The following is a 72089-nucleotide window of genomic DNA, read 5'->3' on the forward strand; positions in this document are numbered from 1 at the left end:
CACAAATGTCAGAGGCAGATAGTCAAGTAGTCATTAGGCTAGCAAAGTTCCATGTTTGTGGAATGTTTACCTGCAATTTTAAGATAAATATTCAGAGTCAAGTAGGTTATGGGTTAGTTTCAGAGATTCAATATTTCAAATGGCAAAACAGAAAATAAGTCTAATATATATGCAAACACGTACCACATAAAAATCTTCCACTGTCATCCACCACAATGCCTTGACATTACTATCACCCCAAATGAGACACAATGAGAGGAGAAGAGGAAAAAAAATCTGTGAATATATATCTGGAATTGGAAATTCTGAGGAGCTCACAGACTTGGGTGTGGCAGAATAGCAATAAAAACTAAATTATTTTTATGACATTACTGACTTTTCTATAATAAAAGAAGTTTATAATAATTTAGAGAAAGTTACTTTATTTCTTCCTGAAAAATATTTAAACTTTCAAAGATTTTTTTCACCCAAATATCAAAGGATAATTTTATTCACTTAAAACTTTAAATAAAAATTGTTTTTTAAAGGCAATTTCAATTTACTGAACGAATGACAATGGACTTTGGGTGTTCAGGTAAAGTAAGCATTTTTTATAGAAGTTTTTGTAATTTTAAAGGAGAAAGGTAATTGGATCATCAGAGTACAGCTTTGCCCCAAATATCTGAATCCACATATTGACGTCAGAATGGTCAATCTTGGAAGTACAGGAAAATTTTTTTGAAGAAGACTCAAAGCCCTGGGAACCTACTTCTTTTTACCTATGAGTCTTTCAGGCACTGAGTGACTGTGAAGCCAGAATTAAAGATATGTCCTTAGTGTAGTTAGGTAAATCCGTTCTCATATCTAGTAAGATTAAATTCAATGGAGGCCATTATAGAGAATGGAGTCCAGGAATCCAGAGCAGCCTTGGGGAAATTGAAATGTTAATGTCCTCTAGACCTGGAGCCCATCCTAAGAAAATGTTAATGAAACAGCTCCAAGCAAACAGGGAGTTGCTAATCCCAAAACTGCTCCAGGCTCTTCCTAACCAGATTACTCTTCCAGCCTGGCTATCTCCCACCTTTTTGGCCTTTCCACCTTGGAAAAAAAACACATGAGTGTGGGAAAACTGAAAGAAGACTTTAGCAATAAAAAAGGGAAGACCTGGCTCTTCTATGGATTCCACCTTTTGGGTCCCCTTCTTCCTCTGGGGAGAAGTCTTTTCTACTGTCCTTAATAAAGCTTCCACTTTCCATTCTACACTTGCCTGGGCCTGCTTCTTTGGTGTTATACTTCAGCACTGGGAAATCAAAGACTCCAGGTAAACTGCAGTAACAACTATTCTGTTAGAGGCACCAGAGTTAATGAACTTTGCAGCATTATTCAAAGGGTAGCTTGAAAAGACTTTCTGTTATTACTGAATTTATTCATGGGAAATAGTCATTTTTCTTTCTTGGTCATAGATGTGTCAAAGACAGTTTAACAAGTTGAACTTGACAGTTTCTTCTACCCAGACTGGTTTATTCCTTTCCCTTGAAATGAAACATTATATTGAATTTATTAAAAATATGTGTGTAAACTATTGCCTTCTACTCTGTACTCAGCAGAAAGAGAACTGATGATATTTGCTTAACTTTGTTGATTTCTACAAAACATCTCTAGGCTTCACATTTGGGTGTCGAGCTATATTCAGCACGATATTTATGTTAGTGCTCCTCTTATTTCCCTATTTCTTAACACTGTAATAGCATCTTATATTTTCCTGCTTTACAAACACCTAGATATTTTAGTGTAGTAATTATCCTGATACACACACATGAAAAATGTTGATTCCACTTTTCATGGAACTTAGCTTTTAATTCAGAAGTATTTCATAATCTTCGTCCTGCTCTCATGGGGCCTTCACTTTCTTTGACTGATCCTCTTGTGTTTTATTTATTTCAATGGTTTTTACATTTATTTAAGGAGCATTATGTCAAGAGTATGAATAACGTTAAATTCCATCAGAAATAAATTTGATAACATTGGAGAGTTAGAGTGTTTAAATATTTTATCCCATCTTTGCATACTTCCATATAGAGACTCTGATAGAAATTATAGCTACTTTAAGTGTTTCATGGATCAAAATTTAATATGTGAGCTAAAAAGCTTGAATAACATACCCAAAATGGAGTCACGGCTGTGCTATTTAATGCAATTTTACCAAGTGACCACAAAACTCTGGATACACACACACACACACACACACATTTTTTTTTTTAAAGGAGTCTTGAAGGTGTCTCTCCTCTCCTGGGGGGAAAAAATAAAGTTTAAAAAATATTGTTATTTGAGGACTAACATTTGTCAAAGCAGGCTAATGTTAGGGTAGTCATTTCTCCTTTAAAGTACGAAGTCTTGAATGTACTACATTAATTCTCCCAAGCCAGGATTTATCACAAGCCTAACAACTAAGAAAAACCCAGTATCAGAGGAATTCTCCACCCAGTTCTACAAGAAGTAGAAAAAAGAATGAACACCAATTCTTCTAAAATTATTTAATAAAATAGAAAATAGCAAAACCTCATAACCTCATTCTATGAAACTAATATCAACTAATATCAAACGAGACACACACATTGAGGAAAATACATTTCAGGCCAGTATTCCTGATAAACAGAGATGTAATAATTCTCAATAAAATTATGACAAGCAGCATACAAAATCATATTAAAAAGATAGTGCAATATGATCAGTGGGGTTTGTCCCAGGGATGCAGGGTTGGTTCAACACATGAAAATCAATAAACATTTTTTAAGTAAATAGACGTAAAGACAAGAATCAGAAAATTATCTTTAAAAAATGCAGGAAAAGCATTTGACTACATACATGATCAAAACACTAGAAAACTATGTATAGTAGACATATATCTTAACACTATAAAAGCTGTCAATGGTAAACACATGGGAAACATTACTTTTTTCTTTTCTTCGTATTATTTATTTATTATATATTTTTTTGCATAAGGAGACAGTGAAAACAGAAAACAGGGCGAACAAAGAATTACAAATAGGAATTCAGACTCCTAGCAAAACAAAAATAAAGACAAAAACAAAAGAACAAAAAGGGACTGGTGGTCGGAAGGATAGAAGAGGGAAGCCAGAGCTAGGAAAAGGCATAGTAATTTTTTTCTTCTTCTTCCCCTTTCTTGAAAAAAACACAAGGAAACACATACATATACACAACCATTTGTTCCCGAGTAAAAATATAAATAGGGCAGAACAGAACACTTTGTTCTTCTTTCTTCCAAAGGCAAAAAAAAAAAAAAAAGTAAAAGAAAAGGCAGGCTGCTGGCTGTGTCCAACAGAGCCCCTTCCACAAAGGTGTGTATAAAGGGACAGCTCTCGGGGCTCTCAGGTTTCTGCAACACAGGGCCACAGACAGAGGCAGCTCAATGAAGGGGGGTGGTGTCATGCCCCCAAGGAGCTGGGGGTCCAGCTTATTGAAGTCCAGGGCGCCCTCTCTGAGATCTGGGTACCCCCTGGGATATACCTGGGGCCGCGCCCTCTCCAAGTCCTGGGCACTCTAGGGGAGAGGGTCTCCAGGGCCACATGCTCTCCAAGTCTGGGGCACCCATGCCTCGCCCCTAGTGAGCCCGCTCCTCAAGCAGGGGCGCTGCCCCCTGCTCGGGCTCAGTATGCTGGCACCTGGTGCTGGGGCAACAGCTGGCAGCCACTGTTGACGTGGCTGATAACTTTCTGCTTGAGCTGCACCACTTGCTGGCTCAGCAGGCTCTCAGTGGACTCCAGCTCCTGATCTGGCTCTTGAGCGTCTTCACTTTCTCCTCCAAGTGTGAGATGCACTCCAGCTTGCGCTTGTGTCACTTGGAAGCTGCCATGCATTTGGCCAGCTGCTTGAGATCTGGCTCTTGCATGTCCACCTCGATGGGCCACAGCAGCGGGCTCTCACGGAAGCAGGCGCAGTGGACCCAGTGCTATGGGGGCAGCTGCAGTGTGAAGGGAATGGGATTGGCAGTGAAGGCCACAGTGGCAGCACCCAGCACCCCTGCGAGCCACCCGCTGGTTGCTCAGGTTAGCTTAGAGCGGTGCCTCCTTGTGGGCAGCTCACGGAGGTGGGGTGAATAGGGGGCTATGCGCTGGATGCCATGCCAGAGGGTCTTTCTTCAGTGCCGCAGCAGAGGCTGCCCGACCGGCGCCAAGCTGATTCTGCTTGTGCAAATCTTCCAGGGCCTTAACAAAGATCTCGTGAACTCCAACTCCTCCCTGGCTGCCACCTTGGGGTAGAGGAACTGCATGCTTGTCCTGTGGTGGTGACCAGCCCTTTGGACTGGATTATGGGACTTTCGAGCTCAGGAGAGGTGAGTTTGAGTAGCTCCAGGTCTGATGAGGAGGGCAGAGGCCGGGGGCCACTGCCCTGGGGGTGCCCATCCAGCCCAGGGAGGCTGAGGTGGCACAGCCGCTATCTGGAGCGGCAACGCCTGCTTTCTCAGGCTCAGTGTCAGCGTGTCCTTCTGGGGTGCCCCAGGAAACAAGCAGCCCTGGGACGCTAAGTTGCTGCCATTGCCACTGGTGCTACCGTCCAGGCTCAGGGCCTCATTGCCTTAGAGGGGTGTTTCCATCCTCTGGCTCCCCCCACCTCAAAGCACCGGTAGGAGGTGGGAGTGGCTGGGTCGCTGTGACTGGACCTCCCACAGTGGCTCCTCAGAAACATTGTTCTTAAGGGAGAAAAATTTAAAGCATTCCCTTTAAAATTAAAAAAAAGATGCTCTTTTTTGCCACTTCTATTCAACAACATCCTTGAAACTCTATCCAAAACAATTAGAAGAAAGAATTAAAGATAAATGAGTAGGAAAAGAGGAACTCAAACTATCACTAATTGCTAATGACATGCTTCTATATTTAGATAACAAAAAAATGACCTGAAAAATTTCTTTACTAATAAATAAATTCAGCAAAATAAACACCCATAAACCAAGTGCACTTCTATACTTTAACAATGAATCCACTGTAAAAATGAAATTAGGAAAATCACCCCATTAATAATGGCCTCAAAAAAAAGAATAATACAAAATACTTGGGAATCAATCTTAAAAAGAGTTAAAATACCTCTACAATGAAAACTACAGAACACTAAAGATACAGATTGAAGATCTTAGAAGATGTAAAGATGTTCCAGGTGCTTGGATAGGCAGAATGATCACAGTCAAAACAGCCATTCTAACAAAGTAATTATACAGATTCAGTGGAATTCCTTTTAAACTTCCAATGACATTCTTCATAAAACTAGAAAAAGCAAGCATTAACTTAATTTGAATAAAATAGAAGTGCCACAATAGTCAAAGCAATTCTCAACAAAATGAGTGAATCAGTAGGCATCACAATACTAGACCTTGAACTATACTACAGAGAAATAGTTAAAAAAATTTAAACAAGGTACCAAGAGACATGTAGACCAATCTCATACTAGAAAAAAATGCCAAAAACATAAATTGGAGAAAAGATAACCTCTTCAACAATTGGTGCTGGGAAAACTGGAAATCCATATGTAGAAAGATGAAATTAAACCTCTATCTCTCACTGTGCTCAAAAATCAATTTAAAGTAGATCAAAGAGTTAGACATGAGAATGGAAACCCTGTGACTAAGGGAAAAAAAGAAGGTCCACATCCTCATCATGCTAGCTTAGGACTTGACTTCTTGAACAAGATTCCTAAAATATAAAAAGTAAAAATAGAAATTAATAAATGGGTGGATTCAAAGAAAGAAGCTTATTTTTCACAAATGAAACAATCTATAACATGAAGGGAGAGCCTACAGAATGGGAAAATAAATCTTTACCACCACACATCAAATACAGCAGTAATCTCCAAGATATATAAAGAACTCAACAAACAATCCCCCAAAAGAGATATAACCTATCAACAAATGGACTAAGAAACAGAACAGACACTTCACAGAAGAAGAAATATAATTGATCAACAAACACATTCAACAGACCATCATCTTTAGCAATTATAGAAATGAAAATCAAAGCTATTTCAATATTTCATTTCACTGCAGTCATAGTGGCAATTATCAAGAATACAAGAAATAATTTTTTTTCATAAGAATGGGGGAGAAAAGGTACACTCATACATTGCTAGTGGCCACATCAATGTAGAGTAGGTCAATTCACAATAGCTAAACTATGGAAACAACCTAGGTACCCTTCCCTTCAACAGATGAATGGATAATATATATCACTATATATATATATATATATATATATATATATATATATATATATATATATATATATATATATAGAGAGAGAGAGAGAGAGAGAGAGAGAGATATTGTATGTGTGTGTGTGTGTGTGTGTGTGTGTGTGTATGGAATATTACTCAACCCTAAAAAGAATAAAATTATGCCACTTGCTGGCAAATGGATGGAACTTGAGAATACCATGCTAAGCTAAATAAACCAATAGCAAACTTCCAAAGGCTGAATATTTTATCTGGTGTGCAGATGCTAATTCATAATGGAGGGCACTAGGGAAGAAAAAAAATGCACTTTGTATTAGAGAGAGGGAAGTGAAGGGAGGAAAAGAGGTATGAGATTTTGAAGAATCATGAATGGATCAGATATTATTACCTTGCACACTTATATAATTACATGACTGATGCAATTCTACATCAAGAAAATTCTACAACAAGAAAAATGTGAAGGTATAATTCATTTATATATACTGTGTCAATGCATTATACTGTTATATATAGCTAATTGTAACAAATGCAAAAAAGACAGAATAAAACAAATTACACATTATAGGAAATAAACACTGTTGTACTGAAATAGAAGGCAACATACAAACCAATGCACAGAAAAGAGAATAAGGATAAACCCAGACACTCACTTCACACTCATATTTGAGAAGGAGGCCAATAATACAGAATGGATAAAGGATAGTCTCTTAACAGATGGTGCTGAGGACACTCAATATTTACATGGGGAAGAAAGAAAATACTGGGGTCCCATTTACCAATATCTTCCCATCCTACTAAGGTGACAGATATGATCTTTCTCTGATTTGATCACTACAGAGTGTTACATGTATTAAAATATCATGGTATACCACACAAGCAGATGAAGTTGCTATTTTTCAATCTAAAATAAAAAAGGAAGAAGAGCATAAGTTTGTGAGCAATAACAACAAAACACAGAAGAAACACTTTACATCATTGCTTTAAAAAATGGTACTTTGGCTATGACAGTAAAAGGACAGGGGACAGGACCATAATCAGACAAGTATTATTTCATTAAGCCAAGAGCTTCTGCACAGCACAATAAAGCATGAACAGAAAAAAGACTCAAATGTTGGAATGAGAGAAATTACCTACACATCACCTGAAAAATGTGTAAAGTCTAAAACACACAAGAAACACACAGAAAAAGTGTAAAGTCTAAAACACACAAGAAAATTCCTATGACTCTATTAAAATAAAATAAAAAACTTGAGGAAAAACCAGTAAGCAAGCTGGGGATATTGAGACATACTTTAATGCCACTGGTTTCAGAAGCTGAGGTAGGATAATCACAAGTTAAAAACTAGCTTCATCAAATTATCCAGGCCAAAAGAAACTAAATAAAATCCTGTCTCTAAATTTAAAATAAATAAATTAATTAAACTCTGTGGATGTGCCTTAGTGGTTAAGTGCTGTAGATTCAATCCATAGTGGCAAAAAAATGTAAACACAGAGTAGCATGTTGTTTTCAAAAAAAAATGTGGTTAGGGTAAAATGGGGTGCTGATCTTCAATGGATATAAAATTCCAATTGCATAAGATAAACAACTTCTAGATATTTGCAGAAAAATTATATACTTACACTTTATAATAGTATGTTTTCAGAGTACATATATCCTACTTAGTGATCTTACTATTTTGCAAGGGAGGAATAAAAGAAGCAAGGGAGGGAGGGAGAGAAGGATGATGGAGAGAGACAGAGGAGGAGGTAGAAGGCAGGGAATTGGGGACTAACCCCATGATGCTCTTCCTACACAGTCAGGATTCCTGCTCAAAGTGGACCTGTACTTGATTGAATATTCTGCTACTTCTATCATAATTTTTATTGATTTTACCTTACTACTTATTTTTCAAAGGTAAATTCCAAGAAGGCAATCGACCACAGATATGAACACAGCACATAAATGTAACCTGCAAGTATACTGCATTTGGCCACCTCATGCACACTGAGTTTTCATTCCCATAATCACAGAATTCCAGTGGGCAAAGAAAATATGGGAGCTAAGAGAAAGTTGGGTACAATGTGACCATGTCCTATCCACAAGTACGTAAAAAAAGGGAGGGTGATGAAACCCAGGGAGGCCACACAGTAATGTCCACCAGAATTAGATTCAAATACATAAAGAAAACAGCCTTGTCACTCAAGGTACTCTTTGTTAGCCCACCTCTCCAGCTGAGGATGTGAAAAGAAAGGAAAACCAGGGTGATCTACAGTCACATTTCTACTGGTTCTTTCAAACTCATTTGCAAACCAGTTGGAGAAACTGTCCACAGTTATCAAAGTGTAGTAAAAACAATTGCACTGATTCTGTGTAACATATTCACTGCTTTGATATTAATGAACAAAACATGGATGTGCAAGCTCTACAGTATGACTTGCTTGTAAGTTTGCATCTAGAATTCTTATGGCATACTTAAAGATAAATGTTTAAAATGTTGTAATAAGAAGGACAATTAAAAGACAGACAAGATGTACCATGACATGTGAAGATATCACAGAAGAAAAAAAATAGATTTCTGTGGCATGATGTCAATAGCACAGGTCACCTGCTTTTAGACAGGCACTCTAAGTTTTCATTTTACATTGGGCCTGACAAATTACACAAGTTACCCTAACAATATCAGTAAAAAGGTGCATATTTCACTGGAGAAAGTGCTGATTCTAGGATCTGGTAAGATAAATTTTAAAATGAACATGAACATAGGAGGAACAGAAGAAAGAGTAGGATTAGAGTCTCCCAAGGTGTTCCACATGTGGATGCTGACAAATGAAATAAAAACTAAAATAAAAAATCCTGAAATAGTGAAAGCTGGAAAAATATGAGCAATAAAATAAACAACTTTAATAGTAAAATATGAGTGAAAGCAACAAATAAATATGTATTTAGTGATACAAATAATTGGCTTCATTGATAAAAAGTGATGTGACGGGAACAGAGAAATCTTTCATATAGAAGAGTTCAAAACAATGCAGGAAAATAGCATCCCCTCCTTCATGTGGAGCTTAGTATTCTTGCCTTTTTAGGAGTGGGCAGACTCAGTGACTTGAATGCAACAAACAGTAAAGGAATAAGGGAAATTATTACATTCCCAAAGGATGAACCTGACACAAACTACCTTGACAATGAATGGACTGTGGCACTTCAAATATTTCAGTGACCATCAGGTAACATCATTATGATGTGGCAACAAAGCATTTCAAATCCATACTATTTCTTCAAAAATTATTTAATCAGTTCTTTTTACAGGTAACTGACAATGACCATTTTCACAAGCAGGGAACAAACCATAAGGATACTCTATCCCTCAATGTTGAGTACCTATCTTTAAGTAATCAAATAGAATAATTAGTTTTAATTTGTTTTTAATTAACAAATATATATATTTCACATGTTAATGGATGCAAACATAATACTTTCAAATGCATGACACACAGTGATCATATCTGATTATCTATCATCTACTTTTATCCCTTGTCCTGCACCAGCACTCTTCCTACTCTCAAGAAATTACTATTGGGCTTCCATATTACTTTTTAAAAAATCAATTCTAAGATGTAGGTGGCAAAAATGGTAATAGAAAAATTATTTTTGCAGCCACAAACAAGCATTTGCAGAAATGAACTGTCCCCACATCTCAGAGACCATAAATGTTAACACCTGGCTGAGTCTCCCTTTGTCTCATTGTACACAATTCAAAAAAAAATCTCCAGCTATTGCTTTCACTATGATGACCTTAAATTTTCCTCACACATTTGGCTTCAGTTCTCACCACATGAGGACAAGGGCTCCACTTAGATCATCAGAAACCACAATGGCATCAAATCTAAAGGTCCCTCCTTTGTCACTCTGTAGTTCACTTTTTAGTAGATTTTTTAACAAAAACTTACTTTTTAGAATCATCTCTTCCAGAAATCCATGTCATTACATTTCCCTGGTTTTCTATCTCTTTAACTGGATGCCCTCACTCTCCATCTCTTTCATAGACTTCGCTTTTTCATTGCTAAATATAGGTGTGTCCCCACCTCAGAAAAATGATCCCTGTACTTCTATAACTTTACCCACACCCAGGATTTTGATAAGTCTCGTGGCAGTATTTTCCACATTCCCTTGCCTCCCAAATATCCATTTTATTCCCAGTCCTTTTCTCTTACCTTCAGACATGTTCATGTGGATATCTAAGAGAAATCACAAACATCAATGCAAAAGCCTTTCTCAAGACTAGCCTCATGTGGTCTTTCTGCCCCATTCAGAACTGGGTATCAGCAACTACCCTAGAGTGCTAAAGTTTAGCAATTGTTCTTGGTCTTTTAACCATTACACTCACCCCAATTCATCCCCCAACCCTTATTCTAAAGACAATATTATAAACATTTGTGTGTGTGTGTGTGTGTGTCTGTGTGAGAGAGAGAGAGAGATACATATATTCAAAATTATAAACATATAAGTATACAATTTAAATATATTAAATATCTATAAAATATATATTTATAAATAAATTAATCAGATTAAACCACTTTTATTTCTGTTATGAAGTCATGCCATCATGTTATATAATGCATATTCTATTGGAAATCATATCCATGTGAACAAGTTCTGCTAAATGGCCACAAATCCTCTTCCTATCAAGAGATTTATAAGCTGCTTTTGCCAAAAAGCACTGATTGTTCACTTAGGCCTACAGATGCCCAATGGATAACCGCAAGTGAGATAACCATTGGCATCAATGAAATATATTTATTCTATTTATTGGCTTACAATAATCACAGCATAGAAAAGAGAAAGAAATATCTGCAATATTAGTAAGGACTCCTGAAACATCCTAGGCACAACAGAAGTAGGAAGAGGCCATGACTGAATTGCATCTCTTACCCCACTTCTGAATAGAATTTTGAAAACAAAATATGTATATAAATATATATGTTCACACACACACACACACACACACACACACACACACACACACACACTGGATGGTGAGTGTAATCCTCCCTTCCATAGTTGGATGATTAATTTCATACATATAACTAATGAAGATTTGTTTTTAAAAAAATTTAAAAGCTACTTGTAAAACATGTACTGAAGAGCTTTCTAAAATTAGTAACCAAGCCAGCCAATGAGTAGGCAGATACTCTGGTGGACGCTAGGAAAAAAATCAAAAGTATAATTCTGGCGCCATCTAGTGTCTAATAAGGAGCTAACACTTCTAACAACGAAAGTACCCACGTTAAGCACAGCCCTAAGTACAAGTAGAGATGAAACAGGAATTCTTGAAACCTCAATAAATGGTGAGGAAATTCAACTGGAGAAGCAAGAAATGGAATATATTCTATGGAGGCATTTATCTCACAGGTAGAATAGGATTGGGGCAGGTAAATGACATGGCTAGGAGTGTCTTAGAATAATTCAGAAGGTAAAACATTTATGGATGATAACCTTAGATCAGATGCCTAAAAGAGGTCAGTACTCCGTGTTTCTGTATTGCTTGAATTCTTAGGTCAGACCAGGGGAATGATAATCCCCAGAAAAATGGGAGTAGAGGTTCCTTGCTGTTTTGTTGATGCCCATGTCCTCTTTGCCTAGAACAAAGCCTGGTGTTAATAGTTTTATTTTAAAAAGCAAGGGGTTATGTTACCATGTATAAAACCAAATGAGGGCTGGAAAGTGGCTCAAGTAGTAGCATGATCACCTGGCATGCATGTGGCCCGGGTTCAATCCTCAGCACCACATATAAACAAAGATGTTGTGTCTGCTGAAAACTAAAACATAAATATTAAAAAAATTCTCTCTCTCTCTCTCTCTCAAAAATAAAAAAATGAGGGTTGTGGTTATGCCTAGAGGTTGAGTGTTCGCCTATTATGAATGAGGCACTGGGTTCAAGCCTCACCACCACATAAAAATAAAATAAATGCACTGTGTTCATCTACAACTAAAACATAAATATTAAAAAAAAAACTAAATGATAACACTGTCAAAAATAGATCTCTTACCCATCCATGCAAACTGCCTTTTAGGGAATCATGAAGCTGAGGCTTGGCCTTACTCCAGCCTGAGAAGCTGGTGTCACTTTGTGTCCTACTTTACAGATGCAGGGAGTTTCTAAAAGTCGCTTCTGGAAAGGGTCAAGGCCTTCTCCCCCATCAATGCTTTTTTCATTGTCCAGGTGCTAGGAAACCCCTGCCTGTGAGCCAGTGCAGTGGAATGTGCAACCCAGGCCAGGCTCCAGCAAGTGATGGCTGCATCCCAGGCTTACCCTCTTGGGACCTCCAGGTCTCAGTATGTACAGAGCAGACACCAAGAGAAGTCTCTGTGAACATTCTGGAAAAATTGTTGTTCTCCCAAAACAAAGTTTCTCAGGTAATATCCCCAGGGTTCCTCCCAGAAACCCCATGGAACCCAACCAACCTGAAAATATGGAAAGTGCACAGCATTTCATGAGAGGGAGGAACCAAGAAAGGCTGTGCTGTGGCATCTTCAGCCTCCCTCCATTGTCTCAGTTGTAAGTGGGAAAACTGAAGCCCCCTGTGGAGCAGACCCTGAGGTCACATTTCTATCTCAGAGCGCAAAGACCCTTCTTCCTCACTGGGTCAACAGTGACTCCTAACAGAATTCCTGGATGCCTCTCCTGACTCCCTTTGCCTCCTGTGGATGCACCCACCATGCCTTCTGCTCCCGCACCACTGTGCCACCTTATTCCTAGGCTACGCTCACATAAGGGGTCCTGAATGAAATGCTGCTACCCACGTGCTTCCTCTGTCTTCTCCCCGCCCACAGTTCTTATGGGATGGGCTCCACTCACTCAGCCTGACTCTGCATCACCATCTCTGCCAAACAATTAAGCCCCACTAAGTCCTCTCCACTTTTCTTCATAGGCTCCACCCAGCGTCTGGCCTCTTACCTGCACTGTTCTGCAGAGCAACGCCCACTCCACCCATTTGATTCTCTGCATTCTGTCCACATGGCTCATCCTCTGCCGACCTATTTAACTCTCTGGGATTGCAGGTTTTTTTCCTCTAGCTGTGGAAGCTTTGCTGTCTGGCTTGGCTCAATTCCACCAACATCCACTAGCGTACCAAATGACTCAGATTTTCTTTGTTAGCTATGCTTTTCCATCAAGATCACTCCTACACCAGCCACCCTGTGTCACCTGGCCTTTCCACTGCTCCTCCAAAACTTCATCTGAAATGAATGAAAGAAATCTTGCAGAGATGCCCATGATTGTGACACCACTGAGTCTAAGGGACAATTACATTTGGGCTCTGGTCACGTTTGGACCCCAAACGTGGATGACCTTGAACCACTTTGCTAACCTGAGTCAGACTATCTCCATTTACAAAATGTAGCTGATGATAATATTTTATTTGCATAAATGTGAGCATGTTTTCAGCACTATCTGTGTATTATGGATTCAGGAGAGATATTGGCCAGCAACTAGCAAGGTCCCTACCCTATATGTGAAACAGCCCAGCCAGAATTAAAAAAGTATGTTTGCAAAGGACATGGCCTTCAGATTTTCTTTAGCTCTGTGGCCTTCAGCACCCTTTCTTACCCTTTCAGCACAGGATGGGCACAGGTACTTGGCAAACAAGAGTCATCTGTGATCTCTTCTCCAGCCAGCCTGGGGCATCTCAGAATGAGGGACCATAGGTGTCTGATCATGGCTATCTTTCTCAAGATTCAGTTTCAAAAGAAATTGCCTCCTTATACTGACTTCTGTATAACTATGGTTTATTCTGACAGCCTGACTCAATGCTGTAAGGACAGGGCACAGTTGGAGGCTTCGGTTTCAAGCTGCAGAAACTGATCTGGATGCTTTAAAATATGCACTAGATAACACTGGGGAGGTCAAGGGAACCTGATAGCAAAGTTCAATAAAACTAGAGCTGGGTTTTGCCAGGTGATCTCAGTGCCCAAAACCCCTTTATAGTCCTTCCTGGAGCCTGCTGCTATATGAGCACACTGTAAGTCATTCTGCTGTTACTTTGTTGCTGCTCAGATTCTAAGTCTTCAAAGAAGAGGTCCAGTTGGCTGGATATAGGTACTGGCAGGGAATATGAATTCTCCACATTCAACTAGGTATTGAAGGATGAGTAGAAATTTGCTAAAAAGCAAAGAAAAGCACATTCTAGGTAAGAAAACCATTTGTGACCTCATAAAGGTTTTGTGTCCTCTCAGAATCACATAACCACACTATGCCAGATGCTTTTCTCATACTGTCATTCCCTAAAACTTTCAAAAATAGTGCTGTAAGTTGGGAAATTGATCGCATTTTTTAAATGAAAATGCTACAGGCTCTTATAAAGAATTCAAAGTATAAGAAGAATACTGCAAAACTGAGCAAGGGGTGGGAATCTTGTCAAAACCCAGTGCCCCAAACATCAGAATTAACATTAGACTTTATTATTTTCTAGGCCTTTCTAGTCACATAGATTGGAGTGTGAATAAAAAATGGGGGTGGGTAGAAAGAAAGAAAAAAACTTTTATTAAAATAAGATTAAATGTGGGCTGGGCTTGTGGCTTAGTGGGAAAATGCTTGCCTAGTACATGCAAGGTTCTGGGTTATATCATCGATACCACATAAAAATAAAGAAATAGCCCAGCCCTGGGGGGCTCTGGGCCAGGGTGTATACCCATACATCCTAACTTAGCTGGTCCTCACTCTGGATACCAGTGGGAAGAACCTGACAGAGCAGAACAACTACAGCAACATTTCTCACGAGGGGAAGCACACACGGCTCTATGAGCGGTCCTCGCACATCAATCCAGCCCAGAGTGGCAGCCACAAAAATGTGGATTCTGCCTACTTCCCTGGCTCTTCTACATCATCATTATTAGACAATGACAATGAGGGTAGTGCAAAGGTAGAAGGTTCCTCCACTGCCTCTTCAGGAAGCCAGCTAGTGGAAGGCAAAGAGAGCCAGATGCGCACATTCCAACTAATCCCCTGCCTCCTGTAGATGCCCACCAGGGACCACATGGACATCACCACACCTCTCCTGCCCCCATTACACTTGAGGTGCTAAAAATGGCCAAGCACAGGCACAAGAAGGGGCTGATGTACCCTTACATCTTCCAAATCCTGAAGAAGTGTGAAATCAAAATTGCTGTTTCTATTGAAGATGAAGCCAACAAACATCTTCTTCTGGCTTCTCTTTTTAATAGGCCAGTTCATCAGTAGGTTTACAGAGTCCTGTTTAGTTTGGCAGAAAGCAGAAAGGAAACTGAGAGACTTGCTTTAAGAAATAACAGACTTCCACCAGAATTCTCACTAGTGATCATGAAGGAATGGGCAGCTTACAAGGGGCAATCTCCTCCAACCAAGTCTCAGGGCAGGGGCAGAGGCTTTGCAGGAGTCTGTGGCTTTGGCAGCCCTTATGGGAAAACCATAGCAACTGGCCCTTACCATGCCTTCTGGGTGGAGGCAGCATCAGAACACTGTGGAGCCTTCTTAGGCAGTGACAGCAGTGAAACTAGCAAGTCCCAGGGTGGAGTCCAAACTATACCTTCTCAGGGAGGGAAACTAGAAATCGCTGGCACTGTGGTTGGACACTGGGCAGGAAGCAGGCAGGGCTGTGGAGTCTGAGGGCCCTTCCCATTGCAAGTGGTCTCTGTCGGAGGAACAACAAGAGGGCATCCAATAGGAGTTATTTCCATCCTAGAAATACAGAGGTTTGGTAGAGTTGGAAGGCACTATGGCCGAGGTTGTAAAATCCAGGGAGCAATTCAGGGCAGACCTCCTTATGCTGCTTCAGAGGAAGAAGTGGTCAAAGAGCTGAAGTCAAAATCTGGGGAATCAAAGTCCTTTGCCATGTCTTCACACGGGTCCCTGGCTGAAAATGCAGTGATGGCCGAGGAAAAGCCAGTACCCCAGATGAATGAAAGTGCAGGGGACACCAGGGCCCCCAGCCACTCAAAAGTGCCTTGAACAATGACTAAAATGGGCACTAAACATCCTCTTTGAAATGCACTAAATACAGATAGCACCTGCTGCAGCGAGGCTGCTCTGGAGGCAGATATCTTAAATAAAGAAGAGTAAACTTATTTTTTATAGAGGGTGAAGGATGCTGGAAGGGTAAAGGTTTAGGAATATCTGGAGAGAAAGAGCCTGCAGTTATGTACATTTTGTCCTTTCTGTAATAGAAAAATTAGGACTTTTGAAATTCAGATCCCTCTTTGATTTCAGAGATTTAAACAACACATTTTGAGTCTTAACCAGTTGTAATCAAAATGCTACAATACAACAAAAAAGAGAGAATGAAAATGAATAGCATTTGACTCTTGCATTTAAAATGAAGTACACACAAAGTTTAAACTGGTTATGACAAAGCTTATAGATGTATTTCTTGAACTATAAAGAGAAGAAATTTTGGCAGTCTTTATATATAGCTTAAAATATAATTTTTAGCATTTGGCACCATATGTATGCCATTATATTTGATTTTGCATTACTGTTTCACAATGAAGCTTTGTTTAAGGCTTTGATTTTTATGATTATGAAAGAAATAAGACACAACCACAGTTTTTCTTTCTTACTTAAATTTTATCATTGTTGATGTGGTTCTTTTGTGTTAAAAAGTTCAACTATGGAAACTAAAAAAATATAAATTAATATTGCTGTTCTGCTGATTTTACATAAAAAGTACAATACTTTACAAGCAAGTTAAATGGAGATGCAAATGACCTTTCAAAATCAGCGCAATGTGTTCTGAAACTTCATAATTAATACCATGCATCTGTGATCAATGAACTATGTGGTTTTTTAATCAGATGTAGACCATTAGTATACTACTTGAGCTAAACTTCTGCATTGTTCATAATTTTTAAAGTGTGTAGTTCATATTATGCATGTTATTGTCCTTTCTTCCATTCTTACCAGTATTTACCTATTTGCAAAACAATAATGCTAATAATCAGTAATGGGCCTATAAAAGATTTAACTCTGTTTAGTCATTGACTGATCTTGCTCTAACATTAAAATTTTGTGATTATTGACCTCTGTTGCATTTATTCTAAAATCCCCCCAAAATTATCTAGTCATTTCCAAGTATCAACATTACCCTGGTGTATTCACTGCTGTATGCATTATTGTTTTTTGTTATTGTTTTATGCCTTCATATTAGCAAAATATGAAATTCTGTGAAGAAACAAAAACTTTGATCTCAAAAAAACAAATCACTCCCCTTCTGTAGCAGGAAACAAATTGCTTTTTCTTGAAAAATTTTCCATCAAGAATTTAGTAGAAGCAGGTATACTTCTATAAGTTGTTTTTTTTAATGTTTCCAAACAATGTACTTGGAAATAAGAATCACTTCTTATCATTTTCATATAATTCTTATGCTCTTCATCACATTAGTGATTAGAAATGAGGTGTAATTCCCCAACACCTGCCCGCAAGAGCTAAGTAGTGTTACCACTATTTACCCATGAGGAGTCTTTGCTTCCCCAATGCTGAAGTATAACACCAGAGAAGCACGCCAAGGCAAGTTTAGAGTGGAGAGTAGAAGCTTTATTAAGCAGAAAAGACTTCTCCTGGAGGAAGAAGGGGACCCAAGAGATGGAATCTGTGGAAGGGAGGAGATCTTACCTTTTTTACAGCTAAGGTCTTCTTTCAGCTTTCCCGCATTTCTGTCCTTTGTTCTGTTACCTTGAAATGATAGAATGTGGGTGGAGAGACCAAAAAGTTGAGAGTCAGCTGGGCTGGAGGAGTAATCTGGGCAGGAAGGGCTTGGGGCTGCTTTTGATTAGCATCTCGTTGTTTGCTGGGAGCTGCTTCATTAACATTTCTTTAGAATGGGCTCTGGGCCTTGGGGACATAAACATTTCAATTTCCCCAATTGCTGTTCTGCTTTCCCAGGCTCCATTGTCAACACAGCCTTCATTTTTTATTTTGTATTTACCTAACTATGCTAACTACCTATCTTTAAATCTGGCTTCAGTAGGATCTTACTGCAAATTGAAGGGAGTTCAGCCCTAAATCACAGATTTTGAAGTATGAACTGCTGTTGGGTCTGATTGATTATCCATGGATTTTGGTGTGGCATAACAGAGGCTATTGAATGCAACTTACAATGCTTAATAAAAATCTTTATACTTTTAGTATAAAAAATAAAGAAATTAAACAATGGTTAAAAATTATTTTAAAAAGTGATTTAATGTGAAAATAAACCATTTTTACTTGAATTTAAGAAAGAAAAAAAAAAAAGGGCCAGGCGGGCATCCTGCTTGTGGGAGTCATTGCTGTGATCCCAGGAAACCCCAGCCCACGGCTGCAGATTGGCCCCTGGATGCAGTTTACTTCCCGCTGAAATCACACATGGCATTTACCACGAGGTGCCTCCTGTGACACTTGGAGTATGTGCGTTTAATCAGAGGGCAGCATGCAGGGGCTCAGTGACACTCAGAATAAGCAGTCACAGGAAGATGTTTCCCGTGTTTCAGGAGAGATCTGGAGCCTGGTGTCACTCGGAATTGATGCACCATATGATGGTTCACCGCAGGAAGGATGGGTCGGGAGAACATTCACTCTAGTCAAACCAGTCCCTCCAGGTTCACCTGCACTCTGGCGGTTTCGCCAAACCCCTGAAATCTGCAGGGGTAGCTAGAGATGCCTCCTTCCTACTGGTTGTTAGAATGTCATCTTTTTTTGATCAGGAGTGCTCAGGATACAAGTGTGGTTGCAAAGAGTACAGAAAATGCTGAACAGCCGCGTGCGCTTGTGCGGACACACACACACACACACACACACACACACACACACACACACACATACACGGGCTAGCCCAGATAGGAATGACACAGCCACTCGGCTTTGAACACGGAGGCAAAGATTGAGATGGATTTTGAGTTGTTCCTGGCATTTGCTTGGAGCAGGAGAGAGGACAGGATTCCACACCCGTCAGACCCTGCTGGGCAGTTGCACATGTCTCCTGCTGCCAGATCCTGGCTGGGACAGTCCTAACTGGAAGCCCACCTAGAAGTACAGAGGTTCTGCTGGGCCATGTCTGGGACCTACTTTTGGGCTCTGACAGTAGCCATTTCTCTGCTGGGAGTGAAAGAAGAATGTCCTCTGTCCATGTGTTCACTGTTCACCCCACTGGGACAAACCCCTGCTTAGTGTGGCCTCCTGGCCTCCCTCCTGCCTGGTTCAGACCAGGGAGAAGTAAGCTTGGAGAACACGGAAGCAGATCTCCAGACTGTGCTGGTCCTTCTTAGGGGCCTTCTGCACGGGGTCCCAGGCTGTGCTCAGTTCCAGCTCCCTAGGCACGGAATGGCTGTGCAGTCCCTGGTTCATCGCCCATTGCTCAGGAAGCCCTGGACCATTAATTTCTTTCCACAGCTCCCTGGAGCAAAGCTGTCTGCCACTTCCTCCGGCTCCTGCCACAAGGCAGCCTTTCCCACGGACCATCCATGGAGGACTTCTGCAGCAGCCTCTGACCTCAGGCACTGGCAGACTCTGGATTAGAGTGGTTGTTGATTTCACCTCTCTCAGGCCCACGGCCTCGATTCAGTTCAGGCTTCTCCTCATCCCCGCTCCATCAAAACCCCAACCATCTGGTGTTAATAGGAATAACGAAAACACTTGGCAGGAGATCAGGGTTTCCAGCTCTGTACGCTCTCCCACGCCTTAAAAAAAAAAATGAAAGCACGACCAGCTCACACCCTCTAAGATGGCAGGTAGAGCCAGGTAGGAGCCAGCGCTGTCAAATGAGGGAACTCACCTGAAACCCCCACGTCCCCAACAGTACAAGTTGGGCAGTTCCTTTGGAAGGAAGCCTTAGCAGTTCCTCATTTAAACAGTTATGATCAGTTCTTCTCCTGGGACAAATGCAGATCTCATGGAAATCTCTCCACACATGTTTATAATAGCTGAAAAATGAGCACCCAAGTGCCCACCAGTTGATGAATGAATAGAGGAAGGTGGCATAGCTAGACATTGGAGGATTATCAGGCCATAAAATGCCACCTGCCCCCTCCCTCCCACAGCCTGGATGAACTTTGAAAATGATAAGCTAAGGGAAAGTGGTCAGTGACAAAGGACCACAGATTCCATGACCCAGTCACAGGGAAGTCCCAGGACAGGGAGATCTGTAGAGGTAGGAAGTGCCCTAGGAGGTGCTCCAGCCTGGGGAGAGATGGAGGGAGAAGGAGAGTAGCTACAAAGTGCTTCTCCATGAGGTGACAAAGATATCTTAAAATTGACTGTGGTCATGACAACACCTACTCCTGAATGCACCACAGACCATTCAGTTCTGAACTTGAAATGGGTGAGCTGAAGTGTATGTAAATTGTTGCTCAGTAAAGCTCGGTGTGTGTGTGTGTGTGTGTGTGTGTGTGTGTTACAAATATGATTTTTACATGTCATAAAAATATGTCTCTTTAAAACATGAACTTTGGATTTAGAGTCTTCGAAATTTGTGTCATCACTGATTTATAACATTTTCATCACTTCTGAAAGAAACCACAACCCCACGCCTTAGCAGGCATTCCCTCTTCTCCTGGCCACCAGCCATGGCGGTCACTAGTCCATGGGTGTGTGTGACCTGCCTGCTCTGGACAGTTAACATGAGTGCTGGTGGACAGCATGTGGCCTGAGGAACTCTCCTTTTCTCACTTTGCTGGGTCTTCTCCCCCAGTGGGGGGATTGGATCTGGGGCCTGAGCTACCCTCACCCCTGAGAATAGTTTTGTTTTATTTTTAATATTTTTTCAGGTATAATTGGGCACAACACCTTTATTTTATTTGTTTATTTTTAATGTGGTGCTGAGGATCAAACCCAGCGCCTCACATATGCTAGGTGAGCACTCTACCACTGAGCCCCAGTCCCAGCCCCAACCCCTGAGCATAGTTTTAAAGCATCAGTTCCTTTTCTGTGACTCAGTGACATCCTGCTGTATGGATATAGGTTTTGTTTCATCCATGCATCAGATGGCGGGTATTTGATGGTGCTTACTTTGGGGGTTTTATGATTAATGTTGGTGTGAACATTCATGCACTAGTTATGTGAATTCTCTTGGGATTGCACCTGGGAATGGAATCTTTGGGTCCTGTGGTAGCTCTAGGTGTGACCGAAGAACTGTCAAACTGTTTTTTCAAAGTGGCTTCAGGATTTTACACACCTGCTGGCAATGTACGGGATTCTGGTTTTTCCTCGTGCTTTCAAACACTTGCTATCTTTTTTATTTTAGATTTTGCTAGAGGGAACAGAGTAGAATTTCATGGTAGTCTTAACATTTCCACAATGACTTATGATGTTGAATAATTTTTCTAGATGCTCATTGGATCGTGCATAGCTTCTTTGGAAAAATAGTTACTCAAGTCATTTATTCATTTCTCTATTTTGTTATGAGTTATCAATTCTGAATATTAGCACATTCAGAATTCTATATTTGTTATGAGTTGTCAGTCTGAATATTAGAATATTCAGAATATTAGACCTCATCTGGTCTATGATTTGTAAATACAATTTCCTAGTCTGTGAATTGTGGTGGTGGTTTTTCAGTTTCTAGACAGTTGTGCAAAACATTTTTTTAGAAATATTTTTAGGGACAGTTGCAGTGGTGCATGCCTATAATTCCAGAAGCTTGGGAGGCTTAGTCAGGAGGATTGCAAGTTCAAAGCCACCCTCAGCAATTGCAAGGCACTAAATAAACAAACAAGAAAAGAATTCCATTTACAATAATTTTTTGTGGGGGGCAGGTACCAGGGATTGAACCCAGGTGTGCTTAACCACTGAGCCACATCCCCAGCCCTATTTTGTATTTTATTTAGAGACAGAATCTCATTGACTTGCTTAGTGCCTTGCCATTGCTGAGGCTGGCTTTAATCCTGCCTCAGCCTCCCAAACTGCTGGGATTACAGGTGCACACCACTGAGCCCAGCTAAGTGTAATATTAACTGTGGATTTTTCAAAGATGACCTTTATGAGGTTGAATAAGTTCCTTTCTTAACCCTAATTTTTTGAATATTTTTATTATGAAAATCTATTGGATTCTGTCTTGTGTGTAATCTATGTGTGTGTGTTTCTGAGATGATTGTATAGGGTTCCCCCCTTTGTTTTATTGATAATGGTCTAGTACATTGTTTTTTGAATGGTAAACCTTGCTTTCCTGGGATCAACCTAACTTGATTATAGTATGTGGTTCTTTTTAGGTTCTGTACATTTCAGTTTGCTGGGATTTTTGCTGAAGTTTTTGCATCTATACTTATAAAAGACATTGTTCTCTAGGTTGTTGTTGTTGGTGTGTGTGTGTGTGTGTGTGTGTGTGTGTGTGTGTGAGAGAGAGAGAGAGAGAGAGAGAGAGAGAGAGAGAGAGAGAGAGAGAGAGACAGAGAGAGAGAGATGTTTTTCTTAGGTGTTTGTTGTTAGAGTAATACTTGTATAAAATTAGTTGGAAGATATTCTCTTTACATCTACTTGTCCAAAAAAAGTAAGAGGAAAAAAAATGCTTTGGAAGTTTTGGATTGGTTCTCTCTCTAAATGTTTGGTAGAATTCACTTGAGTCTGAGCTTTTCTTTATAGGAATTTCTTAATTCTACATTTAAAAATTCTTAAATTCTAAAGTGTCTCCTTAGTGTTGAGCCAGAATTTGCTTTTTCTTGAGTCAGTTTTAGGAGTTTGTCATTTCAGCCAGGTGGTCTGGTTAGCTGGGTACAGTTGTTAGAGTGTTCCCTATTTTCCTTTGGCTGGAAGAAGGATAGTAGTAGGGTGCCCTTATTTGTGCCTTTTGTTTTTCCCTCCTGCCTACTAGTTGAGCTAAAGGTTTTTCAATTTTGTTGATATTTTCAAAGAACCAATTTTTGCTTTGTAGTGATTTTCTCATTTTCCTGTCCTCCTTCTTTCATTTCTGCTCAAATTGTGATTAATTTCTTTTTCCTGCTTGTGGTGTTGTAGTTTTTCTTCTTTTCTGGGTTAAACAACTGGATTATTAGTCCTAAACTTCTTTAATACAGGTATTTCCAGCAATAAGTCCACTAGCACCATTTTAGTCGCAGCTTCTGAGACTTGAAAACTAAACACATTGTTTTCATTCAACTCAGAGCATCTTCCAGCATCCCTGTGACTTCTTCTCTGCTGTGCGGAAGTGCACTGCTTAATTTCAACAAGTTGCTTTCCAAATACTCTCTTCAGTGTGAATTTAAAAGTCATTCCATTGTCATCAAAAAAGATACTTTGTGTGATTTCCATCTTTTTAAACTTATTGGACCTATGTTTTGACCTAAAATATTGACTTATCTTAGAGATTGTTCCGTGTACATTTCAAAAGAGTATTCTGCTATGGTTCGGTGGAGAGTTCCATGGGTGTATATTAGAACTAGTTGGTTTATACTGTTGTTCAAGTCTTCTTTCTCCTTGTCCATCTGCCTAGTTTTTCTGCCTAGCTTTTCATTGGAAATAAGAGTATTATTGTTACATTGTCTGTTCTTCTCTTCGGTTCTGACAGGTTGTGCTCTACATTTTGTAAAGCTCTGTTAGGTGCATATATTTATAATTTTTATGTCTTCCTGATGGACTGACCCATTTGCATGATAAAATATTTTGTCTCATATTGGGTGACTGTTTAATTGTCTTGGGATCTAAACTGCCTCTTGTAGGTAGTGTATACTGGGTCATAGTTTTTTTATCCATTATGGTTCTCCTTGCCTTTTGATCAGAGTGTTTAATTCATTTACTGTTTTGTTTTGTTGGAGGAGGGGGTACCAGGGATTAAACTCAGGGGCACTCAACCACTGAGCCACATCCCCAGCCCTAATTTGTATTTTATTTAGAGACAGGGTCTCACTGAGTGGCTTAGGGCCTCACTTTTGCTGAGGCTGGCTTTGAACTCACGATCCTCCTGCCTCAGCCTCCTGAGCCACTGGGATTACAGGCATGCACCACCACAGGTAATTCTTGTAGGTTGGGTCTGGTAGCAGTAAATTCTCTCAGTTTGGATATTTTTTAAAAATCTGGGAATGTTTTAATTTCATCTTTATTTTTGAAAGATAATTTTGCTGCACCTGAGATTTCCAGATTTTTAAATACTTTGAATATTTCTCCCTCTTGACCTTCCTGGTTTTGGATAAGAAATCAGCTACAAATATTTTCAAGGATCCCCTGTACGTGATAAGTTGTTTTTCTTGTGCTGTTTTGAAAATGCTTTGTCTTTGGCCTTTAACACTTGAATATGATGAACCTAGGCCTTTTGAATGAATTTTACTTAGAGTTAATTAAACTTTTCAGATATGTGGGTGCATGTTTTTCATCCAGTTTATAAGTTTGGGTGCATCAGGGCTTCAAACATACTCTCCCTCCTCCTTGTGTCCTGTGCTTGGACTTGCATGATCTGTGTGTTGTCATGCTGGATGCTCTTGCACAGATCTCTGAAGCTCTGTGTATTTTCTTCATTCTCTTTGATTCTCAGACTGGATATCTCCGCTTACCTGTCTCGAGTTCACTGACTCATCTGCAAGCTCAGTTCTGCTACTGAGCCCTCTAGAATGGATTTTTAAAATATTTTTAGTTGTAGATGGACATAATACCTTTATTTTACTTAGTTTTTTTTTTTATGTGGTCCTGGAGATTGAATCCAGAGCCTCACCCATCCTAGGCAAGGGCTCTACCAGCGAGCTACAGCCCTAGCCCTAGGGTGGATTTTGTTTTGTTTTGATTTGGTTCTGAGGATTGAACCCAGGGCCTTGTGCATGCAAGCCAAGCACTCTACCAATGAGCTATATCCGCCCTAACGGTGGATTTTTAATTTCAGTTACTATACTTGTAAATGCCATGGTTTGTATGTGGTTCATTTTTATAGTTTCTGTTCATTGATCATTTCTCTCAGGTAAGAAAGTGTTCTCATGCTTTAATTCTCTTAGACATAGTTTTAGTTTTTCAAGTATTGTTATAATAGCTGATGTTGTTTAATGAGTCCAAGATCTCAGTTTCCTCAGGGACAGTTTGTATTGACATGTTTTTTCCTGTTTCATAATTTGTTGTTGAAAATTAGACATTTAAGATAAAATAATATGCTGGGTGTGGTAGCACAGGCCCCATGCCAGCTGCTCAGGAAGCCCATGCAGGAGGATCTCGAGTTGAAAGTCAGCCTCAGCAACTTAGCAGAGGTCCTCAGCAACTCAGTGAGACCTTGTCTTTAATAAAGTACAAAATAGGGCTGGGATGTGGCTCCATGGTCATGTGACCCTGGGTTCGAGCCCCAGTACCAAAAAACAAAAAAGTAAAATGACATGGTAAGTCCAGAGTCATACCTTCCCGTCCTCCCCCAGGGCTTGCTGGCCCGTCACCATTCCTTTAGGGCCTCTCCTAGATGAGTGTTGTGGAGCCTGCTCTGTACAACCCCTTGAGTTCCTGCTTGGCTTGCTAGTGAGTAGCCAGTGTTGGACACAGAAGTCCTTAAGTCACACTAATCAGCAAATTCTGTGTCCTTCACCCAGGCCGGGTATGTATGTGCTGGCATGTGCTCTCACTTCTTGCTTGTGCGTGTCTGCCATCTCAGCCCAGGCAAGAAACGAGGGCTCCCCTGAGGTCTTTCCAGGGTGTGTGTCCACCCTGCACGTGGGTGTGCACTTCCTGATTCCCGGGACTCTGGTGGACCTCACAGGGCCTGCTGCTGGCATATCCTCCACCTGACTTTCCTTCAGTTTCTTGACCACTGTCCTGTTCACCCTGAAGGGCACAGTCACCTTGGACAGTGGTATGGTTACACAGTGGCCACTATTTTTATCAGTTGCCTGGGGACAGGGCTTCCTGTGGTGAGCCTTCCTCATGAAGGGGCTTTCCAGGTCTTGGCCTGACAGGTCACACAGTGACACTGCTCGGATGGGGATTTTGGGAAAGCTCCACCTGCTTCCTCAATTGTTGCTAGCTGCTGAGTCTCAAGGCTATCACAGAGTGGGGTGGAGGCAGGTGGGACTCGGGTAACTCATAACACCAGAGAGCTCCTATCTCTTTCCAAGAGGCCTCCATTTTCTTGAGTCCACACCCTGTGGATCATTGTGTTTGATTTTCCAGAAACCGGAACCGTTGATTTTGACCATTTTTTGTAGTACTTTCATCATTTTAAGGGAGTTCAGATTTCTGGGAGTCCCAATGTTCTGGAAGCCATTGTGCCAGAGTCCTTTGTGTGGCCACAACAAGTGGCACCTCTTGTGTGGCTGTGTCAACAGGTGCAGTGGGTGTGGGCTTCTAGGAAGCTTCCAGAGGGCTGGGTGACCGAGCACTGGTGGCCCATTTCTAGTCCAGGGGTGTGCTCACGGCCTCACCTGGGTGGGGCCTGGTGTCCCTGGCCCGGTTTTGTGCGAGTGTGACAGCAGCTGGTCCCTGTCTCCTCATGGTGGCCCTTTTCTCCCCGAACTACTTCCCAAAGCCACATATCTTCACCCAGCCAGAGACAACAACAGCTGTGGTGGGCAAGGACATCTGGTTCACGTGCTCAGCAGCCAGCAGCAGCAGCAGCTCCCCCATGACCTTTGCCTGGAAGAAGGACAATGAGGTTCTGGCCAATGCTGACATAGAGAACTTCTCCCAAGTGCTCACACAGGACAGGGAAGTGATGGAGTACACCACCACCCTGCACCTCCGTAGGGTCACCTTTGGCCATGAGAGTCGCCATCAGTGTGTCATCACCAACCACTTTGGCTCCACCTACTCTAACAAGACCCGGCTCACGGTGAATGGTAAGTGCCCCCTGTTGGTCTCTCCTAGGCACCCTGCCCTGGTAGCTGCCCACCTCGGAGAGGACGAAGGCAGACCTGCGATCAGACCACACTGTACCCTGGGCTCGCCCAGGGCAGGTTCTGAAGGTTAAAGCACCCTCTCCCTGGGCTTTGGGTGACTTTTGGGAGGCGCGGTGAGAGGCAGAGCTGAGCCTTAAACTTCTCTGGAACCACGCAGTCCAGTTTCTAGGTCCCACATCCCAGACCCTGGGGAAGCTGTGCCCTTGAGTGGGTGGCACTGCTGTGGAAGCACAGGCCAGCCTGGGCAGGGGCAGGTCCCCACAGCAGAGAGCAGGACAGGTGTGTGGAAGGGTGGGACGAGGTCCTGTACTCAGAAACCAGCTTGTCAGAGCTGCTCTCTTCAGGGCTGCTATTTTGGGAGGGAGACGGGAGGAGTGTGAATGGGAATCTCCTCGCAACCTGAGAACACAGGGAGATTTTTCTAATCATTAAAGTGCCAGTGACAGAGTTGGCTCGAAGGTCATCAGAAGTGCCAGTGGGCTGCGCTCAGTCAGTCCCGCCGACCACAGAACAAACTTGACCACACTCAGGTTGTCTTGGCGTATTCTTAGAGAGAGGCCTCACTGCCACCTCAAGACTCAGGCAACTAAGTGACTCTGCCAGGGCATTTGTTATTTACACCAGGTAAATGAGGTCCTGGGGTGCTTACCCACATCCCAGTCCTTTCCTATATTTTATTTAGAGACAGGGTCTCACTGAGTTGCTAAGTTGCTGAGGCTGGCTATGAACACTATCTTTCTGCCTCAGGCTCCTGAGCCACTGGGATGACAGGGGAATGCCATGGTGCCTGGCTGACCAGAGCAGCTTGGACAGGAAGCGTGGTGATGCCTGCCATTCATCTGGACACTGACTCTGGCGTCCCACTGCTTGCTGAGCCTGAGCCAGTGAGCCCAGTGCTTCTGCCTATGTATGCTCGGCAGCATGGCCCTCAGGCTGCCCTGGGGATGCATGGACCTTCCCTCTGTGATTGCAGCTTGGTGAGCAGGTATTTCTGTTTCCTAGGCTCTGTCCTGGTGGCTTTTAAAGGCAGGCGAGCCTCAGGCCCCGACTCCCAGGGTCCCACCTGTGTGACCCATTTCCTATGAGGTGCAGTAGGCAGAATGTCAGCCACAGCTTGAGACTCCATCCCCAGCTGGAGTGGACAGGTGGAGGAAGTGCCAGACCGTGGTGGGGGGAGGCTGCCACTTTCTCTGGAAAGCTTACTGCTCCTGATTGAGGTGGCTGCAGCAGTCCTGGGCTGGCGGTGGCACAGTGCGGGGAGGTATCGAGCAGTGGCCCTCGTACACTGGGGGTCTCTGCCCCAGAGATGTTCCCAGAATTAGCAGCCGGCTGTCCTCTGACCTCCCCCTTTGTGTGTGTTTTCCAGTGCTGCCATCATTTACCAAAATGCCCTGAGATATTGCCATCCGGACTGGCACCATGGCTCCCCTTGAGTGTGTGGCCACCGGCCACCCCAACCCCCAGATTGCCTGGCAGAAGGACGGAGGCACATATTTCCCTGTGGCTCAGGAGCGTCGCATGCATGTCATGTGAGATGACGACATGTTTTTCATCACTAATGTAAAAATAGATGACATGGGCGTTTACAGCTGCACCGCCCAGAACTCAGCAGGCTCTGTGTCAGCGAATGCCACCCTGACTGTCTTAGGTTCGACCCTTGGTGTACTCTGGGGGGTATGTGTGCACGTGCAAGTGTATGAGTCTGAAATGGCACTGAGGGGAAGGCCTGCGGAGTTGCTCTGTGGACCCTGGGGGTTATGGGAAGGTGTTGCTACTGTTTGAAATTTGGGGCTGCTTTTAGGAGTATTTTCCTCTTTTAAAAAAAATGTTTGGGGTCCTGGGGATTGAACCCAGGGCACTCAACCACTGAGCCTCATCCCCAGCCCTATTTTGTATTTAGAGACAGGGTCTCGCTGAGTTGCTTAGGGCCTTGCTAAATTGCTGAGGCTGGTTTTGAACTTGCAATCCTCCTGCCTCAGCCTCCTGAGCTGCTGGGATTACAGGCGTGCCCCACCACCCTGGCTCCTATCTCTTTAAAAAGAATAAAGGCCAGTGCGGTGTCAGAGCCTTGAGTAACTGGTGACCAATGAGCATGCAGGAGGAGTGTGGTCTTAGTCAAGAACAGGGACACAGGACATTTTGGGAACAGGAACCTTTATGACCAGAGATCAGCCATCTTCTGAAAAGCTTGCCACACTGACGAAAGCCCTCAGGTGGGATTATGCCATGTCTAGAGAAACAAGCAGACCCACAGCACTGAGGCCCCAGAGTGAGCGTGCCGTCTCTTGATCTCTTGCAGAGACCCCATCCTTGGTGGTACCCTTGGAAGACTTCGTCGTGTCTGTGGGGGAGAGAGTGGCCCTCCAGTGCACAGCGACTGGCAGCCCCTCCCCCCGCATCACCTGGCTCAAGGGGAACCTGCCCCCTGAGCCTCACCGACAGGCACCACTTCACCCCTGGCAACCAGCTACTGGTGGTCCAGAACGTGGTGCTGGAGAACGCGGGCCAGTACACCTGCGAGATGTCCAACACGCTAGGCACGGAGCACACTCACAGCCAGCTGAGCATCTTGCCCATGGCTGGCTGCAGGAAGGACCACCATGGCATCTTCACCATCGCCATGGTGTGCAGCATTGTTCTGACGTCACTGGTGTGGGTGTGCATCATCTACCAAACCAGGAAGAAGAGGGAGGATTACAGCATCACCAGCACAGGTGGGCACAGTGGCCGTTCATTTCCAGGGCAGGAGAAGCCAGGTCCAAACTCTCTGTCAAAAGCTCTCATGCTCTGGGAACTTCAGGACCTCTGGGAATGTGGTTCTGGAGACCTGAAGCCTTGGTCCTGCTGACACTGGGTTCATACTCAGGGCAGAGCCAGAAATGGAACTGCCTTGGGGCTGGGGCTAGGGCTCAGTGGTAGTGCACTTGCCTAGCATAAGTGAGGCACTGGGTTCGATCCTCAGCACAGCATATAAATAGATAAACTAAAGGTCTATTGACAAGTAAAAATAAAAATAAAAAAACTTCCTGCTGATGTCCTCTTCATAATCGAAAGTGGATTGTCCCTGAAACATCACAGTGCTGTGGATTTATTAGTTCTGTCTCCCTTCCTGTCACTCTTGCCCATCTTTTGTGGTCTCACATGCTTTTGACCCGGGCTCAGGTTCAGCTCAGGTCTGGGAGGGCCTCCTACCTGCACCGACTCTTGGTCTCTGCACAGCCTGGATGGCTGTTGCCAGGGGATCCTTTTCGGGGCCTGACAGTGAATGCACATCTGCATCTGTTGTCACCGAAATCCTGAATACTTCATTGTCTTATCTCCTTGCAGATGAAACCATTGTGCCACAAGATATTCCAAGCTACCTCTCTTCTCAGGGGACCCTTTCTGACTGGCAAGAAACCTCAATCAGGACTGAGGGTGGCCATTGGGCCAACGAGCACATTGAGAGCAACGGTAAGGCCTCTGACACAGTGAGATGGAGCTCTATCTAGGTGACTGTCCTCCATCGGTGGAGATGGCCTCTAGCTCCCTATTCAGGTGTCTGGCATTAGGTGGGAGGGAGCATTAGGTGAACAAGGCAGCTGCTGGCCCAGGACTCTGCTGTTCGGCTCAGTCCTGGTCTGTGAAAGCCTTGCAGAGGTTTCAACATCCTGTCTCCCAGGAAGGTCACCATCTGGGCTTAGCAGTAAGCCTCCCAGTCAGGATAAGGTAGGACCACTGTCAGAAACAGCTGAAGGGAAACCCCAGCCCTGAAACCAAGCCCTGCTTCCACAGTTGGCCCTTGGTATCTGTGGGTTCGAGTCTCTACACACTAGAAATATCCAGGGCAGAGAAGGTGCATGAACATGCAGCCTTCTTCTCCTGGCCATTATTCCCCCAAAACATAGCCCAACATCTGTGCACACAAAGTTACATTTTATTAGTCACAATGCTTAATCTACAGGTGACTTACATGGGACAGTGTATTTAGGTTATGTGCAAATTGTGTATTATTATATATAAGGGACTTGAGCATCCCTGGATTTTGGGATTTCTGTGGGGGCTCCGGCACCATGAAGGTACCAAGGGATGCGAGTGCAGGGGCAGTGCCTAGACCTGCTCTGTATTCCAGACTCGCAGGGAAAGATCTCTGCAGGGGGCGCTGTTTCAGTTGGTGGGAGATTGTGAGCGCTTGCTGAGCTGTAGGCTGGGCCTGAGAGAGCTGCTCCTCTAACATGGCTGCAGATGCTCAAGGACTGCTTGCTGAAAAAGTGGTACTAGAAAACAGGCCCATTGCCAGCTTCGTGGTGGCACAGTAGTAACTCACCACTGATAGAGAGACTACAGCAGCAGCCCCACCCATCCTGCTCCTCAAGCTCACTGAGACGTCCTCTGCAGTTTCTAACCTGGGGAGTCTGTTGCAGGTGTGTGTCTGAGAGATGCAGGCCTCTCCAGAGGTTGACGTCCACAGCATCATGCGGAGGCAGCCCAAGCTCTGTGTTAGATATAGTAAAGAGCCCTGGAAAGTAACAGAAAAAGCCACTGGGACACCTGGTCCACCTAAGATGGGTAGGTGATGCTTCCACCAGGAAAAACAATGCCTTTTTGAAATCAAAATCTGGGTTGACCCACTCACTAAATGAAGAGGGGAGGCACCTACATTTCTGTCTATCACTCTCTAAATTTGGGATTTAGTATATAAACAGGAAGCTCTTGCCTGGTGTCCTTTTAATTCTAGAGGAGTGTGTCTGTTAGTTACTATTCATGGTATAGTAAACCTGAGCAAGAATTTTCCAGAATAATAAGCAACATAGGGGATTTTAGTATCAGTTCACCAAGGATGTTTTGAGGTTAAATTTCTAATTGTTTAGAAAACTTTTTAACCCTGCATGGTACCTAATTCAATTGTTGGGGTTTTTCTTTTATCTATTTTTTTTTTTTGTCTCTGATCACAGTAGCATGACTACATTCTCTAAGTACAAGATTTGCTTAATCTGGGGCATGTGAGCAAGAAGGACCCCATCTCCACTAACAGTGTGGCATGTGCCCAGCCTTTTCTGTGAAGGTCTTTGGGGAGAAGGCATTTGCAGGGCTGAGGGTCAGGACCCCACTTGGGTGCGTGTGGGTGGCCTGTTCTGTGGGGGTGGCTCTGACCTGGCCCATCTCTCCTTCAGAACCCAGTGGCCCTCTCGTGTGCAGTGACTGCAATGCTGACGTAGACAGTTACTCCAAGGAGCAGGCCCCCCACCCTCAGCCCACATTCAGGGACAGCACACAGCCAAGTGCACTGCATGGCCAGGATCCCAGCCAGGGCGACCAAGGAGACTCTCCACATCATCCTCGCAGCGGGGCCAGGGACGGGTCCTTCTACCCCAGAAACCACGGCAGAATGCTGACATCCTTGAGGAAGCCGGCAGTGTCCCTAGATGGAAAAGGTGATCCCTTACTGTCCTCCTGGCCTCCCTGGCAACTGCACTAGCCACCACAGATCGTCATGCTGGAACTTGGCTCTGAAGGCCTTCTCTTTCCCCAGGGGGCTCCGCCTGTACTCTATAGTGAGGCTGTGCGACACGGACCCCGCAGACCTACAGCCCTGCCCTGCATTCCCTTCAGGCAGCACGGAGCTCCCAGAGGCCTCCTTGGCCTTTCCTGCTGTCCCCAGTGAAGCCCAGCACTCAGCGAAGCCAAGCTCCTTTCCAATGGCCACCTCCCCCATGCATGTGACTCCAGTCCTGAGTCCACACCACTGACAGGATAGCTCCCTGGGAAACGGAGAGGACCACATCTGTCAGCACCCTCAAAGCTAGGCTCTGTCTACCTCAGCTCCTGTCACACCAGTGTCCACGGGAAGGAGAGCCCGGGAGGCAGCTTAGGGTCAGCATCGCTGAACAGTACATAGTTGTCACTTCTGTGTGGAGTACAAGCAGGGCAGAGGACTCGCATCTGAAGCACAGAAATGCAAGAGGCTATTTGTGTACAAAAGGCAGAAAAAGTATTTGATACGGTTGTACATAAGAGTTTTCAGAGATTTCCTATATATTATATATCCTTGACAGAGGCTATTTTAATCTTTAGTGCATGATTAACAACAGAATTATACAATTTTGACAATATTATTTTCCTATAAGGTTGCTGTTTCCTTGGAGGGGGGGTTAGGAATAGTTCTGGTGCCTTAGTGCATGGCGGGAATTTAGAGACAAAAACCACATTTGTTTCCTGGGTTTCCTGGTGGGTTTGGAAGGACAAGGAGTCCTTGGTGTTGTGTTCTCTTTGTAGTCATGTTTGGCCTGCGTTGGTGGCTCCTGCAATGTGTCTTTGCTGTGAGGGGCTTTTCCCTGGAGGCTTGCTTATTTGAGGGGTGGAGTGAAGGTTGCTAATCCACCACAAACCATGGGTTAGGATGGTAGGACTTTCTCCCTTCTCTGAAGCTCACTTTTTGTTAAAAGCAAATGTGGTCTTGTCCATGTTGCCGGATTGTTAGCTGAGGCTTTTTATTAAGGCAAAGGCTGCTGGTGTTGGTACCTGTGGATTTTTCAATAGTGAAGATTTAATTCTGCCAATATAATATTACATTGGGGGTAAAAAAGATCAAGTTCTCACCTTCCAGGGCTAGCTCATGTCTACTGAGGAGCCTGAGCAGGCCCACCCATGCCCTCCTTTCACACAGATGGGACTGGGTGTGGACTACATAAGATTTAGCCCTAGACCTGGGTGTGTTTGCACTTTTGAGACCTGTAGCTAACCGTCTTGTGAGTGCCAATATGTAATTCACTGAAAATTACATTGAAACAAATAAGGTCCTTAAGAAAATCTCAAAGTACATTTCTTTAGCCAAAAAGCTGAAGGGAGATATTAGCCAAATGGCTACCTATATCAGATTTACCTGTCAGTGGTCATCATTGTTCCAGAGGTCATCATTGATCCATTGTTTTGTCCTCAACTGTTAACTGATAAATGTTACTTCCACAAAATATGTGAATTTGCTGCTCCTGAGAGGCAATGTGAAAGAGGAAGTATTACTTTTATGTACAAAGTTATTTATTTATAGAAATTTTGATACAATGTACATTGAAAACATGTAAAATATTAAAGTGTCTAACAAATGGCATTGAAGTATCTTTAATAAAGGTTCATTTATAAGTGTTGAGCATATGGCAGGAATGAAAATTGGGATATATGGTGTCCTTAGGGAGACAACAAATGGCTTTTGTTGGCTAGAAAAAGTATGTGCAAAGCAGGTTTGCAGGTTAGAACCATGCAGCTTATTCAGCAAATATTTATTAAGCATTTGCTAGACACTTAAGCATAGGATACCATGGTAAGCATGATAGAAAAGTTCTCGTAGGGAACCTGTTAGTCTATTAGGGCAGGGATATTAGTTAAGAGCTATGATAAGGATCTAGATCAAGTTTCAAGATAAATTGTCTTTGAGGAAATACTGTTTAAGCTGAAACCTGATGGTTGAATACATATCATCTAAGCACTGCTTGGAAAACAGTCTACCTTCTCTAATCCTCTAATGTCCAAATCCTGTTAACCAAATTATTCATTATATGTTCAGTAGTCAATACAAGTGAGTTACTGGTACTCTAAGCAATTGAAATTGACATGACAAAGAAGTATATTTTCCATTTCTGGTCTAGAAGATACATGCCAAATATAGCATGACATTTCTTCATTTTTAAATGCAAAAAAGATAATGATTTTAAACATCTTACAAACAGCAATTTGTGAAAGTCAACAACAAATTCTTCACTCAGGTTTAACCAAATTTTGATAGAGTAAGTTCAGTTTTTAACATAATATATGTCACTTGGATGGTAAAATAGCATCCAATTATAAGTTCAGTATCTGATGAGAGTCCAGAGGTAGGATGCTATATATTTTAAGTTGTAGGTTTCTTTAGCAAGATTTGACAACTGGAGTATATAATGAAATATATAATGAGATAAGCCTAATGGAGTTACAGGAAAAGTAGAATTTATGAAGAGGTCTAGGCTCAATAGAAAAAGGTGAAATATCAGAATTGCTGATAGAGTGTGCAAAAGGGAGTGTCCAAAAACTAAAGGGAAGAGAATGAGTGACAAACATCACCAAAGAAAGTGGGTAAGGAATGAGGTACTGAAATTTAAAGCATCAGAAAAGGGATAGTTTTGGGGATGGCAAGTTTTAGGGTGTGGCCATGGGAGTAGATGGATGAAAGAAATGGAGAAAAGCAAGTAACTGAGAGGCTATGATGTTGATTGTAACTTGACATGGGTGGAAGATGGTGAGGTTTAGTGGTGCTGTCAAAGCTTTAAGCCATGTGTGAATATTTTTAAATATCTGAAAATTACCCCAGTTGGGGATCAAATGGAAAGTAAATCTCAGTACAGGGGTATATGCAAGAATCTGATTCAATAATCAGCCTACAATCCCCTATAGAAGGAAGAACAAGGAATTGCTTAGAAGTGATGGAATGCAGACAGGATGCAGCTCTGGCTTCATCAAAAAGATGTGGCCATACTTCAGGCAAGGACTTGTGAGCCTGGGGTGGATAGATTGAGTATGAGGTGGAGTTCGGTGAAATAAAATGGGAAGAAATATCTAGGGGCTCAAAAGAACAAAGATTTGGAAACCCAAGGCCTTGGTTGAGAATAATAGAAATGGAAAAGGAACTGCACAGGGTCAGGCTAATGAAAAAGGTGATGAAAGCCAGGGATAAAGGTCTTGATTTTAGTTGATTTTCAAACTCTTTCTAGAGCTTGAATGTTAAAATGTTTCCCTATTGATGCAGACAGCAGTACTCAGCTCTATAAGCCAGACAATAATCTGTGCCCAGTGGCTGACTTTCTGCCTTAAAATATGAGGCCTCTTAGGAGGGAAGTAGGCATAGCTAGGTAAGAGTCATGGTGACACATTTAGAGTTCTTCTGTTTTCATACAAACATATTTGCACACAAAGGAGTGCCATCTCATGTAAGGACTCCCAGGTGGAATCATCTTGGGCATTAACTGGATCAGTTGACGTTAATAGGTGTTAGTCAGCTTTCCAATGCTGTGACCAAATAACTGAGATAATCTTCATTAATAAGGAAAGGTTCATTTGGCTCACAGTTTCAGATGGTTGCATGGCCCCATGGCCTTTGGGCCTGAGGTGAGGCAGTCCATCATGGTGGGAATATGCAGCACTCCTGCAAGTTTGCCAGAGAGTTAAGAGAGACAAGAAAGGTCTGGGATCTCAATATCCCCTCCAAGGGCATTGCTCCAATGACCTAACTTCCCTCCAATAGGCCCAACCTCCTAAAGGGTCAACCATCTCCCTGAAACACTAAAGGCTGATAACCAATTCTTTAAGACATAGGCTTTTGGTGGACATTTATCCAAGTGATAGCCATGGGTTTATTTATAATTGTGGATTTTATTTCATTTACAGTGGCTATATATTAGTACTGAATTTATTTCCAAGTGGTTTCTTATCAGTCAAATGACTCCTTTAAAAATTCCAACTTATAAAACAAATATTGTGGGGCTGGGGATGTGGCTCAAGCAGCAGCGCGCTTGCCTGGCATGCGTGCGGCCTGGGTTCGATCCTCAGCACCACATACCAACAAAGATGTTGTGTCTGCCGAGAACTAAAAAATAAATATTAAAAATTCTCTCTATCTCTCTCTCTCTCTCTTTCCTCTCTCACTCTCTCTTTAAAAAAAAACAAAAAAAAAACAAATATTGTAACATTCTAAATTTCCTAGACTCAGAGTATTGAGATAAAGAATCATCTTTGACCAAGTCTGTTGGAGGCTATATATATAAATATTTATTTGTTCTAGTCATTAAGGCAGAGAGGACACTCTTTCAGAAACTCCTGGGTGGAATACCCCCCCCACCTCCACCACAAGAATGCCTGGATCATGCTGTCCTAACTCATAGCCTTAGGATCAAAGAGCCTCCTGGAGATGGGCGTCGCCTGCCAAAGGACAAATAACCTGTTTATTGTGGCATCCCTGCCACCTGGAGAAGCAAGAACCGAGAAAAGACTCCTCCCACATGGAAACCTTATACATACTGATCCCCTTTGATCTGTACCACTATAAATAAAGCAGGCACAGGCTTCTTCTTTGTTAGAAGCTAGACCCTTCTAGTAGGTTCAACTGACCATGCAACTGCTTTACATATATTCTTGCCTGTTTGTCTTTAATTTCTTGATATATTAGTTTCATAACTTTTATTGCAAAGCCAGCCCATCACTGCTAGGGGTACCCACCCTCCTCGCCCACGCAGGACATGAGCAAGTCAAGTCTACACAAATTGCAAATAGAAGGAAGCCTAATAGAGGCTTCCTTCAACCATCTGGGTTTAAGATATCAAAAGAAAATTGTAGAGGGCTGGGGTTGTGGCTCAGGGGTAGAGCATTCACCTAGCATGATTAAGCCCTGGGTTTGATCCTCAGCACAACATAAAATAAATAAATAAAATAAAGGTATTGTGTCCAACTACAACTAAAACATGTTAAAAAAAAGAAGAAAGACAGAGAAAACTTTAGAAGTTGTAAAGGAAGGACACCATTGATGGCTCGTACAAAATTTTCCTACAGTCCCATATTAATCTTTGTGGAGTTCCACTAGGGAATATTAAGGGCAAATTGAAAAAAAAAGCAGAATCTGCAACAAAACCCAAAGGGTGGGATATAAGCTAAAGGAGATGTAAAGTTTAGAAAGGATTAGCTACTGAGCACCAGGAATGTGATAATGAGCAAAGTCCATCTGAATCCAGCAACTTCATGTGCTACAAGCAGAGTGGAAGGCATGTTGGCTTTTCATTTTCCTTCAATGTAGACTCTTACTGTACTTCATGATATGTTGGCATTTTGATCTATTTTAAAAATTAGACACCAAAGAATTTGAGTATTATTCTGTTAAAATTGAAGTGCACACAGAAAAGAGTGTTTGAGCAGGAGAAATAAGGTGAAAATTTCAGGACTCTTTATCTGGCATTAAGGCAGAGGCTCAACTTCAGGCCAACTTTGAACAGTTAAAGGAAATATTCAAAAGAGAAGGAGTGAAAGCCTGACTTGAATAAATTGAATAAATAAGTATAGAAACGAAAAAATAAATTGATCTTGGAAGAAGAATTTGAATGAATTAGCAACTTGTTAGAAATAAGGGGTTTCTGATTAGTTAATTAACTCTTTGGTAATTCTTAGAGACACATTCAATAATTATGAAATATACTATAGAACACTTTTTAACCTAACTGCTGAATTTCCTACCTGGGGCCCAAAGTCAATTTAATGACATTGAACTCGCCAGGAGGTGAGTATGCCTCATGCACAAGCATCAATCAAACACTAAAAATGTAGAGATTTTCAGAGAATAATAATCAACAAAATGTGCATTATTAGCTCAGCCAAGAATGTATATAGTGTTTCCTTTGTTTCTTCTTTCCCCTGCTGCTACGTATTTGGTTTGTGATTCTTTGTGACATCTATTGGAATGCCTGGAGACAAGAACCAGCTTTCCTTCAGATTGTCCAACATTCTTGATACCTGCCTGTGGTATACAGGCTCTGGTCTTCAGAGCTGTGCAGTTTCTCACTGATCTCAGCAATAGGTGTTCAAACTTACCACATCACACCTTTGCTGATTTCTGATGTGAGCAAATGGATCTTAATGACATTCTAAAGCATAGACTCACTTGCATTACCATTTTTTGAGAGAGAGAAAATTTTCTTTTTAATATTTATTTTTTAGTTTTCAGAATACACAGCCTCTTTTTTTTTTGTATGTGGTGCTGAGGATCAAACCCGTGCCGCACGCATGCCAGGAGAGCGCACTACTACTTGAGCCATATCCCCAGCCCACCATTACCATTTTTGAGACCTTTGCTCCCATTTAAAATCCCAAAGAGTTTTCTGCCCCATCACCTTCATTCCCAATTCTTCGTCATGTATATATTCTTGTCCTACACTCAAACAGGACAATGCTGCCCTTATCTACAAAAATTTACCAAACATAATTTGGTTTGGGACTTGGAATGCTCATTTAAATCAATGAAAAACATTTCCTGTTTTCTCGTGAAAGGTGATTTAAAGAACTGGCTGTCCCCCAGCACTGGGATCATGGCAGGAGACCTCAGATAGCTCCCTGCAGTTGTTTTGGCTCCTCTATTGGATGGCCATGTCATTGATAGATGGTGCCTTGAAGGTTGTGTATGCACTGTGTTGTTGTAAATATTGTGGGCACTAAACCATGAGTGAGCTTCATTTTTGTTCTATTCATTTTGGAATGGACAAGACATTATTTTCTGTTTCTCGAAACAATACTGCCAGACCTCTGAAACTAGTTGGAAAGTGAGATTTGGGCCTTTTAGATCTGCACTGTGAGGAAGTATAACCACAGGATTCCTAAGAGGCCACTTTACAAACTGTAGAACTGTAGAACTGTAAAACTGAAAAATATTTTGTTTCCTGGCCGAATGGAAAAATGAGACCAAAAGAAATGCCCAAATAAAGATTTCTTAGTAGAAATCACTTTAGAGTGAACTATGATTTCTCATGGTTATGAGCAAATAGCCACCTGTCTCAGAGAAGAGACTGAATTCTTCTCTAATGGAACTTAGCTGGAGTAGCCTAAAGCTATGACTTGAACAACAGTCTGTTTGTCTCCCTTATTCCTTCCCAAGGGTGGTCTGCAATGAACTGTGCTTTCAAGAGACATTAGTTTCTAGCATGACAAAGCCCAGGTCCCTTCATTTAAAATGCTTTCTGAACACTATTTTACATAAGGCCTTCTGAAGAATTTGAAAAATGTTGGCCATAGCAGAACTAGGCATGGTTTAATTTTACCTTCAGATGCTTCAGAGCAGAGTGGAGAAAACTTCAGATCGGGCTCCATTGTTTGCAGCAGCAATGCTTCCTCTTGTTTATTTTGGGGAATGTGAGCCAGGCTATTCCAGAGGTTCTCCTGAATTCCTTCTTCCTTTATATTTCTATATTGAATGTTATGTTTCTGCATCTATATTTCTGGTGAAAATTTTAAGAATCAAAATGCAGCCACTTGCTGGGTGCAGTGGTGCACACCTGCAATCCCAGAATTTTGGGAGGTGAAGGCATGAGGATCACAAGTGCAAGGCCAGCCTCAGCAACTTTACAAGGCCCTAAACAACTTAGTGAGACTCTATATCAAAGTTAGAAAAAAAAAAGATAAGGGGGATGGGGATGTGGTTCAGTGGTTAATTACATCTGGGTTCAATCTCTGATACTGTGATAGTAGGAGCAAATGTGACTCCATTTTGTTTTATGACTTCATCCTTTAAAACAACCATGCCAAGTAGGAGAGTCATGACTGGAGCAAGATGTGCTTTTCCTTTCGCTATAGAAACCTTTAAGAACACAGAACTACCTAATGAGGTATTGTTTCTGTAACCAGGGTAACGGGGCTCTGTTTCTGTAACTGGAGTGACTGGGCTAACTGTGATTGGTTAGGCTTCCCTCCACTTGACTGCACTGTCCCGCTTCTGTAACCTGGCTTGCTTGCATTGGCTAGACCACCTGAACATCCTTTTTGAGGTTTTCAGGATTATAAGGAGTGCTCTTGCAATTGTTCAGGGCTGATCAGGGGAATAGCTTTATGTTCTGGTCAGCTGCCACTGGTGTGCTTCAATCAAGGCTTAATTTGATTATATGTGAGTGGTCTGGAAGTCAGTTTATGAAACCCTGGGACAAAGCTTTAACTATTACAGTACAAAAAATAAAAAAAGCCTCCCATGATAATTTCCTTACCATTTCACAGCTTTCACCAACCATGATATTGCAAAGCCAAAGGCATTAATTTAGTCTTTTATTTAAAAACACCATATCTCACATAACTACCAGCTAAAAATTCACTCCAAGATTCTGTGAGTTTTTATTGCCTTGCTTGTCAGCTATTTCTCATTAAATTTCTGTTGCCAGAGGAGTTAAATATCCTGGATACCAAACCATTTATCCTTCTCTCTGCACTCTACTTTCCACCAGCAGTGGAGTCTATAATTTTATTTAATTTCCCAGCAAGCAACTACAGAGTTATTTCTGATTCTCTGCAGTTCACAAGTTTTTGATCATACCCAACTTTAAATCCTCTTTCTTTCTTCCTTATTTTTTTCTTTTTTTATGGATCCTAAGTTTATTCATTCTGTTGTTCTGTTACTTTCTTTGTACCAGTCCTTAGACTACTATGAGCCAATAGCAGGACAAATCTTCAAACCAAATTCTTCCCCATTATGTAAATAAAATGAGTAACATTGAATTCATTAGCTCACCTTTTTGATACATCACCTATAAAATAAAACTTTGTAGGTTGCTAAACCACACCATCAATTTTCTGTTCTGATCATCTGCCCATACTGATTACCAAACATCTCTTCTTACCCAACTCAATGCTTGCAGCAATTCTGCTCTTCCACATATATGCATAGAAATGGTTTGAATAGAGTTCATGTCCATAAATAATTATATTTAGCATATATACAGAATTTTATGATTCCACCCTTACTTACGAATTAATTTGCTATGGTAGATTTAATAATTCCCATTACCAACATTTTATAGTTGGATGAAATAAAATTCAGAGAATAACATTTCAAATTGCCCAAACTAGATTCTGCCTCTGTAAATACATTCATTTTTAAGTTCTGAAACATGTATTTTCCCTGGTCTGCTTTGAAAAGAAAATGCAGACTTAACTTTTACCAATATACTCAATTTTAATTCCTTTACTTCAAATGACATTCAATTTGGGCAGATAAATATGACTTCCCAGTTATTTCAAAACGTTAATTTAATTGCATGATTTCACAGTTGAAATCTATTGGAGTTTTTTGTTTTCCTAACCCAGGGAACATAAGTGCAGAGAGAGTTCAAATTACTCATTACATTACACACTCTTATTAAAGTACATCTACTATGTTTTATAGGCTAAAACAATATTTAGGTATCTAACTACCTTTTATTACTTATTCACACTTGGAGAAATTATTATCAAATATCATCTACATCATTCTTTATATGCTTCTTTTGAAATTATATTTGATAAATTCTTATGAAATATCATCTACATTCTTCTTTATATGCTGCTTTTGAAATTATATTTGTTATCTACACATTGTATTATATATATAATATTATTATTTTGTTATGTATTGAATTTATATATTTGTGAATTGTAAAGACTCAGAACACAAGATCTAAATTTTCAAAATTTTTCAAGACACTACTAATACTAAAACTTATCATTAGACATAATTTAAACAAAGCATGTATTTCTCAGATCAAAATATTTTCAAAATCACCAGATTATATTTATCATAAAATGTTGAAAAGACATGGAAATACCAAATCAAAATAAGATCACCCTCAATTCTTCCCTTCACATAAAATCTTTATAAAACTTTGGTTTTACTCAATGTTTTGCCTAGTAAAGAGTAGTTTTTTGCACATAGTAAGAATCAATGGACATTAGAAAATGAGAAAATGAATGAATGATGGATGTCAATCCATATGAATTCTAAACAAAAATTAGATCAATGTATATGTATTTCTTTTTAACTTGTCCTTTTTTCACTTAAAATATTCCTAGCAATTACATATATTCGGTATCTTCATGGAATACAATTTTTATAGCTGAATCATGTTCAAGTCATTCAATTGAGTGAGTTACCTCATTTTTAATCTATGAGAAGAGATTAACTTTTTTTTGAATTAGTATGACATACCTCTCCCTGTCATTGCCCTGCTTCAAACCCCTACTGGATCTTTAAAAGTCCAGGATGCTTCACAATTGGAGATGATGTGCCCATCTGGCCCTATTGCCTCTTTTTTTTCAGAGTAGAAATTAGAAGTATATTAAAGGACAGCAGAAAAGACTTCTCCCAGAGGAAGAAGGGGACCCAAGAGGTGGAATCCCGCCCTATTGCCTTTTGACTTTATTGACCCCAACACAATTTCTTCCAGAGAAATTATGTACCATTTCCCAGGAGTGACACCATGCTCTCAATTTGTGGGCCCTAAAGCACCTTATTCCTTCCACCAGGGATGCTAGTCTTACTCCTCATCTTAGAACACATGTGTAGCCTTCTAAATCCAAATCCAAGATTTTATTACTAAATCCTGTATCACGGTGACCCTCAGAAATCAGCATAAACCCCACAGAACAAGAAGTTGAGTAGAGATGAGGAGAACTGAAGTTTTATGTCAATTAAAAAAAATATATACCTTGGGTGGAGGGAAAGAAGTTCAAAATACTCATTAATGTGCTTCAGGCATATAGAAAATTGATTCTATTTCCATGAGAAATAACTTTTAAATTATATAAATAGTTGAAGTGTCCTATATAAGGAGGAGAAAAACAATTTTAAAAATCCATTTATCTTCTTCTGTAAAATGCCAGATCAATTTCACCTATCAATGAGGGTAATTATATTTTTAATATAAGACTTTTAACACCCACTAGACCTTTATCTTTATTCATTGGTAGATATTCAGTTCTTAAATGTAAAATAGAGAAATGTCAGCTTTCATTTTGTTTTTATTTAATCATAATAATAATCATGGCTATCTTACTGCTTCTATTTTCTTCCTAGCTTCAGTGAAGAGGCTCTTACTCTCTTTGGAATGCTGAATAAAGGGGAATCATAATTGAATCATTTTCTGCAATCCTAATTGAATCCCTTCCTCAGAAAACTCATTATTATTAGTAGTAGTATTAGGGACTGAAACCAGGGGTGCTTATCCGCTGAGGCTCATCTCCATTCTTCTTTTATTTATTTATTTTTTTAAATTTTGAGACAGGGTCTTTTGAAATGGCTCAGGGCCTTATTAAGTTACTGAGGCTGGCTTTGAACTTGCAACCCTCCTGTCTCAGCGTCCTGAGACACTGAAATTACAGGCATGCAATATATGAAGAGCTTTCAAATATTTGTCTTGGAAAGTTGCTTTCACTTTTATTTTTCTTTGTGTTTAAGTTATGGGTTCAGACATACCTATGAATATAAGAAAGTGGTGAAGTTCTACCTTGATGTTCCATTAGAACAGAAAAAAATATGTGCACATCTGAATTACATGTAGAGAACAGTGGTAAATTCTGTTAGAAACTACATTTCTCCCTTTTTCTAATTCAAGACAGGATTTCCTGTGTTTTTGCTACTAGCTCACACAGAATTAAGCTTGATTTGGATGAATAAGAAAGTGTTGTAGATAAATTTTTAATGGCTGTAGAGTCTGTACCTATAATATTAGTCTTTCCACTTAAATAGTAATGAACATGTACAATAATTTAGCCGTCTTAAACATTAGCAGGCTGAATGATATTCTAGACTCCTCAAAGAAAATTTGATTTTCAAGCCTGACTGCATCCATTTTTCTTTCTCCCACTGGGGCTTGCATATGGTTGTTGTCAATAGGCATCTGTTAAAGGAGTGATGAAGGTAAGGACTGTTACTAGACATCTGCAAGGTAAAACTTATTCACCAGCTTATTAACTTATTGTCTATCTTTAGTTATTGCCCGTATCCCTTAAACATTTTTTCTACCATCTATTGTTCATATTTTTCTCTGAATTGTTGTTATTAAAATACTCCATCTTTAGCAAGTAGCCAACTTTCCCTTTCATGCAGAATGATAGAAACATGACAGGCTGAATTGTCACTCTTAAAGAGAATTAAATAGATGTTATACTAAACCTTGAGAGTCTTATGGGTAGAAACTTACCAGAAATATTTTCCTAGAGGATTTTTTTTAAATAATGTATGTCAATTAAACTTTTTTCCTTAGCCCCCCTTCCCCAAGTATGGCATTGTACAAAAAGGTCAGTTACACATTCCAAAGTTGTTAAACTTTGGAATGTGTAACTGACACCTCTAATGGTTTAGTGCTGGTTAAATTGAAGGCACTTGCAAGGGTACTATGGAGAAACTAACAGAAAAGAACAGGAGACACTAATATGACATCCATGACCCCTAGCCAGTCTCTGGATGGGACTCAAGAGCTCTGTAAATGTCTTAAATTCCATGCAAAATGTTGTATTTTGTGTTGATGGACATTTTTTCACCTAATCTTTTTTTGACTTTCAAATTCATAATTGAGAGAGCTTTAAAAAAGAAATTAAAACACCTGAACAAGAGAAGAAAGGGTGTTTGTAAAAGTGAGGGGGATGTGTTGGGGAATGCTTTAAGACTTCCTGTGTTTGTCAGATACCACCTATTATAGACAAGCTGTAGCTTGTCTGGCCAGTTAGTGGGAAAGCATATATACCTACTGCACATGAAGAGTTATAAAAAATAATCACATGTTTACAAAAATAAATGTAAACAAAAATTTTCATAATCCTATATAATCTTATTTTAAACCATCTTAATTAGACATTGCAATAGCTGTGTAATGAATTTCCTAAAATTACTTGTTAAATCTTAATGTGAATTTGTAAATAGGCTCATCAAGCCTCGAAAACCTGAGGCTCCTTTGAAGCTAAAACACCTTACTAAAACAAGAATAATATCCATAAATATTATAGATCTGGTGAACTGGCTTTGTAACTTAGCATTGCTATTTGATTTTAAACATGACATATAATTAATCTAAATCTTATTATTTGAAAATGTAGGTTAAATGTCCCTATAGAAACTAAATTACTTCCTGTTAAGAAGTTTCCCTTTCTTTAAAGTTCAAAATGACTTCTGATATGCCAGTGAATAAAGCTAGGAAATGCTTCCTTTCCAGAGAAACAGACCAGGCAACTTACAAATGTGTGACATAAATTTAAGAGGCATTAGGTCATATGAAGGGAAATGAAGCAGGATAAGAAGAACAAATAACATCAAAGAGAGTGTACTCTTTTACATGCAAAGACCAAGAGCAAAGAAATTGCCCTAATATTGTCATATTTTGATTATTGTGGACATCATACAAAAAATGTAAAATATGACAAAGAAAAGTCAAATTTAAGTAATTTGGACATACACTAACATGAAAATTTTAAGGGTATAAAATATTGATTAATAGTGGTAAATCTGTCAAAGAAATCAAAAAGAGAAGCCTTAATATCCAAAATATACAAAATTTGTAACTCATGACTAATAAATTTCTTTTAAAACTAGAAATATAAAGCACACACTTATTCTAGAATATCAATGAATTTATTTTCATAGGGCTTAAAATTTATTTTACGGTATTTAGAAATACATTAATTTATTTGAGTAGAAAAACATGTCTCAGATCTAACAATTATTTTGCAAAACACAGTACTAGTTATCCATAGACTTCATGTGTATTAAGCAACATTTGAGGCTTACTCCATATCTAGGTCTTCCAGACCTGTGCTATATTAATGTCAACACCATGTGTTTTAATGAGATTAAAAAAAATACTTGTTTCAACCCTCCTGAAATCATCTTGATCATTGCAGGTTGATGCATAGAAGTTATGCATTTATAATCTAACTTTTATTCTTCATCTTCAACATTACAATCTATGTGTTTTTTTCCTTCTTTTTACCATCAATCTTCCTATTTACCTGGATTTTCTTATCTCTCACATTGAAGACATATAGATCCCTTTAATTTTGAATTTATTTAATGTGTTTGTAAGAGGAAAAAAAGTAGTTCAAAAAGAAAAAAGTCAAATTGCTAAATATTTATTGAACATTAATAGCAGATAATGTGCTAGATACTGGGTAAGAGTAATGTGAAAGAAAAAAAATACTGTATTCAAAATATTTGCTTCTTTAACATTCAGGAAATGAGAAAGAAAGAGGGAAAGAAAGGAAGGAAAAGAAAAAGAAGAGTCTTACTTATGCAATTCAGCTCCCACACCGCTAGGCACATAATAAGCATTTAATAAGTGAACATTCACTAAATTGATTATAAAACATAGTATTTAGCTTTTTTAAGCTCTTCTACATAAAAACCTAAGTACAACAGCTAAGCATGAAACTTTATGATCTCTTCAACTCCCTGGGCTTTAATATGAAGGGAGCCAATTAATTTCTAATTGTAGTTAAGAAAAGAGATAGATTCTTTCTAAAATGCCATGAAGGTGCACTCTACAAGCTCAGGATTTTGTTCTCAAGAGACATCATCCAGTTTTCTACCACACAGAGACACTGGGCCAGATTAAATGAATTTTACCAATCTGTGCTCAGGGACAGAGCATGAAGCAGAGTGGAGCAGGGTTGGAAACATGAGAGAGACTGGAGACAGGAGGTGGGATGGGTGGGGGGCTGGAAGGGGTTTCACCAGGACAGATAGACCCATGGGGGCTGAGGTAGGGGAGGTTGGCCACTAAATTTAAACTTTTATGTTTTCATTTAACTCCAGTTTAGAAGCTACCCTTCTAAACCAAAGCAAAATGTTTTTTTTTGAATATATTAACACCAAACGGAAATTTTGACTGCTGCTTTTTTTCATAAGGCCTCCCAAAATGTTCCCTTTCTTGTTATGTTGGAAGCCATGCAAATCTTCAGGATGCCACCTGGTGTTCTTTGAACACATGATCTATTAAGTTACCACTTAGAGGCTGCTCTGTGTGTTCTATCTTGATTCACTTTATCTTTTTTTATAATCAATTTTTTAAATTTATACATGATAGCGGAATGCATTACAATTCTTATTACACATATAGAGCACAGGCTTTCATTTCTCTGTATACAAAGCATATTCACACCAATTTGTGTCTTCATACATGTACTTTGCATAATAACATCCATCACATTCCACCATTGTTTCTAACCTCCTATTGCCTCTCTTCCCCTCCTACCCCTCTGCCCTACCTATAATTCGTCTATTCCTCCCAAGCTTCCTCTCCCTATCCCACTATGATCAGCATCCTTATATCAGAGAAAACATTCAACATTTGGTTTCTTGGGATTGGCTAACTTCACTTAGCATAATCTTCTCTAACTCCATCCATTTACCTGAAAATGCCATGATTTTATTCTCTTTTATTGCTGAGTAATATTCCATTGTGTACGTATGCCACATTTTTTTAATCCATTCATCTACTGAAGGGTATTTAATTTGGTCCCACAGTGTAGCTATTGTGAATTGTGCTGCTGTAACATTGATGTGGCTGTGTCCCTTTAGTATGCTGTTTTTAAGTCCTTTGGGAATAGACTGAGGAGAGGGATAGCTGGATCAAATTGTGGTTCCATTCCCAATTTTCCAAGAAATCTCCATACTACTTTCCCTGTTGGCTGCACCAGTTTGCAGTCCCACCAGCAGTGTATGAGTGTATCATTTTTCCCACATCCTCACCAACACTTATTGTTGTTTGTCTTCATAATAGCTGCCATTCTGATTGGAGTGAGATGAAATCTAAGATTTGCTTTATCTTTATGAAAGCATTATTATTATCCCTATTGCAGCACTGAGGAAACCAAGTCCCAGAGTGTTTGTTTCTCTATTCCAAGGTTGGTTACCGGACTCTTTTGCTCCAAATTCTGTGCCCTTAAATGACTTACAGCCTCTCTCTGCACAAGAGTTCCACGATTGAGACGTGGAAAAGGGAGGGCCAGATGAAGGCTCAGAGAACCCTTAGATGCTCTTAAAAAGACCTCAGTCCTCTTTTCCTTTTATTTCACTCAGCACTGCTCTCTGCATTCTGGCTGCCCACAACATTGTTTTCTCTCTCACTCACTCTCTCTCTCTCTCTCATTAATTATTTAATTAAATCTTAATTAGGTATATATGATGTCAGAACACATTTTGATTCATTGTATATAATTGCATCACAACTTTTCATTTCTCTGGTTGTACACAATATAGCATTGCACCTTATATGCAAAGGAAAAGAGGGATGAGCTGCTCAGTGAAGTTGCTGCAAGTGGCTGAACAATCCACATATCCACTTTCCTCAGGAATGATTTCACGTCTTCACTTCTCTCCTCAAATCCCCAAATCTTCTCCTCATCTTCTTCTCTACTGATGATGTTGCTTCCTGTTTCATGGAGGAAATAGGTTCAGAGACTCTTTCTTCACAAGCACCCTCCCAGCACCATGGGTGTGCTTGGCTCACCTGTGCCCAAGTGGGTGCAGCCCACACTCCCACCCAAAGCAAGCCCCTCACTTGGTTCTAGATGCTTAGTCTCAGCCACTGTGCAAGCTGCTTATTCCCTGTGTCCGCCTCTATTCTCTCTGCTAGATCATTCCCATCAGCATAAAACTCTAATGGGATGCCTTTCTACAAAAGGAAGCCTCCTCCCTGGCCCCAGCTGTCAATGCTCTGATTTTCATTGTTCTTAGAGCCAGGCTCCTCACTGCCATTAGTTTCTGTTCACTATCCCCCTCCACTTGTAATCTTTTCCCAATAGAATTTTATTTCCACCACAATTTAAAACCACCTTTATCAATGTCAACCAGAAGGCTTTTAATGTCTCCCCTTGTCATTCCAATGACTTAATTTCTGCCTTCTGAAATTCCAGCATCAAGGCTCATCAAGGCTCATCAAGGCTCAGTCCCTACCTAACAGCAGCATTTGGGAACCTATCAATTGTGTGTTCGGATGTGTTCCTCACAGTCCTTATCTGTAATTATGAAATTCAAGCTGCTAAGAAAACTGAAATGGTTTTCATAACTCATGACAGCAAAACCAGATCTGAACACTGTAGATTCTTTATTTAACATAGAAAACTACTGTAATTGATAGCAAAGTCATGCCTCAGATCCTCCTTGGAGGTGTTACATAATATACAGTTTATGCAGCTGAGCACATCCCGCCCCAAGGAATCTAGAAAAATAGTTATGGACCTGGAGTAGAAATCTAAGATTACATTCAGGAAGATAAATTTATTTGTAACTAGGCATGTTTTGATCATATATTAGCTTTACAAAACAATGTTATTTTATGGGAATGAAAATAAACATTGGCGTTATGTTTATTTATATCAAATAACATCTTCAAGATAGTATATATCTTAATTTTGCATGAAACATGTAATTTCTAGTTATTGTATATAATTTAGGTAGATAATAATAAATAAACTTGTCAGAATCTTTATAAAACACCTGCTTCAAACAGTAATACTTGGAGAATTATTATTTATTACTAAAGGGGAAAATCTCTATAGAACTATAATTGTATTTTTGCATAAAAACAAAGTAATTTTGTTAAGCATATGGCATTATTCAATAAAATATTTTGTGGTCATTTAAGTTTACAGTATAAAATGCAAAATCATAGATGAGAACTTCAGTTGCTCTATTCAGTAGACATATTAATCTAGCTACTTTCCATACTGTTACAAATATTAGCCCTTATACATTGTCAAATTGTCTATATAATAGGCAATACTATAATCTACATTACAGACAATGAAAGCAAAAAAAGAATAACATTGCCCAATGTTATTCATGTTGAAAATAGATTTGGTTCAAAATAATATGTATGTCCATTGTCCTAAACCAAAGCTAATGGGGCCACAGTAACCCACAAATACTGTTATTTTAAAATAATTTGACTTAAAATAATTTCAGATGTAAATTACAATTTGCATGTCAGATCTATCAACTGTGAAATCAAAACTAAAATTGTGTGATTTTTTTGTATTACTTCTCAGTGAATAAAACTGGTCCTGGTAGACTTTCAAATCATTACATTACTTCTCAGTTAAAAGACATACAGAAATGATGCAGATACCAATGACATGACAATTAATTGGGACTAAAGAAACTTCTTCCAGCAATTGACAAATGTACAGTTATGTTTTAACCATACTACTATTGAATAAGACTAATTTTCTTTAATTATTTAAAGTTACATGGATAGTAATTAATATATTGTAAAAATTATTTTAAAAGGGGTACATTTTTATATCTCAGCAATAATCCTTTATTTGTTGGGGAACCTAATTGGAATAGAAGACAGATATGAAATAAATATTCATGTGTGTGCTTTCATATATTTTTCTCCTCAATTTTTTACATTGAAAAATTTCTAATCATAGAAAATTTAAGAGTAGTGACTATTAATATTCACATACATTCCACTCATATTCATTAGAATTTTGCAATCTTTGTTTGCTGAGCCATTTAAAAACAAGTTGTAGTTATTATCACTTATCAATTCCCTAAGTCTTTGGAGTGCATTTCCTAAGAATGAGGATGTATTCTTGTATAGCTATAATATAATGATTATATCCAAACATTTAACAATGATGCCATATTTTTTTATATTAATAATAATTTTATAACATATTCAAATTTTCCCAGTAAGATCTTTTATGGGCTTTTGTTTGTATATTTATTTATTACTTTTTAAGCTAGTGTCCAATAAAGACTGTATGCAGAATTTAATTGTCAGGTCTCTTTAGTCTTCTGAAATCTAGAACAGTCCTCTGGCATTGTTTTCCTTCTTGACATTGGGATTTTGAAGACTACCTACATGTTAGTTATTTTGAAAAATGTTCCCATATCTGTATTTCTCAAATTATTTCTTGATTAAACATTTTTGGAAACAATTCTATAGTGTTATTATATATTTCATCATGGTATCATATTAAGAGGTATATAATGTCACCTTGCTCCATAATTGGTGACACTCAGTTTGATTGATTGGTTAAAGTGGTGTCTATTTTAGTTAAGAAATCAGAGTTACAACTCTTTGGTAGGGCACTTTTGTAGCATTCACAAGGTCCTGAGATTGATTCCAAGTACAACAAATGTTAAAGAGATTTTGCATCACTATGACCAAAAGACCTGACAAGAAAAACTTAGAGGAGGAAAAACCTATTGTGTCTCATGGTTTCATAGGTTCAGTCCATTGTTAGCTGACTCCAAAGTTCTTGGCCCTAGGTAAAGTAGAACATCAAGGTGGAAGTGGATGGTAGAGAAAGAAAGCTCAGGACATGGGAGAAGCAAGAAAGTTTTTCAAACAGGAAATGATGAACAAGAGAATCTTGGAACATTGGGAAGAAAGAATAGAAAGGAGAAATATGAGTATATACAAGGGATTTTATATAGTGGTTTTTGAAACAAAAATTACAACGCTACTGGACACTCAAAACAATCATATTTAAAAGTAAGAAAGGTAAAGGAATTGAAGCAGAAGTAAGGTGTCCACACTTCACTCAAAGTGGTAAATGTTGATACTTAAACAACAGCCTCCTGACTTTGAGGAAACACATGTATATATTAATAGAAAGAACAGTCAACTAGGAAATTATGCAAAGGGGTGGACTTGAAATCACTCTAATTATTGCAAGATGATTGGAGGAGAGGGTAGTGTTTTCAAATAAATGGTTCTGGGATAACTGTATACACACACTCAAAAGAAATTAAAGCTGTTATTTTTAATCTTTAAATCTTACTGTATCAGGTTAAAATACTTATCCCATGGTTTATATTTTGCTTGACAATCATGTGTTTTATAAATCAGCAAATAATTGTGTGGACTTTCTATTTCTTTTAAAATATCAGAAAATCTATCAATTTTCACATGGCAACAGTTGGTAGGTGCAGAACATAGTGCCTCCTCTTTTAAGTGAGTGTTGGAGTTTTCAGGTTTCCCACACTCACTTGGAAATTTGTTAGTGAATTACCACAGGTTGTTTCAGAGAGATTCTATAACTCTGTTATCTTTGGGGAAAATATTACTTAATCTGTCCATCAATTTGCATAACAGAATACATGAATGAAAAAATTGTAAATTCTCTTTACTCACCAGAACTAATTAATGGTAAATATTTCTTCAGCTTGAAGATGGAGCCCAAAACTAAAGGATTAAAACAGCAGCAACAGCAGCATTAGAAACTTCTGGCAGCCATGCTTTCTCAGGATTCCTTTGAGTTCATCCACAGCCCTACCCCATCTGTAACAAAAGAAGACATTGACAACAAAGATGATGCAATGGAGTTGCTGGGTAAGGTTAAAAATTAATCATTTATCTCTTTTTTCTCTTGTATGGTAAAGTATGCAGTGGTTAAGTGGTTTTTAACAAAGTTTTGAATCATTTTGTCTTAGGAAAAAGAGATCATTTAAACATATTCTTTAGATTAGACTTTCATGAAGTTAAATGTAAGAACCAAATTGAAATCAGCTAAGCGTGTGAAATATTTATTAGATGGTATTTTGTGCTTTGTGTATGCAGCACTTTGCCTTCCAATACTTAATCAAGCTTTGTTGTGTGTGCAACTGTGATAACAATTCAAGTCTGTCTGTTTTATTCTCTGATTATAATTCCCTTGATCACACCTATTATCCTTAATATATATACAAAGTACACATTTCAGTCCTCATCTCAAGTTGTGATCCTTCTGCCTCAGCCTCTATGATATTTGGAATTATAGGTATGTACCACCACATCAGGCCTGGACACTATTTTTTTTACATGCATCTAATAATCAAAATTATTTTAAATAATTCTGCCTTTTCTTTGATATAAAATATTCAATATTATCTTAACAAATTGGTTTTCACCCTAATATTCTTTTCTTGAAAAGGCCAATATTTATGTTGAGTAGTTAGACTTTTTTTTCTTACCATAACAAGATTTACTCATTAGATTCTATCATGATTTATCAATTCAATTTTATCCATGTTTTAGAAAAACAAATTGCTATAAATTGTTCTTGTAATGGTTTTAATAGAAGTACCTTTCTCTTAGTCATAATCAAAGTAATGATAGGAGAAAATTTAGTAAAGTTAAAAGCTGACATCCAACAGTTTGCAAGTTTTTGTTTCAACCAGATGTTTATGATTTGATTGTTTCTCTTTTAAATTTCTTCTTCTGGTTACTCTGTTGGCCTTTTCTATGATATTTAATAGTCAGCTTCATTTTTAAATCACTAGTTTATGTGAAAAGTGGATACTAAGGGAAATAAATATCTGGAACAAATTCATAGTACTCAATATGGTTCTCATGATTATATACAGTTTTCTCCCACCATTCTGGGATTGCAATTCATAGAGCTTTAAATGACTTCCATTCCTCACTATATTTCACTATGAGCACATGCAGAAATAATTTCTCAACAAATTTATATTAAATAAGTAGCAATTTAGAGAAAACCAGATATAACTTACACCTGTGAAATTAAAAAGATATATGTGGAAGTTTGCCAAAGAATACTTGGCATATTCAAAGAATAAAATGAAGAAGTTTACCAGAATTGTTGCTTTTCTTTATGTGATAGGGCACAGATTATTGTCATGTTGTTTCAAAAAGGCATTAACATTTTCCGTATGAAAAAATAGTTGTTTGTGAACAACCAATAAAAAAAATCAAAAAAAGAAAAAATAATTGTTATTCTTTAATATTAATTTTACATGATTTTTTTAAAAATTTTTACTCATTTATCTTGCACACTGAGAAGGTATATGTTGGAGCCAGTGAGATACTGATCAATCAATTGTATTTTCAACTAATGTTGTAAAAGGCATCTCTGACACATTTGCTTGTTTTCATTTTATATAATAGCATCATGCACAATCAGCATGAGAAGAGTTTGCTCATTAATTTTGGTATCAATAGTGGGTTAGGTTCATTGAAAAGATGTTGAGAAAATTACATCTATAATGGTGGAATCTCCCAATTCTTTGTTTTCATTTTTCCTGTGGTGCTTCTGCTCTTGATATTAGTATGTTAACTTTAATTTGCATTGTCCATACAGTTTCTGAAAACATAAGACACTTTGAATTGAGGAAATCACATATAGTAAGTTGATTTCATAAACTGATATAAAACTCAATGAAAGACTTTAGCATTATTAATGTACATTTTATCAAAATTCCACTATATCACAATGGTACATACAATATTAAAATTTTATATAGGTAAAGGTTTTTTAACAATGAATGATAGTCACCCTAAGCAAGTATGTAGTTCCCATTATTCATTTACTGAGCTTAATTAATTCATAATACAATAGTTGACAAAAAACACACATCAGAGTGTCTGATTCTGAAAAAATTGTTTGGTGAATTACTAACAATGCAGCATGCAATTTTTATTTATTATTGGTTCATCATACCCATATCTTACTCACATAGTAAAATGTTATAATATTCAATAAGTTGTTGCTAAAATCATAAAATACCCAGCCACTTACTATATGCTAATTAGAAATAAGTTCATTATATTTATTTCAGATATTATTTTAAAAACTGCAAGACCTCATTTGAAAAGAGCAATATAGATTTCAGAAGTAACTACTGTTTCTCTAGTGAATAATGTGTATAGAAATCTGCTATGGTCTTGGGGTATGCAAATATATTTGAGATGCATCAGAGAGTACATATGAAAAAACAGTACTATTTATTATGTTATTTAAATAAAGTGAAATATCATACCAAAGGTTTAAAAAATAACTTTTTGGGAAAAAAAAGCAAAAGGGTGCACTAGTATTTGAAATAAGGTAACAATAATTTTTACTATAATTAGTTGTTTCTGAGTCTCATTTCACTCTTTAATGATCTATCCATTGTGTTAAGAACCCCTATAGGTGTTAAACTATATAAGATACATATATTGTGGTGTGAGTTGTTATTGGAAAATATTAGCATTCAGTGAATAATGCCATGAATTTTCTGTTTTGCAATATTAAAGAACTATTTCAGATTTATTGCGGTGGATAATTTTGTTTAAAGTTAACAGTAGTTTTTTAATGTAGAAATTACTAAGAAAAATTTAGGTGTTCTCCAAAAGACTGTAACAACCATATTTGATGAACTTTGTGTCATAATGTATAAGAAATGTTGCTTCCCTACCTCAAACCAGACATCATTGGAATAAACTTGTGTAGTATCAGCACATACAAGTTTAGATGAGGACTATTGCTTCTTTTCTATTTTTACTTCCCACCTACAACATGGCTTATTTTTCATAAGCATATTTATATGCTTGTTAAACCTCTAACACATCTCAGAATTCAGTAGGAGGGATCCCTGACAATCTAGAAACAAACATATCTGAGATAGTGTATAGATTAATATATGAAGAAGTTCAAGAAAATATTGATCTGGCTATGAGATGGTGTGGTAAGTATATAGAAAGCTAAAAATTGAAATTGAAAAAAATATAATACTCCTGAGAATTACTATGAATCATGTGGTCTTTGGAAGCAGATATTTTAAGTAGGGAGCTCTTGAGACTGATGTCCACTGCCTCTTTTATATGAATATTTGCTCTGGTTTTGAGGGCCACCATATGTTACCCAGTAAACTTTTGGCTTGATATAGCATAATCAGAAAGCTCAGCATTCTGTTTTTATACCTAAGCATGGTTACTAAACATTCACTGAGTTTTTGCACAGACTTTTCCCTTATTTTAACATACCTAGCCCACTAGTCTTGTCACATTAAAATTTATCCATTCTTCAAAAAGTAATTTAATTCCCCATTGTCTTTAAAATAAAAAATCAACCTAAAACAATTTCTATACTCTAAACCATTTTATTGTAGTATCTAGAATCTTTATAACTACTAAGAAATGACATTCTATGTCTCATTTCTACCATTGTCTCTTTCATATTACTTTCATTATAAATTGAGTATGTCCTCCAAATGCTCATGTGTTTGGAAGTTAGTTCCAAAGGGAGAGAGTTGGAAAATAGTGGAATGTTTAAGAAGTGAGATCTAGTAAATTGTGGTTAGATCATTGGGGGAGATGTTCTTGGAGGTTAATGTAACTTTCATGGAGCACAACATAGTTCTTATTAAAGCCGGTTGTTACAAAAGAGCAAGTCTTTTTTTCTGTATTTCTCTGACTTTCTGTCTCATTATGTTTTCTCTACCTCTCAAATGAGCCCTCATCATAATGCCACCTCATGTGTAATGCTGGTGAAGGAGCTGTCACAGGAGCTGAGAATATTCTGGTAAAGTGCACTTAAATCTTCAGAACTATGTACTCAAAACTATATTTTTATTGATTTATAAGATGTAGTTGGACACAATACCTTTATTTTATTTATTTATTCATTTTTATGTGGTGCTGAGAATTGAACCCAGCTTCTTGCATGTGACAGGTTAGCACTTACCACTGAGCCACAATCCCAGCCTCTCAGAAAATATTTTTATGTATTTATATCTCTTTTTATACATTGGCCTGCTTCTGGTATTTTTCTAAAACATTATAAAACAAACTAAAACAACCTCTGTGTCTTATTTCTAAAGAAGACAGGTGAGACTTTGCAATGTATTATCAAAAAATTCTGTAAAAGCTTTAGAATAAAAACTGCTATGCATTCACTGAGTGACCTTTAGTGAGTGATTAAATATCTTTGAGTCTAAAGCATCTTACTATGAGAGTGAGTAGAACATCTAAGATTACATTTTAAAAGCTCTGGTATAGTTTAGATTGTAATGGCTTAGCATTTCTGATTCTTATTTGTTTTTATATTTCAAAGGTGATATCTTATATTTCTTATATTCCTCATGGTGATTAGGTTAATGTATTGCCATTTACTTTGGGACTCAAATATGTGGAATTTGTTTTGTTTAGTAAAGCAAAAGCAAGAGTGTGTACCTTAGAATATAGCAAAGGCTCTATGAGAATGTTTTTATTTTTAATGGGAAGAATTGTCTCATTGCTAATGATTATAGAGGGAACTTACATCTTGATGACACCCATTAATCAGAAATAGTCTGAACTGACTAGATCAAAACAATTAGAAAACCATGAATAAAGAGTCAGATTAAAAAATAGGTTTGTCTAGCACCATTTTGAGTCTCCTAATAGAGTACAAATTATAGTATTTTTTTTCTTACCAGTGAAAGGACTCAAACACATGTAGCTGCATTTTAAGCCTCCTGTAATCACACAAGTCACCATCAATCATAATATCATTGTAGGAAGAGAAATGTAGATCTTCACAGGCAGAATTATCAAATACAAAAAGTGCAATTTGCCTTATGCAAAAAAGATCTCATTATTTATGTCATACTTCTTTTAGTTCTCAGGTTCCATATCTTTGAGCTCAAGATATTCAATCAGAAGTAAGTGGATTTGTTTTATGGTATATGAGTTAAGAACTGATATAATTAGAATGTAGAGTAAACATATATTGATTTGTGATTTGTTTCAAGTATTATGACTTGCCCAGGATAGCAATGCAGGAAATTTTGTCCTCCACTTCACCCAAATTGTATGGAAAAATTATTATTTGTTTAAATTAAAAGTGGAAGCCACAGGCAATCTTCAGCAGGTATTGAAATGTCATGATGAGACATCAAACTGCAGTTGTTTTTCTCATGTTTTTGTATCATTGATTGCTGTGGATTTTGAACATTTAAAATATAAAAACTATATTTAAAAATAAACATTAATATTCTCTTGTATTTTAAGGTAATTTTAAGGCTCATCGCCTAAGGTCCTAATATCCAGTATAATTACCTCATATTTTTCTAATGTAATCCCAAGACAAAGTAGTTGGGATATATTTTTCATGAAAAAAATATTTTTACTAAGTAAAATTATGTTGTTCCATGTATCATACTTTTCTATGCAGAATATGTTTGGCCTTAAAATTAATAGAAATAAATGCCTTGATAGGACTTCCAAAAGGTTTATATTACCTTGTCCTGGTGAATATTGTGGCAGAATATATGGAGGATGAAACAGAAAATTTCTGAAATTGGGTATTTTGTGGCTGGAAACTGTTGAATGGTACATTAATGTTATTAATGAAAAAGACTGACTGAAAGCAGCAATGTCCTTTAAGCGTACGTACATACGTGAACAAAATCTTTGTTAAGCAAAAATGCCCTTTGCAGCCAGGAATGGCTGAAATACATTATACTTAGACTCTGGTAACCTCAGTTTTTTTTTTTAACTCTAACTAGTAAATTTTTCTAACTCAATAAATTTCTCTCTATTCATTTTCTTGCTTCTAAAACCAGAGGAGAAATACTTGTCTTTTTTAACTTTCTGGATTGTTTCCCAATTTGACTGCAATAAAATATGCAGAAAAATTTTGGAAAATATTATAAAGCATACAAATGGAAGTGAATAATCTTTGCTTACTTTGTGACTCTTTTTTATTCAAATGCTGTTGTAGCTCAAAGTGGGTAACTTATCATTCTTCAATTACCTTTAACTGATTACGTCAATTTTTGCCCTAGAATTTGGAAACCACACTTCATCCACTATTGATCTCTTGCTTAAGTATTTACAAGTTTTTATTTCTATATTGTTGTGTGTTGATCCAATTGAGTTTACTTCTCATTTAGTGTACTTTCATGTGTAATTAAATTGGTATAAATATGCCTATATTGGAAAGTGTACAATGTCCACAGACCTTATTCTTAGGCATATGTTGCTGTAAACTCAGTTCTTCATAAATTATAAGTAATGTTAATAAAATTGTGAATGATATTCAATATGATTTTTGTATGGATTCTGTGTATAAGAAGCTTTTACCCTATTGTACCTGAAAAGCCAACATTTTATGATAAGAAACTTAATCTTTACATACAACCTTCTCAGTTTACCTCTTACTACTTGGTCCTCAGAAAATTAGACTATAAAACATAGCTCATTGATTATTTTGTCATAAGTATAAGGCCTCACTCAACCTTGACTCCACATGCATTTCTCTAATTCCTGCCCTGAAATAACACTACCTATAGCATAACAAGGATGTCAGAATTTACTAATATACATGAAAAAATTATCATTGACTTCATTCCATGAAAAATGAAATGTCTCCAATGAGGATGAAGTCTAGAAGGCCATTATGCACACAAGAGAGATAAAGCTCTTCTTTCATGTAAGAGCAACCTTTAATTTTGTGGAAATTCAGTCTATTAAAATCACTAGGAAATGTTAAATGTTAAAAAGTTAAAATTTTAAAATTTATAAATGAATATATGAAAATCTGGGGCTTATTTTTCTATATCTATATCCTTCTTTTAACTCTTAATTTCACCATAAATAAAAAAATAATCATCTGACTTATGCAAATTGTGTTCCACATTAAGTCTGATTAAAATGTGTAAAAGTATTAACAGATGCTAGAGTATTATTCATTCAACAGTATGTTTTACTGTTACATAGGACATTTAGTCAAGTGGAACACTATGATGTCTGACATTTAACAGGATGCAATACATGAGTGTTAACACATAAACAAATATTCAGTTATAAAGACATATTGCCTACATGAGTTAAATATAGGTTAAAAAATGCACTGTAAACCTGGCATGATGGTCCATGCTTGTAATCCAAGCAAATTGGGAAGCTGAGTAATTTCTGAAATTTAAATTCAGCCTCAGCAACTTAGTGTGGTTTTAGTAACTTAGCAAGACAGTCTCAAAATTTGAAAAAGTGGAGAGAGGGCTTAGGAATGTGGCTCAGTGTATAAAAATACCTAAACTTAAACTGAAATTTAAAAAGTTTAAAATATTACACTTGAGGGCTAAACATCAAAAATAGATTTTACATAATTCTTTTCCCAGTATTCAAAAGTGAAAATAGTAATTTTTGATTTAGAAAAACAATTATATTCTTTCAAAGATGAGGTTTCTTCACTATGCATATATGATATTTATGACTGATATTTCTACAAAATAACCTGACAATGCTTAATAAATTTAAGCAAAATTTAAATACAACTACTTGCTTTCTAAACTTAAATGAGTTCTGTATTTTACTCATCCTCATATAGGTAATAACTTTACTATACTAATTGATTTCTTATTTAAAGCTTTGCTGCATTGTTTCAATTTGTAGGGGTTGTTTTCTGTATAAATTCTGTGGTTAATAAGGTTTAGTCTTTCTTTTTTTGAATGCTTATTTTTTATTTTAGTTGGACACAATACCTTTATTTCACTTATTTATTTTTATGTGGTACTGAGAATTGATCCCAGGATCTGAAAAATGCAAGGCTAGCACTCTACCATGGAACCACAACCCCAGCCTCAAGGTTTAGTGTTTCTGTAAAAGTATTATTACTTTATTCACATTTCAAATTCACCAGGATGTCTTCTGCTGTGGTGAATAAAGTTTTATTTTTTATTAAAATCTTTTCCACATTATTCACTTTTGTAGGGCTATTCTCCAGTGTGAGCTCTGTTGTGGTGAATAAGGCCTGTTTTATTGCTAAAAGCTTTGCCACATTCCTTATATTTGTAAGGTTTATCTCCAGTGTAAGTTCTCCTGTGGCAAATAAGGTGTAATATTTGAGTAAAAACTTTGTCACATACTTTGCATTTGTGAGGCTTCTCTTCAGTGTGAGTTCTGTTGTGGCAAATAAGGTGTGATTTTTGACTTAACGCTTTGCCACATTCTTTACATTTGTAAGGCTTCTCTCTAGTGTGAGTTCTCTGTGGCAAATAAAGCCTGATTTTTGAGTAAAAGCTTTGACACATTTTTTACATTTGTAGGGCTTCTCTCCAGTGAGTTCTGCTGTGGTGAAGAAGGTCTATTTTTTACCAAAAGCTTTGCCACATTCTTTACTTTTGTAGGGCATCTCTCCACTGTGATTTCTGCTCTGGCGAATAAGGTTTGATGTGTCACCAAAAGCTTTGCCACAATCTTTACATTTGTAGGGCTTCTCTCCAGTGTGAGTTCTACTGTGGCAAATAAGTTCCGATTTTTGACCAAAAGCTTTGCCACAATCTTTACATTTGTAGGGCTTCTCTCCAGTGTGTGTTCTGCTGTGGTAAATAAGGTGTGATTTTTGACCAAAAGCTTTGCCACATTCTTTACATTTGTAGGGCTTCTCTCCAGTGTGAGTTATGCTGTGGTAAATGAGGTCTGATTTTTGACCAAAAGCTTTGCCACAATCTTTACATTTGTAGGGCTTCTCTCCAGTGTGAGTTCTCGTGTGGCAAATAAGGTGTGATTTTTGACCAAAAGCTTTGCCACAATCTTTACATTTGAAGGGCTTCTCTCCAGTGTGAGTTCTCCTGTGGCAAGTAAGGTTTGATTTTTGACCAAAAGCTTTGTCACAATCTTTACATTTATAGGGCTTCTCTCCAGTGTGAGTTCTACTGTGGCAAATAAGTTTCGATTTTTGACCAAAAGCTTTGCCACAATCTTTACATTTGTAGGGCTTCTCTCCAGTGTGTGTTCTGCTGTGGCAAATAAGGTATGATTTTTTACCAAAAGCTTTGCCACATTCTTTACATTTGTAGGGCTTCTCTCCAGTGTGAGTTCTGCTGTGGCAAGTAAGGTTTGATTTTTGACCAAAAGCTTTGCCACAATCTTTACATTTGTAGGGCTTCTCTCCAGTGTGAGTTCTCCTGTGGCGAATAAGGTGTGATTTTTGACCAAAAGCTTTTCCACAATCTTTACATTTGTAGGGCTTCTCTCCAGTGTGGGTTCTGCTGTGGCAAATTACGATTGATTTTAGACTGAAAGCTTTGCCACATTCTTTACATTTGTAAGGCTTCTCTCCCGTGTGAGTTCTGATGTGGCACGTAAGGTGGGATATTTGACTGAAAGCTTTGCCACATTCTTTACATTTGTAGGGCTTCTCTCCAGTGTGAGATCTCCTGTGGCAAATAAGGTCTGATTTTCGACCAAAAGCTTTTCCACAATTTTTACATTTGTAGGGCTTTTCTCCAGTGTGAGTTACTCTATGGTAAATAAGGTGTGATTTTTGACCAAAAGCTTTGCCACAATCTTTACATTTGTACGGCTTCTCTCCAGGGTGAGTTCCTCTGTGGTGAATAAAGTTTGGTTTTTGACCAAAAGCTTTTCCACATTCTTTACATTTGTAGGGCTTCTCTCCATTGTGGGTTCCTCTGTGGTAAATAAGACCTTTTTTTTTACTAAAAGCTTGGCAACATTCTTTATATTCATAGGACTTCTCTCCAGTATAAATTTTCTGGTGATGAACAAGGCCTGATTTTTTATATGATTTCTGGTGTTCACTCTCACTTGTAGTTTTCCATATTTTCTTTTGTGGTAAATACTCAAGATCACCACTTCCATATTTTGCACTTATAACTTCATGTAATATATGTTTTAGGCCCTTTTCTGTTGAATATTCTTGGATATGATTAGAAGTCATGGCTAAAATAAACAAAAATTTTTAAAAATACCTATTAGACTGGGATAAATATATTTTGCATACATAACATGAAATTAAGGTAAAATAAGTACATCAGGAGTGTAGCAGATTAGTAAGTCCAAAGTCATCATAAATCCAAAAAATATATTAGTTCAATAAAAATGTACAGAAAAAATTACCTTGAGAATATTATCCAAATTCTTGTAGAGACCATAGTATCCAAGAGGAGTACATCATTAAAAAGAGTAATATAATAAAGTGTAGAAAAGAATCATTAACAGCCTTTTGTCCTTCATAAGACAGTATTGGGTATTTAGGAAATATCTACCAGCTACCTTCACTGTCAGTAGAATAAGAGAAATGTAAATCATATACAAACATTTCTGGCTTTTTCAAAGAGTGTCCAAAAAATCGTTTTTGTCTATCATGACATTGAGACATGAAAATAACTAATAGATTTTGAATGATAATATTGTAAATATTCAACAAGGGTAAAGAGGCAATGGACTCTTAAAAAGAAATATGAACAAAAAGTTTACTAAGAAATATACACATATATGTCTATAAAGATTTTTGTAAAAACATTTTAAAATGTTTGAAACTCACCTATGCTATCATAAACCGTATTAGTCATGCCTCCAAGGATGTAAATATGCTTAATGAAGATCAAAAACAATATTGTCAAGCCATACTTGACAATTATGCTGCAATTGATTGTCTGTTATTGTTACATCATAAAGAATATCAGAAGTTTAATACCACATGTTCCTTCAATTTAAGTTATAATAGTAATTTTATTTCAAAACACTTAGATTACCTTAAAGATATCATTAATAAGGTTCAACAAGATGATGGATTTTGGAATTGTTGGATTGGTTAACTTAATGTTTACTCAATTTCATCTGGGTCAAAAATATTCATAGGTGGATGTTTACTGATGTTGGAACTTGCTGTTTTCTATGCCTGCCCTATTTTTTGCCCCCACCAGCATTAAGGAGATAAGTAATATTATTTATTCAAAAGGCCTTAAAATAGGGGAGGTATTAGGTATTCTGATCTTGGAATTGACAGAAAAGTGTGGGGGTGATTGTAACTGGCACCCTGAGTCCCACAATTGCAATGCCCAGCAGTTTCTCACTGAAGATATTAAGACAATTCTACAGGTGCACTACCTCGTTTCTTTGGTAATGTCCTTAGGGAGAAGGGGCTCTATATTTGTATTAACTGGACCTAATCTTGGTTAGCTAGCACATGGGGTTAAAGAAACACTGGGTTAGAATGTAGTCATGGTACCAGAACCTGTGTAATTTTGGGATATTATATGTGCAGCTTCTAAGAGGGGTGGCCAGTTTTTTTTTCTTTTTTCCTTTTCACTGTGTGTGTTTCTCTCTTCTGTTTGCTCCTTTAAAGGTTTCCTCACAAGAATATTTGAAACAGATCATGCTGGCCCTCACAACAAAAGCTAAGTTTTGATGGTTAATCTGAATAAACTGGGACATCACTAAAGAAGAAAACAGAGAACAACAAGGAATTTGAAAATGTGATAAATATAGGGCAGTATGTGTTCAATGATCACAATCAAAATAAATAAACCTAAGCTTCTGAAAATATCTTCGACTGGGTAACTACTCTTTCAACATTTTTTAGTTTGTTTTTCTCCTTGACATTTGAATGACTCAACTGTGTCCACTGCTATGTGTAGTCTACAATAGTTTTGAGAGAGAGAGAGAGAGAGAGAGAGAGAGAGAGAGAGAGAGAAATATCTGTATTAAAAATGTCATTTTTTCTTTGAAACACAAATCTGAAACTCATTTTTATAGAGAAGTTCCCAGAAGATACTCTGCAACAGAAGTAAATTAAATAATAATTAGCAATAATAATTTTAAAGGGAAGTTTAACTTACCCAGGAAGGCCAAGTTTCTATAGTTCTCTAGCATCACATCTCTATATAAATTTTTCTGAGCAGGCTGAAGGCATTCCCACTCCTCTTCAGTAAAATCAATGGCTATATCCATAAATGTTAACATTTCCTAAAATAAGAATATTTAAATAAATAACACATTGACCACAGGAATATTTGCACAGTCTGTAATGAAAATACAGTTGAAATTAGGGTTAGTAGACTATCATGTAGGTAGTGTTTTGGAACACAATGATACTATTATCTACAGAAAAAGTGATTTAAGTACAAAAAAGTATACATACTCCACATTTATGAAACACAATATAAAACTCAGGCATTATCACAAAAATATATATTTTGTAATTTTTTATATCTTGATCTAAATTATACATATTTTTCAGATGAGAAAATCATGTTAATTAAGAAAGGGAATCCACAAATTTTAATTGTACAACCACTAATCAGAAATTTAATCATGTGTAGAATCTTATTCGTTATTTCTGATAGAGCTGGCTATTCTGAATGTGTAGTGAGATCTCTAGCAATTCCAATATCAATGGTATAAGAGAAATTTTGAAATGCAACAAGGTAGGCAGACCACTTAATGTAAATATTTAATAGTTTATTTATGTTCAAACACTTTATGGTTTTATGTATGTTATTAATATAAAAAATAGCAACAACAATCCTGTTTGAATTTTCCTTTTTCCATTTTTTAACATACAAAATTATATATATATATATACACAAACTTTGATCGATGTTTATATTGTATGATATGTAAAGTAGAATATACATATAGATCTTCAAACAAATATACTTTTTTATTATTATTTTATTGGTTCTTTCTAGTTCTACCTGACAGTAAATTGATTTTTATGGTATTATGCAAGCATGGGATATATCTTATTCTAATTAAAATCCTGTTCTTGTTGGTGGCTTCAATGGTAGGATTCACTAATGGATATATATCTTTTATATTTCTATCCTTGTCCCTTTTATTTATTTATTTACTTAATTATTTTTGTTTACCAGTGTGCAATCTACTGATCTTCTTTTCTTACCTTCCCCACTTTATAAGATTTAGATTTCACATATCAGCAATAACTTTCAATATTTGATTTTAAAGACATGGTTTGTTTTACTTAGCATAAAATCTTCAGATTCATCCATTTCCTGGCAAATGTCATAAAGTCATTCTTCTTTATGGCCGATTCATAATTTATTGTGTACATAAGCAACATTTTTTATGCTGTCATCTTTGAATGGACCCATTCATCATTGAATGGTTGGTTTTATATCTTGGTTATTGTAAATTTTGCTGCTATAAACATTAATGTGGCTGTGTCAATGTAGTATGCTGATTTTATGTCCTTTGGCCATATACAGTGCATTCAAAAAACTGGGTAAAATTGTGGTTCTATTTATTTAACAATATCCATACAGGTTATTATGTTTCACTTAGACCTCCATACAGCTGGAAAAATTGGAACTCATCTATACCTGAGGTGAAAATAGAACATACAAAAAAATTAGTAAGCCATAAAATGACTAGAATTTATTATCAAATCATACATCTCAATAAAAAGTAAAATTTAAAAACTAAAAGTAAAGAAAGTCTTAAGCAAAAGAGCAAAATTAGAAGCTATTAAAGATAAACATAACACAGAGTTACCAGTATCAATGTTGGTGCTTTTAAAAAGAAAATGAGCCCAGACTAGTGATGGACAACTGTAGTTCCAGTGACTGAGGAGGATAAGAAAAAAGGATCATAAATTCTAAGACAATATTATATATAATATTGTCATATATATATATATATATATATATATATATATATATATATATATTGTATTGAGCAACTTAGTGAGGCATTTAGCAACTCAGTAATACTCTATCTCTAAATAAAATATAAAAAAAGGACAGAGGATGTGGCTTTATTGTTAAGCACCCTAGGGTTCAATCTTCAGTACAAATTTTTAAAAAAGCAGATACAATTAAAAAAGCACTAGCAAATTTAAAAATTCAATTTATAAAAATTATATCAATTATACAGTATATAATTGCAAATATAGGCATATATAATGACTTCTCACTTTATGGAAATACACTCTGGAAAATTTCTCCTAAGAATCTTCTGCAATTTTCCAATACTCTGAGTGCAATGACAGAATCTAGATGGTATAGACTAGTACATGGCTAAGATATTTGCTAGATCCATGGTTGTACATAAAGTCTACTGCTGACCAAAATACCATGATGCCACATGATTGATGTTATGAAGTAAAATCAATCAGGGTAAACCTCATAATAAAATAAATGGTGGAACTACAGAAAACACCAACAACAAAACTCTTAAAACATGCCAGGATATTGGGAAAATAGTATGATAATAAAATGCTATTTTATCCCTTCACTCATAAAATTTAACAAGATATTTTGACACATTAAATGGTGAATATAAGTTATTAATAAATAATGTTGAAATAATAAGAAAGTACAAAGCTCAAAAGTTTCCATACAAAAGATAGTGTTTATATGGTGGTGCACACCTGAAATATCTACTATTCTGGAGTCTAAGGCATGAAGTTCAAAATTTAAGGCCAACTGAATAAATTGAGAAAACCCCATCTGGAAATAAAATTTAAAACAGAGCTGAGAATATGCTCAGCATTAAGACACTTTGGTTGAATCCCTAATATCACAAAAGAAAAAAAAAGTTTTGTTATTTTTGGTTTTCAAAATTATACAATATAATAGAATTAAACTTATGAATTACAAAATATTAATTCAGAAAATCTATTCATCAAATGATTACATTAAAAGCTGCAAAACTGACAAGTTGAAAATAAACCCTAATTTCCTCACATATAATAAAACACTTATAAGAAGAATAAATATAACAGAATGCATAAGAAAAACAAAAAATTCTTGAAGAGTCGCTTTAAAAGTATATATATGTTCAATAATCATAAAAACTCAAAATCTTTAGAAATTAGGTAACATTGAATAAAATCACATCATATAGATTAATTAAATAGTATTGATGAATATGTGGAATAAATGCATTCACAAAAAAGGAAAATAATAATTTAAGCTTTTATTATCCATTTGTAGAAACTGTTTTGTAATCATGTGTATATGATACACCAACACAGGAACAGAGACTAAAATTAGAGAAGCTGTTCATGAGAATACATCCACATTCTTCCAGAGTTGAAACCAAGGGGCAGGGCTAAAGAGGAAGAAATAAATATTAAATTTTGTAAAATATAAATTCTAGGAGCTAGAATTTTTGTTGATGTATTATATCCAGTTTGACAAATACTATAAAATACCATGTATGTTTTATGCTGATGTCACATGAATATTGTATTTCATATGCAAGTATGTTTACAAAAGGAATATGCAGTATTTGAGAAAATAAAAATACAGAAAAGAACATAAAAAGCTCTAATATTCAACATATTTACAAAGAATAGAACTATTATAAAAATTATCATTTTTCCCAAGGTACCCTTTAATAATAACTGGTCATAATTTTACCATTCTTTACTTTATATTAAAGAAGAAATCAAAGCAAAAACTTCGAAAATTTTCCTGGAAAGATGAATGTATATAAAATTAGACAAGTACTCTCTCACATATAAGAACAAATGTACTAGTGATCATTACCTGACACTAATGCATGCTATAATATTACAACAGTGTAGTAATTTTAAGATAAAGAAATCACAATACAGAAAACTACATAGGGCAGTTCTTATGTATGCAAATATCTTTTTATTGTTATTTATTATAAGTATATAAATCAAAACATATCAATAAAATATTTAATGTTAATGAATGCTACAATCCAACTTCAAGGTAGATGTTAGAATAAAAGGCATAGATTACAAAAGTGACTTGTGTGCAGAATGTGTGTGACACTGGAATTATACACAAGCATCCACCAAAGAGCAGATATAAAGAGAGATAATTTTAAAAAATAAAATAAAAATAAATAAAAGCAGAATATAAGCCTACCTCCATTTATGGATACACCAAATAAATATATACTCCTGTTTTGAGTCCTTCTAAAAACTGTAAAGAAATTAGAGGTACACAAATTGGAAAACTGAAAAAAAAAAATATCGACCAGGAGGAGATAAGTAGAATGCACTTGAAGACTTTTCTGATTTGAGCAATATGTAAAATTACTAAAACAAAATGCCCAAATCCAGTGTTAATATAAATAAAGAAAGATTTGCGTTTGAAATATACTATTTAACTCTAAATTGCCTGTAGTTTAAATGCTAATTTATCTGTACACACAGAGGAAGGAATAAGATATACATGAGTATTTATTGGGGGGGGGGATAATGGTTTTCTATGGCCATGCAAGACCCATGGGCTTTATTCTATTAGGCCAGAGTGGAAGAGGTGTTAAATCTTACAGCAATCCCTTAATCCTTTAGAGGGATTTGTCAACATTCTCTAAAAATGCAGATAGCTGTTGCTGACAGTTGAACTTTTATCTAGACAGTACCAAAAAATTAACAGGGAAATGCAGACTACCACTGAACGCCAAAGTGGCAGTTTAGCACTTCCTGATCTCTCTCACCCAGCTCACTTTACTAATAACACCAGACCTAACCAATTCTTTCTGTAAGTAATTTGTCCCGAAATTAAATTTTTCTATCCAATGGACTACATCTGAAACCTCAAAGCATTGAGAGCACTGGTAACTGTAAAGGTGCAAATCTCCCTAGATCAAAAAGGAGTGTTTTTCACATTGGTGTGCAAACATTGTAATGGGCTAAAATCTTGAATATTAGTGAAGAAAAATGGTTACAATCACAGATCCCTCTTTATTTCTAAAATAGGTGCACATCAATTTTTTTTCCAGTGAACATATGACACCCTGGAATCTAAAAAGCTTGCATCAGAATTTTAGTGCACCATTCAACTATAAGATCTTCTGTATGAGCACAGCTGTTAGAATGGCAACTCTCAAAAGGTGGAATAGTAAGTAGTACTCCAATTATATAAATATGGAAGAAAAAAACATTGTGCTAGACTATAAAATTAGTGAAGACATTTAAAAAAATGGAAGTTGAGATTTCTCTCAGTTATTTCTTTGAGAAACTAAGCTCTCTACATTTATATTGCTCTTGAACAAGAAAAGCCTCAAGTACTGGTCTGGACTTATGAGAGGCATTAGATGTGCCAGCTGTGAGATCCTCATATTACATAGTTCTGAAACACAGTTCCAGGAGAATACCAGAGTAGGGAATGAGAATGCTCTCATATACATTCCACAAAAGGAAATCTGGGCATAAAGACACTCTGACAGGTTGTCTGCCTTTGGAGACACAAAGGAAGAATAGAAACACATGATTTTTCCAAGATCAAGTGATTCTTTTTTACTTTTCAATCATGTAAAATGCTCATAAACAACAACAAAAAATTTTGCTTTTGATATTTTTCTATGGTACTGGGGATTTTAAACAGCAGCATGTTAATTCTGGGCTACATACCCAGCCGTGTTTTAAAATTTTGAGACAGGTTTTTCTAATTGTCTAATTAGTCTACCTAAGTTCCTGATGTTTACCTTGAAATTGCAATCTTACTGACTTAGCCACTTGAGTCTCTGTAATTAATATGCAAGTATCATTGCACCAAGAGAGAAAAAAATACTTTAAAGTCCCATCCAGTTTTTGGTATAACAATTGAAAATACCATGTTCATTTGAAATATAATATGGGTAAAGTAACTGATAATACTGCAAAAATGTAACTGATAATACTGGGAAGGGAGAAAGTTGTCATTGAACAGGAAGCTAAAATTTATGTATAAATACAACTCAAAATACTGGAGCATAAATTTAAAATCACACTCAGCAACTGTTTGAAGATTAAAAAATATTAAAATGTACCAGGTATGTAGCTAAGTGGTACAGTACCTCTGGCTCAATCCACAATACCACAATCTCCAAAAAGAAGAAGAATGAATTCAGGAAGAAAGAAAAACTGAGATACCTATAGTGTATCTCACCCCACTCCTGGAGGAAAAAATACATGGAGTTGTGATTGGGATGATCTCCTCACTGGAGAATCCACAAAACAATCCGAGAAGATTCGGAAATATTGCCACAAATGTTCTCACACAGAATTTAAGGTAGGGGCTGAAGATATTCTATAGGATACTATAGGACTTCCAGTGTCTACTGTTAATATATGGTCCACTTGACTGGCCAGTGGAAATTCATAGCTGACTTTTCTCAGGAGAAGACACAGGACTGCAGAAACCAAAGATTACACCAGATATTCTAGCCAACCGTAGCCAGTTCCCACCATAGTCAGTGCAGCCAGTTTCAACCAGACTCACCATCCAGTCTCAGGATTTCACTGCACACTCATTATTTACTGTATTTTTAGGAACCACGTGTCCTCTCTATAAATCACAAAGTACTGATTCAGGAGAAAAAATCAGGTTCACTGAACATAATGAGGAAGCCTAGAAATGGATACCCACTCTGGAAGACTTCAAATCAGATGGTCACAACTTGCTTTTCTTTACTGAATATGTGTAGATTGGACAATGCTTATATAAGGGATCCTGATTAGACACAATTTATGTCTTCATATGCTCAATCTGAGCCTAGTGAGTTTTTTGTGAGTCAGGAGATAACCTCAAATCCAGAAATAAATGGTGTCCAATTGTAGGGTCTTGTCTGCACATTTATTTATTTTTCTTTTGAGGCTCGGGGAATTGAAACCCAGATCCTCAGGCTGCAGTGAATTTAAGGCAAGTTATCCTTGGAGAAGTAAAATCCAGCCAACCCAAAAAAGCATTTGCATTTAAACTTGCATATGAGGCCTTTTGAATTTGAAGATTATATATGTAAATATGTCATTTATTGATGGAAATAATACAGTGAAAATCTTGTAAAATTTCAGTTAACTTCTCTTGAATGGAAACAGATTGATCATTAAAATTATATGAGGTGGAAAGATAATTATATTTTAGAATTCATATAAAAATAGTAAAAATTGAATTTTATAGTATAACCCATAATTTCCACTATGTGAAAATTACCATTATGTATTTATATTATTACTAATAAAGTATATATATTTTTGGAACAGCACCCTCAAAACTATGTCAAGACTCCAGAAAATCTCAGTTCACAAAACCATATTTGAGAGTTATGCTTATCCTGAGTTCAAGAAGATGAAGGACATGATCACTTCTTTTATGCTACAGGTGAAAGATACACTTATTTTT

General features: G+C 37.8%; 1 protein-coding gene and 3 pseudogenes across 1 annotated transcript; 2 read left to right on the forward strand and 2 right to left on the reverse strand.

The window, feature by feature from the left end:
- Positions 1-3647: 3647 nt before the first annotated feature.
- On the reverse strand, positions 3648-4594 carry LOC144371513 (transcription factor JunD-like; annotated as a pseudogene).
- A 9225-nt stretch (positions 4595-13819) lies between these two features.
- Positions 13820-16354, forward strand: LOC101955666 (constitutive coactivator of PPAR-gamma-like protein 1 pseudogene; annotated as a pseudogene).
- Positions 16355-26580: 10226 nt separating this feature from the next.
- LOC144371283 (leucine-rich repeats and immunoglobulin-like domains protein 1) lies at positions 26581-32444 on the forward strand (annotated as a pseudogene).
- Positions 32445-61162: 28718 nt separating this feature from the next.
- Positions 61163-64944, reverse strand: LOC144371284 (uncharacterized). The gene is made up of 3 exons (XM_078033686.1): positions 64817-64944; positions 63853-63867; positions 61163-62783 (listed from the first exon to the last, which is right to left on the reverse strand). Exons 1-3 carry the CDS (start codon positions 64942-64944, stop codon positions 61322-61324), a joined length of 1605 nt encoding a protein of 534 aa, XP_077889812.1. The 3' UTR covers positions 61163-61321.
- Positions 64945-72089: the final 7145 nt, after the last annotated feature.

The sequence above is a fragment of the Ictidomys tridecemlineatus genome, chromosome 16, assembly GCF_052094955.1.
Source record: "Ictidomys tridecemlineatus isolate mIctTri1 chromosome 16, mIctTri1.hap1, whole genome shotgun sequence".
NCBI classification, from domain to species: Eukaryota; Metazoa; Chordata; class Mammalia; order Rodentia; family Sciuridae; genus Ictidomys; species Ictidomys tridecemlineatus.

Bases quoted from the DNA above. Each gene is read 5' to 3' on its own strand.
- LOC144371284 (XM_078033686.1), bottom strand. From the start codon at position 64,944: ATGTTAACATTTATGGATATAGCCATTGATTTTACTGAAGAGGAGTGG.